Source organism: Microtus oregoni, unplaced genomic scaffold (genome assembly GCF_018167655.1).
Source record: "Microtus oregoni isolate MIOR12 unplaced genomic scaffold, Mior012 000040F_ref0000088, whole genome shotgun sequence".
NCBI classification, from domain to species: Eukaryota; Metazoa; Chordata; class Mammalia; order Rodentia; family Cricetidae; genus Microtus; species Microtus oregoni.
Genome location: NW_024543207.1, coordinates 22,280,857 through 22,341,804, shown reverse-complemented (window position 1 = coordinate 22,341,804; position 60,948 = coordinate 22,280,857). Strand labels below are relative to the sequence as shown.

Below are 60,948 nucleotides of genomic sequence, written 5' to 3'. Positions count from 1 at the left end.
TTCCATCTGCAGCTGGCCTGTGCAGGTGGGGTTTTCTTTGCTCTTCTATTCCCGAAAAGGAGCAGGATGTCTAGCTGGTCTACAGGACACAAAAGGTGTCCCCACCATCACAGCAGACAAGATGACCACAGAGTCACCACCTTTGGCATCTCTTTATTGGGACCTATGTTCGTGTATTTTGCAAATACAAACAGGTACTTAGCAAATACATGTGTAGTTTTGAAACATTTTATGGGTCTGAAACATTTGTGGGCATTTACTTCATTCTAAAATGTGGGGTGGTTCATTATTTGTCAGGGAGACATCTCCATCCTCAAGTGACCAAACAGAAAATAGAAGCTACCTGAAGGCCTGTTCTGCAGGCTCCCCTTTGAGAACTGCAGGACAGCTGTTCAGGACTCATGTAGAATGACTATGATTGATCATAAACACACTCGGTCTCTGGGGCTCAGAAGAGACCAACACTCTCGTGTTCTATTGTCACTTCTCAGAACTTAGAGGGCATCACTTGGTGCTGTTGGGCCTCTTCTGTGGACATGGCAGCACAGACACACCACCATCTTCCTCAGGCTGCTACATGCCAGAGAAGATGAGACAAAAGTTTCTGTCTTATGACAAAAAACCGTGTATCAAAAAAACTTGGGAAAAAAAAAAAAAGAAAAAGAAAACAGCTGGAAAGCCCACAAGTTAGTTCTTGGCAGAAGCTGCAGGTTCTGGAGACTGAAGGAATTCATAAGGGTCATGGGTAACATCCGGCTGCTCCCCAACACTAAGGCGAGAAGGACTTCCTGTAGGTTTAAAAGAACACAGCATTTAAGAACACAAAACAGATCTGCAAAGCTTATGAGACCAACATCTGTGATTGATTGATAAATGTCCTCCCTGATACCACACACAGGTGCATACATACTCTGAATTAGGGCTGCCTGCAACCTCCTAAGGCTCTACTTTGCTTGATACCCTGATCACAAGGTGATCAGAACAAAAACCAAATCTTAGTCTCTCTTCTGGCAGCTGCAGTCAGGCTTTCTTTGAAAAGATCAGGATTCATTCTGTACACGGAATACTTCAGAAGCACGAGAGGTCAAAAGAGAACAGATGGCAGCGGAGGCCAGGGAAAGCAGCTCCTAAAGGCCTAACCCATTGCTCTGTGTTAGCCAGACTTAGTTATCTTTAGCTGAGGGTCCTATAAATAAATACCAGGGACTAGAAGACCATAGAGAAAAGACATTACCAAAGAAACTGGCATGCAAGAGGCCGTGTTTGATGCTGTGTTCACCAGGAAGTTAAGAGGTTGACTGAGCAGAGATCTCAGGATTGATACGGAGCTATAATGGCTTTTCTGAGTCCTATGCTGGGATGGGACCGGTGTGGGAAGGACTTGTATCAGCACGTAAAATTTAAAGTGCAAAAGCAATCAAGAGCTGGGTGATGGTGGCGTACGCCTTTAATCCCAGCACTCGGGAGGCAGAGGCAGGAGGATCTCTGTGAGTTTGAGACCAGCCTGGTCTACAGAGCTAGTTCCAGGACAGGCTCCAAAGCCACAGAGAAACCCTGTCTTGAAAAATCAAAAAAAAAAAAAAAAAAAAAAAAGCAATCAAGAGGTGATGGGAAAAAGGAAAAGCGAACAAAGGAGTCTATCTATAATGTCACTCAAAGGCAAACAGGATAAGATTTGTGTCAAGCCAGAATTCACAAGGACAAACACCGACAGAAAGTCAGACGCTGTTGGTCAGCTGTTGGAAGGCTTTAAAGCCTAAGCAACAGTTCATAAAAGACATAAGTGATAAAACTTCAAATGAAAAAAATTAAGCTGTCCTAGAGATGGGTAACTATCCCCCCAGAGCTTACTTTATGTATTTCTCTCCTGCAACGAAGTACACCTGGGATGGATGGTTTTCTTGTTTGTTTTAAACCCAGCTCCGTTCCTTTCAACAGTGAAGTGTGGCCAATGGGAAGACAAGAGCTGTGGTGCTATCTCAGAACCTGTCATAACTAGGTATCTAGTTCTAGGGGCAGGCATAGCAGGCCGAGTGCAGCCCTGATTTCCCTTGGTCTTATGCCGGATGCCAGAATGAGCAAAACATGCTAGCCCAATAAGACTCCCTGGTGCAACGACATGCAGTGGCCCTATGGTGGCAGCACTGCCCCAGGATAACAGGGCTAACAGCTCACGGAAAGGGAGTCTGTCTAGACAGGATAGTGTCTAGTCCGTGCTCCCCCACAAACTGTCCTGGGGAAACATAAACCTCAAACCATAAAGGCTTTTGCCACTGGCAAAGCTGCATGCCAGAATAAGACAGTAACTCTACTACTGATGACACACATACTATTGTTACAGGACATGGAAAAATCAGGCTGAGACTGAGCTACAAACTCTCTTCCTGCCAGTTGGTTTTCATACTGCTAGATGGGGTTAGGTGAGCTACTATTCGGGAGAGAACTGTCATCAGCAGTACCAACATGCTGTGTGTGGTGGTTTGAATGAGAATGGTCTCCATAGGCTCACACGTCTGAATGTTTGGTCCTCAGACAGTGGGACTGTTTGCAAAGGATTAGAGGTGTGGCCCTGTTGGAGGAGGTCTGTCACTGAGAGGTGAGGTTGGTGCCTGTGAATGAAGATGTAAGTTCTTAGCTGCTGATTGATCCAGTGCCAAGACTACCTGTCCATCACCTCTACCACACTCCCTGCCATGACGATCACAGACTAATCCTCTGAAACTGTAGCCACAGTTTTGAGACAGGGTTTTCTATGTAGCTCTGATTATCCTGGAACTCACCACACAGACCATGTTGGCCTTGAACTCATGGAGATCCACTTGCCTCTGCCTCCTGAGTGCTGGGATTAAAGGTGTGTGCTACCATGCCTGGTACTTTCTGATTGAATTAATGCAGGAAGAGACTCACATATAGTTTTGTGATCCAGGGCAAAAGCCAGTGACTGGGGAGGTCACAGGGCTCAGCAGGGAAGCAACTACTATTGCTTTGTTAAATGGAGGGATATGTCTGTCAATCTGCCTTCGAAACATTCGTGTTTATGCCCATAGAGCACTACTGCTGCCAGCCTCAGCTCTTAGGAATAAAAAAGACTGCTGATGTGCAACAGTGTCCAGTGCTCAGAAACAGAGGAAAACAATCATCTCACTCACTCTAAAGCTTAAGGAACATCATGGGAGGAGAGACAGGAGGAACGACTTACCTATGCTCCTATAAACCCCAGAAACTCACTGGTTCACTAAGACACTTCTTTGTCCTGTTGTCAGTGCCACATCTGGGAAACTCATACGACAGGCTCAGGAAACTACAGAGATCTCAGATCCTACATGGGGCTGGGATACTCAGAGTGCTAGTACAGAAACCCCTCACCAGGGATGGTGACACACTCTCCCAACAGAAAATGAACACTCCATTGGCTGATAGAGTCAAGGAAAAAATATAGAATGGAAGGAAAGGTGGCAACAAATCTATATTAAAAACAAATATCCTGCCCCCTCCCCAAGATGCACAAGGGTGTAGAGATCTCCCAGAACAACAACAATAAACCCTGGTGAAGGCCACCATCCTGGCCCTGTGGGCCCGATCCCTCCACTAGCCTGTGTGAGACCCTTACCTGGCGGGTGCTGCTCCCTCTCAGAGGCAGTGGACAGAGAGCTGAGATTGGAGGATGGCCGGGAGCCTCCTCGCTCTGCTTGTGCTTCGTGCAAGTCCTGCAGGAGCCTGGTTGTCTCGTCCAAGTTCAAGTGGCTCTCATCGTGGTCCAGCTCCTTCTTCACTTTCCCTATGTGACAAATATGATGCAATGCTGGTAAGCTTCGTCAGCACACACAGACCAGACACAGCACAGCTGTTCTGTAAGATCACTGCTGGAGTAGCTCACAGCAGAGAACCCCATGTGAGACAGGCCAGGGCTGGTAGGAGGCAAGGGAGCACACCCAGTGTCTCTCACAAGCAGAATGCCACGCTGAATCTCAGCCATCCAATGCACCAACACTATGGACAACTTTGTCAACAGGAAAGATGTGTCTGTCTGATGCTGGCCTCCGGCCATAAACAGAGAATGCAGACAGAATATGCAAATAAGTACGCCGAGCAGGGTCTCCACCCAGATTCCACGCCTAGGGTCCAGTGTTGACTTGTCTTAGCCAAAGAACTACCTTGAACCTGTGAAAGGACACAGCTTAGCCAGAAGGGCTAGGAGCCCACCTTTGCCCTGTATTAAGAGTGACCTTAGCGGGGCTGGAGAGATGGCTCAGAGGTTAAGAGCACTGACTGCTCTTCCAAAGGTCTTGAGTTCAATTCCCAGCAACCACATGGTGGCTCACAACCATCCGTAATGGGGTCTGGTGCCCTCTTCTGGCCTGCAGGCATACACACAGACAGAACACTGTATACATAATAAATAAATAAATAAATAAATAAATAAGTAAATAAATAAATAAATAAATAAAATATTTTAAAAAAAAGAGTGACCTTAGGAACACCATGGAAGAGGAGGAAGAAAGACTAAGAATGAGAGGATCAGGGAGTATGCGGGGAGATTGTGTCTCCTAATAATAGAAACTGTACCCACATCTCACCAACATGACTGCCCAAATGTGGGCTATACAATACAATGCCAACGGTCATGCCAAAGTAGACAGGGAAAAGCCCAGGAGGCCTCAACCCCAAGAACTATAGGCAACTAAGGAAAGCTGGGAATGTGGGGAGGTGGTCTTTCCCAGAGAAGAGAACATCAGCTGGTTGTCCACTGCTAAATGGTCAGCCCTGAAATTATACCTACAGCTAACACTATATAAACTGAACAGGTTATGTTTAGGAATATATATGTATATACATATTCATTATACCCATGTAAGAACCGTTAGTACAAGTCAGGCAATGGTGGTGCATGCCTTTAATTCCAGCACTCAAGAGGCAGAGGCAGACGGATCTCTGTGAGTTTGAGGCCAGCCTGGTCTACAAGAGCTAGTTCCAGAACAACTAGGACTGTTACACAGAAAAGCCCTGTCTCAATGCCTCCTCAAAAAAAGAACAGTTAGTGAAAGAAAGAGGCCATGAATTTGAAAGAGAGTGGAGATGAATAAATGAGAGGGTCTAGAGAAAGGAAACGAGAGGGAGAAATTTTGTAATTATATTTCAAAAATAAAATAAAACATTAAAAGCAAATAAAACCCCCCAAACAAACAAACACAAAAACCAAAAGGTGTCCCTGGAAATGGTCCCTGGGGTCCAGCACCCAGGATATAAACTCTGATACCATAAAAAAAACCTATAAAGCAGCACGAAAACATGTCCCAAACCATGGGGGTGGAAGGGTACAAACAACTTAGATAAGTCAGCAGGCAGAGCACTAATACACTAGAGTATTAGAAGGCAGAAGTATAACTTCAGGAGGGACTTCCCAAGACAAGGGTAACAGCATCTGTGCTGAGACACTACCAGAGCAAGAGAGGAGAGCCCTCAGATGCTCAGCAGGCAGAGGGACACTAACCAGGGAGCTTACTTGCCTAAGATGGTAGGCTGGTAACTGAAGGAACTATGGCCAGGAATTTCCAAATTTGGTAAAGGATATGAAAACCCCATGGTTTGAGAAGAATTAATCTAAAGGAAAGCAAACCAAAGTACATTATAACCCTATTTCTAAAAAGTTGTAAAGGGAAGAAAAATCTTACAAGTGCCAAGACAAAGGTAGTCTGTACGCTGGAAAATGTACTAAGCATCCTGGGCCACTGTCCCTAGGAAGGCTAGGATTCGGCCATTTGGTTTCGGGGAGGTAGGGAGTTCCCATCACTAACTGACACTGTTTATTCAGAGAATGTGGTACAACTACCCCCGTGGGGTCTGGAACCAATAAAGGCCAAGCCAGGAGGGGTGCATATAGTAGCACTAAATAGCCCCAACCAATCAAAACCCAGGTGCTGGGGGCCTATCAAGCATGCTGACACAGCTCACTGAAGGCCTGAACCGTGCTCCCTGTAACTCCATGATCACAGCTCCTTGGGGGTTTGCTTGCATCTGGTTCCCTCTGGACTTTCCCATTGTGCTTTCTCCCTCCAATGACTGTTTTCTTGTTTGTCTTAAAAGATCCTAGCCCTGAGTCCCAGCAGGCATCTGAGGTATCTTGAGGACAAGGACAGAGCTGACAAAAGACAATGACAGATCTAAACCCAATCCCTAAAAACTGTGGCAACGGGGAGGCTATAATGTTCACACACACACAAATCTACTTTCTCAGTCTGAAGCTGCTGACTCCGGGACCATCTTCACTGTAAGACGTGCGTCCTCTCCATGCCAGGTATATGCAAGGAGAAGCACGGAGGGCCTCGCTGTCTTCAATCTTAGGTGAAGGAACACACTGCACACCTCATGGAGGACAGCATTTCCAACAGTAGAGGGTTTATCCTTCAGGGAGTAAGCACACTGACACATGGCTGACACACACACCATGTCCGTGATCTCAGCTAACAAACAGGTATAGTTTCAAGTGGTAAAGCACAGGGGTGTGCCACCAGGGCTAATTGCAGCTTCTGTTCAGAGTGGCAAGCACCAGACCTGCCTGGGGTCGGTGACAGATGTCATTTCTGTTCAGCCATGCATAGCAGTCTGACCAAGAGAATCCGAAGAAAACACACTTTTTATTTCCTAGTCTCAAAAAAGTGTTTTTTGTTGGTGGCTTGTTTAGTTTGGGGTTTTGTTTGTTTTTGGTATTTCTGGTAAAGGGAATTGAACCCAGGACATTGTTCATGCTAAACAAGCACTCTACCACTGAACGGCACAGTTCTTCTGACACTGGCTTCAGTTGGGCTTTTAACTCACAGGGAGCCAGCAGATATCACATGGGTGTCCTAATCTCTAGTTCTGACCCTGTCCCCATATGTTGAGGGTATAATTAGGCCCTAACCACAGCCCCAGGGTGTTTCCTGTTCTGACTAGTGGTAAGTTAACTCCACAGGTTCTCCTTGGCTGTGTTATTTTCCAGGGTAGTTTGTGAGCACAGAGAAACCAAACAAGGCTCTCTTACTACATCACACATCACAGGTGGGCACATAAAACAGTGCCCAGGATGCCTCACCCAGAGAGCTGAGCATGGACACATCCAGAGAGACATCAGGGTATGGTTTCATTGACATGAAATCCAGAACAGGGCCACTATCTCCTAGTGGGTCCCCAACCTGCAGAAGATGAGAAAAATATTGATTAAACAGACAGCACAATTGTCAGCTAATGCCAGCAGTATAAATCAACAGCCTGTGCTAATTTGAGCCCACCTCACAGTAACACAAATGAGCACTATCCTAAAGGCTGCAGTTCAAGGAACATGGAATCCAAGATTATTAGTAGAAATGCAAATGTCCAGGGACCTAGTCAGATCAACACACCTCTGACAACTTTCCTCTCTACTAAGAGTAAACAACCCTTTGCTAACTTCTTAGGAATTCGTTAACACATGGAACTCAAGGGCTCGCCACCACCTTTTTCAGGAGTAATGCGACAGATTCCAAAACCAAAGGCTCCTCTTCTAGCAAGGGTAAGACTGCAGTTTCCCAGGACTCTGAGAGCTCCTGTTGCCCAGCCTCTGCTCATATCTTCATACTAAGGTCTCACAGCATTCCATGGGAACTTAATCTCCTCAGGTACATGGGTCTCTGCTGGCCAGTGGGTAAACTTTGCAGCACAAGCCCAAGTCACAAGGGAAATGGGTCCCCACCCTGCCTGAGGACAGTGCCCAGCTGATGGCTTTGAACTTGTCTCTGAGCTTAGATTACAGCCCTCTGGTTCAGGTCACTCAGGTAAGCAGATGACAGCAAAGCAGGGCCACTGAAGCCCCTCTTCAACAACTAGCAGCCCCTGGACAGAAGGACAAGAGGCTGGCCACTCACTGCAATGACTAGTAACTACAGACACTCCAAAAGCTGAGCTTCTGTGCACATGCTGGGGAAACCCACCTTCACGTCATCTGCAGGTCTCATGGGGATGCTCCTCCTCTGCCAAGCAACAAGACAGGACACAAGTTTGCCATCAGTTTTCCATTACAAGGTGATCACTTACATTGCACCAACAGTGGCTTGCTCACTGCCTGGGGTTCTGCTCATTACACCCTCACTACATCTACACCTGAAGCAGGGGTTTTACAGGTCTCTTCACAGGCGGTAGTGAAGTTAGACCACAGCTGGTCAACTCATTCAGTTTCAGCCAAGGGTTCAATACCACGCTGGGGCTGGGGTGAAGGGGAATATGGGTAAGAGGATTCCCAATTTTATATCGAAACCAATTATTAAAACAAACAAAAATGGGCAGCCTGAGAAAAAGAGGCCTGGATGATTAGTCTAGAACAATGGATGTGGACTGATGGAGGCAGCAGAGATATCTACTGCACTGCTGGAATGGGATGAGCTACATGTCCCCTGCTCTGGGAAGAGCATGCCTTCAAAAACACCCTATTTTTAGGTACATTCCCCAAAAAAGATCATTTGGTATGTACTTCCACAGATTTGATCATGTAATATTTTTTAACTAACTTTTAATTAGAAATATGGCCTTTATTTTACCATCTGTTCCTCGCGGAAGATTCCTCTAGCATTACACCTTGAGTACTGAGCACCACTTTTACTGTGGCCGTATATGTGAAATCCAGAGTTCCCCAACAGCACAGCCTCACTTCAGGGACACATGGAGCAGTTTCCTGCCATACCAGACAATCCGTAGCTAGAAATGGCCTGGCTGGGACAGCAAAATGCATCATCAGGTAAAAGCACTTGCTGCTCAAGCTGAGAACCTGAGTTTGGTCCCGAGACTCCACAGTGGAAGAAGGTAACTGACTCTCAAAGTCTGTCCTCTTTTCTTCATATGTGCATCAGACACAAAGCAATAAGAAAAAGGTTTTAAATGAATGGCCTGTGCTAACGTCCTGCCTGGAATGAGAGACACGCAAAGAATGGCAGCCAGAACAGGAGCCAAGTACACTGGGTAGGGCTGGAGTCTGGATGGGGCACAAGACTTCTAGGCTCATATCCTCCAAATAAGAATGATAATAAAAAAGACAGCTTTGAAGTATAATTTAAAGCTTAATGAATGAAAAACAGCCAGCAATGACCTCAAGAGCCTGCCTCCCTGAAATCTAGTTGGCTGGACAGCTCTCTGCACCGGAGTAGCACCAAGAGTGGGACCAAGAGTCTGAGCCCACAAAAGTATGTCAACTTCAAACCCCACCTGCTTCAGCTGGAAGATCATCCTTGAGTGATCTCCACCTGTGATTTGGTCCAGGAGGTCGTCTACCATTTTCTTGCTGTAGCTCCCAGCATCCTTCACGAACTCCTGCAGGCTAGAAGAGAACCCTGTAAGGGAATGTGCTGAAAAAGCATCGCGTTCCAATTTCAAGATCCACCCCAACAGTGACAAAGATTTTGATTCCAGATGTCCACTGCCAACACTCCTCAGTCCTCTGGGAGCTTCCCAGGTATGTGTGTGGGGGTGGGGGAAACAACTGGACTGACCGTTCTCAAACAATTTTCAAAGTGGCTCAAGGCAAAAAAAAAAAAAAAATTATTAAAAGAGCTCCAGGAAAATTAAAAAAAAAAAAGGCAGAACACATGCAGGTACACAATCCATAAAAAACCCTAAGACATACTAGTTATCTAAAGAAGGCTGTCTATATCCACCAGTCTTGGCATTTGAAAGTACAGGAAGCACGGACTGTAAAAGTGGTAGTGGGCAGATATGGAGGGGTGGGGTAAGACTCAGGGCACACCTTCTGGTACACTTTGATTTCTGGATCATATGACTATACTGGCTTAAAAATAAAATTTAAGATGCTCACCAGGGAACAGTCCTCACGTATCCGTGTGACCTGGCTTACCTCAGTGCACACTGCACACCAGTCTCGTCTCCATATGCCGAGTACAGAAGTTCCATCTCATCTGATTTCAGGTCCCCAAACACAGAGTTGTTCTGCATTGAAAGCGCAGTGCTTGCACTAGAGAGGAATGTAACTAAAGAGAAGGGGCAGAGGGAAAGTCGAAGTCATGCTCAATGCACTGCCAGCATGCTACAGCCATTTTTCCTTCCAGGTGATCTCAACCTGAGCCCATGCCTGGTTTCTTCCTTTTTCTTCCTGCTTGAGCACAAATGCGGTAGCAGGAACTGCCCATGGATACTGCAGAGTCTACTTAGCATGCCATTTCACATCTTGGACCAAGGGCCACAAAGCAAAGACCGACCCTTAGGTAGAGATGAGCGTGGACAAGCAGAAGTGGTTCTTGGAACCAGTCAGTTCATGAACCCCCTCTGGCAGAAGCAGGAGCTGAACCAACACAGGATACACTCTTTCCCAGGCTATGTCTATGTGGCTGTGCTTTTCAGTCTGGTAGAAGTCACGCCGTGTCCTGCACTCTGCTATAGCATTTCCTTCTCTCTCCTGTTGGACAATAGCTGCACCCCCTCTTCCCTGTAACACAAATGCCTCCTGGGGACAAAACTGCTGAGCTAAGAAGCAAAGACAAGCAATATCTCAAAAGCAAAGTGTGAGCAATGACAAGTGATGGGTTGAAATGGAGGCAGGTGTGGGTAGACCACACATCACAGAAGGTCCAAATGCAGGCTGGTCTCTAATATCCAGAGATGTAGAAAATGCCATTCCAGAAAAAGTCCTCTACTGAGGCTGTACCGAGCTTCCCTGCGCCAAGAGTGAACACCAAGAAAAGCAGATGGTGTGCAGGATTGAGGGGATAAGGAAGTATGGTAAAAGCTTATGGTGCAGAGGTGACCTTGGCCACAGCAAAGCAACAAGGGGAACAAAAGCAATGACATAGAGAAGGGCAATCCCACCCATGCCTACACCATCACTCAAGAAACCATGTCTGGAATAAATATAGAGACAGGAAATACAATGAAATGCCAAGTCTAAGGGGAACATGCTGAAGTGCGTCCCATGGTTTTAAACACCTCCATACTTGAATAAAGGCAGAAGAGACGTCATCAAAACACATCTAGGCTCAGACCAGGAATGGCTCCTGTGCCTTCAAGAGAAAGGAAGTGATCCCACAGAGAACCATCAGCCTGGATGCACTTGTGCACATACAGATACCCACACACCAAAGCAAGTCTGGCACACATACTACCACATATATACAACCACAAACATTCCCAAACACACTAGTAGATTTATTATAAATACAGAACACACAAGCACAAATATACCTGGCCCTCCCTCATCCATGTTGCCACCCACAACCACCTTGTCCATCTAGGTCTCTTGGCTGCCAGGCAGCTCCATCATCCTCCAAATGTAAGCCTGATGTAAGAACGAGTCCCCCCATAAGGACCAGCAGGAGCCTGAGTAGAGGCTCCTGTGGAGGGAGAGAATGGATGGCAGCCTGTGTGAGGAAGCTTAGGAGCTCAGTCTGAACTCACCCCTACTAGTTGAGAGCAGAATGCAAAGCAGGAATTCTCCATCAACTATGACTTTAGTCATCTACTTTAATGGGTCTAAACTTCATTTGTCTTAAAAATCTAAACCCAGTCACATGAAGAAAATCATGGAAGAGGAACTGGCAACTTCAGCATCCCGTTGACAGCCAAGCCAGCCTTCAGCTCCTGAGAGCTCTCACCCGCCAGCCACTGCACTTACCTTTACTTCTTCTTTCATCTTTGAAACCCAGTGTCGTAAAACCTGGGAGCAACTTGCTAGACAGTGAACTCAGGTCCACAGGGTGTGTCTCCTCCTCTGCAGAAGACACAGGAAAGGAGGAACAATCAAGTCAGCTTGCCTCAGCAGCGATGAGCATGTTCTCTATAGCACCTTGGACAGGGAGCGGTAGGGACAAGAAGACTTTACAATGTCCATTTAAAAATGATTTTTTAATATAATTTTTCAATATAATTTTAAAAACTAACACCATTTCAATTTGATTTTATAATTGCCCTAAAGTCAACACCATGAAAAAATATTATGTCTGGACCTAAACAGATGGTTCCATTGGCAAAGTGTCTGCCCTGTAAGCATGAAGTTCTGAGTTCAGTTCCCCATCTGTACTTAAAAAAAGTACACAACGTTGCACGCTTATAACCCCAGTACTGGGGAAGGAGGAATGGGTGCATGCTTGTCCTTGTCATGTCTGTAGACCACCCTGCCAGCCATGCTTTCACCCACTCCTACATGCTATCCAGCACTTACTGGCCATCCTCTCCATGCTCTTCTGGTTACACATCTGCTCTCTGGTTTTCACATGCAAATCAATTCTCCATTCCTGACAGGAACCTCACTTTCTAGAACTGACTTTCTATTCTAAGTATGGCCTACCATATCTACTTTCTCCTGAAGACCACAGAAATTTGTTTCCACTCACAGTTAAAATCAGAGTGCCTATCCTGCACACTAGAGAAAATGAAACAACCTGTTGATTGTGGGCTGGGAGGAAGACTGTCAAGAGGCCAAAGAGCTGAGGGAAATGTCCACCTGTGCAACAGAGACTCAGGCAAAGCAGTAAGTATGAGCCAACTCCAAGAGTGTCTGTGGGCATCCTGCAACCCCAGGGACTCAGTCAGAGGCACAGCTACTACCTTCTCAAGATGTTCCAATGAGTGAAATACCCCTCCAGGCTGTTGTGCCCGGTGGCATTCATGTTTCCACTAAGACCTACCCTGACCCAATCATCCAGCCTTCCTTCCAGAATACTTTTGAGCTTCAAGTGCATAGGTCTGCACTTGGCTCACGAGGAAGCAGTTCTGACAGAACTCAAGAAACAAAACCTTCCTACATCATCAATGAAATTCAGTCCTTAAGAATCTATCACCACCCTGAGTAACCTAATGGAGGTCGAATGACGTACTGGCCCCTTTCATGACACACATAGGCTCCACTGTGCACACACATGCTACCAAAAATACATACAAGAGGGAAGGCAGACAACTCTCCTGCAATCTCATTAACAGTCGTGGTGACATATGAATGTGTTATACATGTGCTGTATCTCAAAGCAAGTACAGAGTTTAGAGGACAAAGCACCCACCATCAGCGTCAGGCTCAGTTGCATTCACCACGCTGTAGAGCAGACTTCCATCTCCAAGCTTCTTCAGGTACCCCATCTGCAAGGAAGCAGCACCCAAGTGTCATCCGCCAGGGAAAACCTTGAGCTATCTACTAGAGACACATGACGTGCTAGACACTTCTCTACCAGTTTCTCCAAGAGAAAGAACCAGAGACTCCCTCTCACATGTCCAGGGATTGAAGACTGGCGTGCTCATGATTGATGGTATCTGCTCATGATTAAATAAACCTGATTATGACTGAGGACACCTATATATGGTCAAAGCACTGCTTAGACACATGACCCATCCCAAAGAGTTTCTGAAATAAAAGTCTTGTCCCAGAAGCAAATATTAAAAACCATCCATTAAGCCTGAACAAAATAAGAGAGAGAATGCCAGCTAAGTAAAAAGCATCATGCCATGAGGTCCATGGTCCATACCTCTATCTCTAAGGTAGACAGAGAACATTACTCCATTAAAAATCTTCCACAAAAGGCCTTGACTATGTCCTACCGTCACCCGCAGTCTCATACAGGGACAGGATGTCAGGGTGTGGGAAGTATACATGTGCAGATGAAATGTGCAGGGGACTGGCCAGATGCACGAAGAGTAAGCTCTTGTGATCGTAAATATCCCCGGGAGAATGTCAGAGAGCAACATAAGTAGGGCAGAAGCAGGAGAGGAGGCAGATACTGGATAGGGGACACCAACAATATACCAGGGTACTAGGGCCAGGCTTCTCAGTGCAGTACTACAAACTAAAAAGGAAGAGTGGCCATGGTATTGGAGGGAACAGGAAGCTTCACCAGACAACAAAGATTTCAGTACATGCAAACACAGTTACCAACATAGTTACTCTTAGCTACATATACACATGGTGTGTATCCACACAGGTACATTTCTTGGCTCTGTCTAACAGTGTTTTACCTACAACATGGATATCTGTCCTGGTTAGTTTTAGGTCAACTTGACACAAGCTAGAGTTATCTGAAAGGAGGAACCTCAATTAAGAAAATACCTCCATAAGATCCAGCTGTAAGCAGGAAGTAGTGGCACACACTTTTAATCCCAGTACTCAGGAGGCAGAGACAGGCAGATCTCTGTGAGTTTGAGGTTAGCCAGGTCTACAGAGCTAGTTCCATGACAGTTAAGGCTACACAAAGAAACCCAATCTTCAACACCCCACTCTCCCAGACCTCCCTTCTAAAAGATACAGCTATAAGGCATTTTCTTAACTAGTAATCAATGTGGGAAGGCCCAGCCCATTGTGGGTGGTACCATCCCTGGGCTGGAAGTTCTGGGTTCTATAAGAAAAAAGGCTTTTGACTTCCTTCAATAATGAACACTAATGTGGAAGTATAAGCCAAATAAAGCCTTTCTTCCCCAACCTGCTTTATGTCGTGGTGTTTCAATGCAGCAACAGAAACTCTAAGACAATATCCATTTCTAACTAAGGTTTCCCACTGGAGGAATGATGAATTCCAGGGGTGAGACACAGCAGGAGTATAGGGCGAGGCTACCCACAGAACTTCTCGCAAGCCACACAGCTAATGCTGAGTCTTTAACAGGCATATTTACAAGAGCAAACAAACAGCCAAAACTAGCTTTAAGGTGTTTATAGGGTTTTGTTTCATTTTTCTTTTTTGCAATGCTAGGGAAGGAACATAAAGCCTTATGTGGGGTAGGCAAGAGTTCTACCACTAAGCCATATCTCTAACTAGCTTAAGGTATTTCCTATAATTGGAGGGTCCAAAATTCAACATTCAGTATTTAAAATGTAATACACTTGATATGAAGAAACTTAATATGAGCAGGGCAGTGGAGGCACTCGCCTTTAATCCCAGCATTTGGGAGGCAGAGGCAGGTGGATCTCTGTGAGTTCGAAGCCAGCCTGGTCTACAAGAGCTAATTACCGGACAGGCTCCAAAGCCACAGAGAAACCCTGTTATGAAAAAGATGTACCGTTCTGACTTCTGATTACTGTTAATACAGACCTTACATTGAGATAGTAAGATTCAGATTATGTCAGGTCTGGTGGAACAAAACAGGCGCATCTTACCATGTAGTCTTACTCTTGTTTCAGGGCTGTGTTACTGTCTACAGGTGCTCTGCACCAGAGCATCTTGTACTGGGAAGGAAGAGTGGTAGCACCTTGCTCTACAGAGAGGCAGGTAACAGTTGGATGGATCCCTCTACCTCAGCTAGGACTGCAGATAGCTTCATTAAGACATGGCAGCAAGCCGGGCGTTGGTGGCGCACGCCTTTAATCCCAGCACTCGGGAGGCAGAGGCAGGCGGATCTCTGTGAGTTCGAGACCAGCCTGGTCTACAGAGCTAGTTCCAGGACAGGCTCCAAAGCCGCAGAGAAACCCTGTCTCGAAAAACCAAAAAAAAAAAAAAAAAAAAAAAAAAAAGACATGGCAGCAATAATCTACGAACGGCCCACAAAAAGACAGAACCACAGATGGCACCACACCTACGAATACTTACTATGAAGGGGGCTTTACCTGTACGGAAGCTTGGCCAACAAGGCCTCCCCTAAGCAATAGGGTCAGTCACAGTGGCCCCAACCCAACCTGGATGTAGTGGGAAATGTCATATTCCATGTTCAGGGTGGCCCTGACAGCGTAGTGATCTTAGACCCCTCTGAGGACACAACACAAAGACAATCAAAGAGCTGATCTGGCTCTGGCCTGAACCCCTGGCGTCCAGGAGGTACTCTGGCCAGTTTTGATGATGGTACCTGGTTGCAAAGACTTGAGTGTTTGAGGCCAAGTGGCACGGCCCTCAGGGGAGGGCCAGATATACTACCTTGCCACCTGGGAGAAACCGGTTAATTCTGTCCCGAGCCTCGTCAGCTGCGTGCTCTACTAGGGCTAGCACGTGCTCCTCTGCAGTGCTGTCTGTCAGGCTGCAGGCATTCCCTTCAGGCTCAAACATGCAGCTGTAAGGCATAAAAACCAAATGTCATCATAGGCACTGCCTGTTTCTTCCTAGCAGCAGCTTCTGTGAACGATTCCCTTGCAGAAGTACTGGGCCGAGCTTAATCCCTCTACTTCTCATAGCATTTCCTATGAGTTCTAATCATGTTCTTATACCTGAAATAAAAAAAAAAAAAAGCAGACCAAATAGAATCCCTTAGGCTTCCCACGTCTCAGAGACACTTGTCTTCTTACAAACAGAAAAAAAAAGTGACAGGAATTACATAGGTATTAAAGGAAATGTGACAAAGTCCCCACTGTGTGGAGTGTCACAAGAAGCCCTGGGCTCCCCAAGAAGGAACAGTTGTGGAGCCAGTCTGTCCCCTGAAGACAACAGAAACAGGCGGACAGGCTCCTCTCTGCCCTGGCACAAATGGCTAAGGAGATGTTGCAAAAAGAGGATGTCCCCATAACCGACACAGCTGCTCTCTGGAAATCCAGCCCAGGGGTAATGGTGCTCCTTATCAGAGTCCAATAGCACTGGCATTGACAGTCAAGCATGATCTGGAGCCTTTGGTGGACTTCGGTATAGAAACTCAGACTCTGAAATCTAATAATTCAGAAAAAAACTCCACAAGTATTCATTATATCCAAAAGTCATAGAACCCACAGATGATGGTAGAATCTTAGTGATAAGATCATCTACACCACGGCCACTAACTAGAAACTCTGCAAATCTGAGGCAACCTGAGAGGCTAGGAACACATGAGGGCAGCAGGTGTCCCTAGAGAGGACAAAGGGCAGTGCACCAGAAGGAGCTGTCTGCTGAGAGGGAACCTCCTCTCAAGATCCCTTAGTTAGCTCTGGCCTGATGGACAGGAGAAAAGCTTCAGGGAGCTCTGTCTGAAGTACCCTGACCTTCCTGATGCTCATCACCAAGCTGGCCATCTCCCTATAGCGCCACAGAAGTCAGCATACAGACTTGTTTCATGGAGAGTGCTGGTGGCCAGAGTGGGCTGACCGCAACTGTGCTCTGCACAGGTAAGAACATAGGTCATTAGCAGATGCTATGTATGAAGGGCATATACTAAAGGGATGAATATTAGCAAACAGAATGCATATCATATAGTAATGACAAACTGGAAAAGTGCACTGTAGAGACAGCTACATGGGCTGTGGATCCCAGCGCGTGTGGCTAGCACACAGGAGAGTGGTCTCAGCCCCTTGCATCTCGCATTCATCAGTAGCTGTGACAGTGGCATGAGAGTATGTGGTGAGTGACTACCTTACCCACAGAACCGCCCTGCAAAGTCCAGAGTATCAGCTATGAGACACAATCACCTCATTTTGGGGCAGGTAGAACAGGGTGGCCATTTCCCTCTTGAGTTCCAGACCAGGAAGGCATCCAGTTTAAGGCCCCTGGGCTGCACCAGGGGGTGCCTTGTGGAACCCAAGAATCCTTAGAGACCATGTTCCTCCATCCAGGATGAGACGCTCCACAGGTCCCCACCGCCCTTGTCGGGCAAAGCACTGCTGCCTGCTTGTAGGCAGCAGCCCCACAAGCCTTACCTGATAACTTCTCTACTCGGCTTTTTGGATTTCTTGGTGGTTTCTACTTGCACTGGGACAACCTCAGGAACAGGTTCCTCAACTGCTGGGTCTTCACTGCCCAAGAGAGCTGCCTGCTGAGAGAAATCCATGTCCTGCATAAACGACATGCTGCGCTTCAAAGCTAACAGCCGCTCCTAGAATCAGAAAGGACAGAGCAGCAGGACTTTACCTCTCCCTTAGCCACGGAGCCGTGACGATGGGATGGCATGGGATGGCCACGGCCTCACCTGGCCTAATCGCCACCTTCCCAGACGCTGCAGCGGGAATGGTTGCGAGGGCTCAGCATTCAAGGTATGGCCCAGAGATGGTGGTGAGAGAATGGTGGAGCCCAGCAAGTGCCGCCTGCCTATGTGAGGCTCGTACAGCCTGGCTTACACTTGGAATGACCGTCGAGGGTCAGTGAGGCTGGGCCACAAAGTAAAACCACAGGCTGGCTGTGGTCCAGCAAGACTGACCTAGATCCAGAACTTTTCATCAGCCCCATATACTGGCACCTCTAAGCTGTGTGAAGGTGCACAAGGGGTCAGCACCTGGGTGTGGCGGATGGATGAAGCGTGTCATTCATTGTGAGCCTGTTAGGCACAGAAAGTTAGGAGACTTCGGCTCAGTGCCATTGCTCTAGTGGGTTTCTTACTTTGCTCATCATCTTAAAGCCCGCATGCAGGATCTTCTTGGCTAACTTGTAGTACACGGTGTCTGGTCTATTGTAGGTCATCGCATTATCACACATTAATTTGAAATCTGCCTAAGAAGAAAAAGACAAGGAATTTGCCATATAAGTAACAGCAAAGTTCTCCATTCTTGTCAAATGATGCCAAGTGGAAAAGAATGGAAGTCAACAAAAGACAAGCTTGGGAAGACAGATTTTTAATAACTCAAGAGAGATTTTCATAATGATCCATGAGTTTTTATTTGCATGAGGAATTTCCCAGTGAAAATTTGGTCAAAGTCTCCAATATTCTTTTGTATATTAATATGTAAATTTTGAGAAAGACTGTACAAATATTCTAAGCACCCTTCTTTCCTCCAGGCCTTCTTCCTATCTAGTAGAAACACCACACAAATAGGAATAAAAAGCAACATGTCTGGTTCTTTAAGCAGAAGTGAGAAAGAGAGCGAGGGGTTCTGCATCACAACTACATGTAACTATAGTTCCAGGAGACTACACGCCCTCTTCTGACCACCAAAGGCTCCAGGCATACATTTGGTGCACAGACACACTCATAAACATAAAGTAAAACATCTAGAACAAGTTATAAATAACTTGAGGTACATATACAGTGTTTATTACGTGAGTGGACATGAGCACACACACACACGGAAGAACACACACATTTTGCAAACTTATTTCAGAAAGTAAAACTTATTTACCTTAAATTCTGTGACTGATTTATATTCATTGGCTACGATCTTGTCTTTCATTGTGCCAAAGTCCATGGGATGTTTTATTATCATTGAATACCCAGGAGCAATTGCATCCGTGACAGGAAAAGCAAAAAATCCATGAGGATCTTTTCTGAAAGCAAAGATATCTTCGAAATGAAAAAAACTCTAAAGTCTAAATTTCTAAGTGCTATAAAAATTTTTACAATCCAAAAATTTATATAGCTGACTAAATTTCAAATTTGCTTCTTAAAAGTTCAGTGGGAAAACACAGACACCTTTTAAGGTTCCGACACGTATTTTACACACAACAGACACTGTCCCAGTTACATCCCTGACAGGCACCAACTTCAGACGCGACAGGCTGGAATGCAGCACGTAAGCTCCTGGCTCTGAAGGTGCGGCCTGCACCCAGTGTGCCCACACCTGCTAGACTAGGAGTGCCTGAAGAAAGTGAAGTCACACATCTTGTGGTGGTAGTGGGTGGGGTTCAGGGTTCAAAGTGTTTCAAGATGGGGAGAAAGTGGGGGAAGTTTCTATAGAGGTAGGAGGCGAGAGGTGGGATTTGGAGCGTCTAGAGAAGGAGGGTGTCTGTCTCGTGGGTAACAGATGACAGGTGGATATGGGGTTACCTCTGCAGCTGACGGAGGAAGTGCTCCAGAAGCCTCTGGATAGGTGTGCTCTCATTCTCAGCTGAGTTTATAAAGAGAAAGCAAGGAAATAAAATCAAACAGCAAGACCTCATTCCCTTCACTACAAATCTCCATATCATCTGCCTGTGGCCTTCACAGCATCTGAAGCCCAAGCAAGAACTGAGAACTTGGGCACAGCTCCCTCAACACAGGCAGGTTGGCAAAGGGATACACAGCACGTCTCAAGACCCACATGGCTATTTCCAGTTCCCATCACAATCCAAGCTGGTCTTATAGACGAGATATAAAAGAGGCAAGTGTGTGGGAAGAGCTCATTCTGGACTCCCTGGTCAGTACTACACTTGAGACTTCTCGTCATTTCTCTGTACCTAGTTTTCACTGCACAGCAGGGGGACATAAAATATACAGACCTCATGAGGGCTGTGGGTATCAGCTAAGTCTCTGAGCTCACAGTCAGTCTGACAGCAATGTTCCTGACTGTCCAGGGTATGTCCAAAGCAGCAGTAATCTCTTCAGTCCCTCCACAGGTCACAGTGACTGCACTGTGCCACTTTGAAGACAGGCCCTGATTGTTGTTTCCTGGAAATTTACTAGGAGTGAACTGCTCTGCTCAGGGATGGGAGTTACTAGCAAATAGCATTCTTTCCCACAAGGACCATAATAGATATCTCAAGGGGCCCCGATAAATCAGGGGTCGTCAAGTCCATAGTCAAAGGACGAAATTCTGAAGAGAAAAATCACCACAAAGACTGTGGGGTATGAACATTTTTTCTGTAGCCATCACAATCTGATTTAATATTAGCTTTCCTGATAACCCATGCTCTGACACCCAATCGCCTCAGTTTCTCTCCATGTAGGAAGAGACATTTTTACCTGAAAACAGAGTTCTTGGAGTCCTATACAGGAAGTCTGGGAAATCCAAAACCTAAGACTGAGATGCCATAGAATGTCATCCCTGGCACAGGATACCCGGGTCAGAAGTTTCTCAAAGACCTGCTGGCTTCCTACATGTCATCTTGAGGTCACCTTAAGTAACTCCAGACCTACCATGAGAGCCTGTGTTGGGAGAATCTCATGTTTCTACACGTGTTTCTTATGTGACTCATGAAGGGCCACTAAACTGATGGTGCTGTTTGGAACAGTAAAGCAAATAAAGCCGAACTACTAAACTAAAAATTGATGAACTTTAACCAGATAAAAAATATTGTAAGCTGGGTAATGGTGGCACACGCCTTAAATCCCAGCACTCAGGAGGCAGAGGCAGGCAGATCTCTGAGTTTGAGGCCAGCCTGGTCTACAGAGCAAGTTTCAGGACAGTCAGGGCTACATAAAGAAACTCTGTCTCAAAAAGACAAAAACAATACTGTAGGTTTGTGGGACACATCCGGTTGGTCTCTATGACATCTGTGCTTCTGTTATTAAATACCCCAACAAGTGGATAGCCATGCTATGGACAGGATATAAAACATGTCCAGGGGCAAGGTCTTGCCTGGCTGTGTTCGGCAGGCTCTCACTGGTCGATCTGGGGGTGGCTCCACCTCCACCTTCTTTCCAGGGTCGAAGGCATCAGCCTCCCCCTCTGAGTCGCAGTGCTCCTTCTCCCGCTTCCGCTTTTTCTCTTCCTGTGAGTAGCAAAGAACAGAGGCCAGAGAACAGCACGAGCTCTTTTAGATTGGTACTCTAGGCCCTGTGCACCTCTGCCTTTTGCGGACTGGGGAGAAGACCCACTTCTACAGAGAATCCACTCGGACTGCAGCACTGGCCTGGCATCACTAGCATCCCCATCACAGGCCATTGCACCTTTACCTTCCGTTTCCTTCTCTCCTCCTCATCGAGGTGCTTTTCCTTCTCTGACTTCTTCTTCTTTTTCTTCTTCTTTTCTTTGTGTCTCTCCCGCTCATGGTCTGACCTATCATCATAGTAGCTGGAGTCGTGGCCAGATCCTGAAAGTTCCGTCACTTCGCTTCCTCCCACCTTGAGCACTAGCTTCAGAGGCTTCTCCAGTGGTGTGTCCGTGTAATCTGCACACAGATCGTGAGTCAAACTTGCAAAATTCTAGGTGGGACTACCGCGCCCCTGTGGGTGTCACAAGGGTAGGTGTCTGGTCTTGATAAATCTAGGCGGCAGGGGGTTGTCAAAACCATGGGAAAAGATGGACTCTCAAACTGACAGGGCTGTGTTCGGTCCTTTCAAACCACATAATCACCACTGAGAGTATTCAGGACATCCTTCCTACCAGGAGAAAGTGCATCACCACGACTTAGGACCCAAGACCCCAGTTCCTTTGTGGAAGCCCCTCTTTTTGCTGTGGGTCTTCCTGGTACCAGAGGGAAGGTCCAGAGAGGCCACAGGACCCGAGAAGCCGATGGCCTCACCCTGTGACCTAGGAAACGCAGCTGATGCCCTCCACCGGGCCAACCCCCGCCCCCTGCCACTAATGTCCGGGACCCGGCTTGAAGCCCCTCCCGCTCACAGGACCCCGCCCGCCTCAGGCCCCTCCTCTACAGCCCCGCCCAGCGCAGACCACGCCCTTCCCTTGGAACCCCGTCCCCGCCGGTCCCCGCAGCCCAGACCCGGCCCGCGGGCTCCGCACCTTCGTACGACGAGCGCCACTCCGCCTTGTGCTTCTTGTGCTTCTTGCCCATGGCTGCGGTCGCAGCGGATCCGCCGAGAAGCGGCTGCCCGTAGCCCGACCTGCGCCAGTCGGAAGTGGCCCCTTCGCCCCCGCTGAACACTTCCGGGTCACAGGGCTGTGCTCAGCGCGCGGCAGATTCGAAGCGCGGCGGGGCGGGGCGGCGCGGGCGACGGAAGTCGCTCAGACCCGGGCTCTACCAAGGTGCACAGTCCCACGGCTGAGGAGGCTGCTCCGCGGGGCGTCACTCGGGCCGCGTTTCCTCGGCTCTCGGCGGCGGCGCCATGGACGAGGCGGTGGGCGACCTGAAGCAAGCGCTTCCCTGTGTCGTCGAGACGCCCGCGGTTCACGTGGAGATCTTGCAGCGCCGCAGCAGGTGAGCTATGTGGGGACCGACCACTCGGGGCGCGTCCTAGCCGGGCCCCACCACGCGTGCCTCCGGAGGGCACTACCTTACCCCACCTCTCAGGATCCCATCCCGCGGCGTCGCACGCCCTCAACACGGCCCCACTTCACATAACACGAGCAACCTGGCTTTAACCACCCCACACCGCATAGCACCCCCAAATGGCATGACCCCGCTTTGCCCTGCACGAGGTTCCATCCCACCACACACTGTTCTGAGTTTCACTCACCGCTATCCCCTCAAGACCCCACCATCCCTCATCTGGCAGGGCCTCACAGCTCTCACGTGGTGCACAGTCTAACCATGATGATGGGGGCGGTGGTGATCTCCGGACGTCAGGGGTGCAGGAAAGTGGAGTGTAAGTAGAGCAAAGAGGAGAATAAGTGTTTAGTTGACTAAACCTGTATCTGGTGGTAGATTTCCTGTTACAAACTCGTGCAGGGCGGTGGTGGTGCACGTCTTTAATGCCAGCGCTCGGAGGCAGAGGCAGGCGGATCTCTGTGAGTTCCAGGCCAGCCTGCTCTACAAGAGCTCGTTCTAGGACAGGCTCCAGAGTTACAGAGAAATCTTTTCTTGGAAAAAAAAAATGTACATACTCGAAGTTAGACCCTACAGCTGCGGTCTTTCATCCCTTCCTTAACAGTGGCTGCTAACATGGGTTGAGTGCCCCTTGTATTTCAGGCTTGTCCCAAACACTGAATATTGATTAATCTTCATACTAGCATGTCAAGAACTAGTGCCACCTCTTTTTCTAATGGTGCTGAGAGTGGTCGGTGGTGTGACTGCAGGCCCAGGTCCCTATAGTTGATCCCTAGACAAGTCTACTCCCAAGCCTGATCTTGGATAGTGACTTGTGTGAGGTTTGCAGATTTTTGTGTATGTGTGGTTGTTTTGGGGGTTTTGTTTATTTGTTTTTGGTTTTGTTTTTTGAAATTTAAAACAAATTCTCCTGTCTCAGCCTCCTGCATCCTGTGATTTCAGGCATGCCCCCACCGCTCCTGGCCATACTTTAGTGTTTTTATTTTTAACTAAGATATTTTATGTATGTCTGTATTTATTTTTCTAGTACTGCAAAAAAAGAAGACATAAAGCTGAGTGTTCAAAAACTGCTCAACAGGCATAATATTGTGTTTGGAGATTACACGTGGACTGAGTTTGATGAACCTTTTCTGACCAGAAATGTCCAGTCTGTTTCTATTGTTGACACAGAATTAAAGGCCAAAGACTCTCAGGTAAATTCTCCTGGTTACTAAACTCTTAGGGAAAATGAGGTAATTCTCACGAATAGCTAATATTGACGTTGAAAGCAGCTCTTAATCTGTTGGCTTTGATGGCTAGATAAGCCTTAGCTGTGTGTCCTGGAACTAGGTGCTAGAAAGGATACCATGTGCCAGGATGCTCTGCTCAGGGCCAGGAACAGACAGAATGGGAATCTGAGAGCTACAGAGTATCGGACTGTGCCTGAATACCTGGATCCTCTCTGTGTCCATGAGCAGGTGTCGTGGTGTGCTCAGGAGTGTGTTAGCACGGTAGATTGTGTGTAAGTTACAGAAGTGAGATGGGCCTGCCATATGGAAGCTCTCCATCTCAATGAGCATTATATGACTCTTGCCTATAAAGAACTGATTTTGAGGGCTGGGATATAGCTAGTGGTAAAGCTCTTGTCTAGTTGGCGCAAGGTCCTGAGTTCAGCCTTTAGTATTATAGAAAGAAAATAAATATGTAAATAGAGAGAAAATAGGAAATTGATTTTGAAAAATGAGGCCTAGGTCTAAAAGCCTTTAATCTCAGCACTCAATGAGGTCAGCCTGATCTATAAGACTTTCCAGGCAGATAGCCCTACATCGTGAAACCCTGTTTCAGGGGGTGTGATGGGGGGGGGAGTGGGGGTCAAGAGCTCAAAGGGGAGAAATGGATAAACACCTTAAGAGCCAGTCCTAGATCAGAAATGAAATGCTAGACTTCCTCTAATCTGAGAACTGGGTTTTAACAGTGGTAGCCTTGGTCTTTACTTTGGACTTCAGCATAGAGAATGGCAGTAGAGAAGGAGGTGTTGTGAGTTGCGTTGTTTCTTTGTACCTCATCAACAGCCCATTGATTTGAGCGCATGCACCATCGCACTTCACGTCTTCCAGTTGAATGAAGACGGCCCCACCAGTGAAAATTTGGATGAAGAGACAGAAAATATAATTGCAGCAAGTAACTGGGTTCTGCCTGCAGGTACAGGGTCCTGACGGGTGGGCAGTGACGGAGGGGGGCAGCCAAGGAAGGCCCGAGTCAGAAGCTTAGGACCCACCTGGGTCTCTTAGCCAAGTTACTTAGTGAGAAGATTTGGTTTTTTGGTTTTGTAAGATTTTAGGATGCTTTATGCCTTATGAGATGTATGAAAAGGTAAAACTATGTTAGCTCTCCATCACTGTAATAAATGTTTGAGACAATTTGCATAAGGAGAAGAGTTTGTTTGGGCTCATAGTTTGAGTTCATGGAGGAGTGGCTTCGTTGCTTTGTGTCTTTTGCAAGGCAGAGCATGGTTTGGGGGAGGAGAGGGTGGCAGAAGAATCCTATTCTGTTCATGGCCAGATGCAGGAGAGAGAGCAAGAGACCTGTGTCCCACTATCCTCCTTCTGCGCCCTCCCTATCTTTTAAAGCTCCACTACCTCACAGAAACATCATGCTGATGATCAAGCCTTAGCATGTGGGCCTTTAGGGAATACTACAGATTTGGCTGGTGGTGATTGCAAAGGAAGGAACACATTTCTGAGCCTAGACTGTTTGTTGTTCCTTTAGACAAGTTCCTCAGATTGTGTCTGACTAAGGATGTCCCTGCCCAGCTGGTCAGTCCTGACTTCCTATGACAGTCCTTGCTTCTCTGGGGACTGTGCTACTGGATCCAACAAGTGGTGTCTAGGGATTAATTCAGTCCAAAGTTTTAGGTTTCTGCCATGTAGGGGGAGCTCGTGGTCTTTGTTGTTGTTGTTGTTGTTTGTTTGTTTGTCTAAAACACTCTTTAAATAATACATAGTTTAAAAGACAAGTCTAAGAGGAAATATAAATTGCAGCATTCAATTCATGGTGGCTCACGCCCTTAATCCCAGCACTTGTTGTATCCATCTTGATCTTCATTGGAAAAGCATTGGACTCAAGGTCTTCCTAAAATTGGGATTTTGTCTTACTCTCCCTTACAGCTGAATTTCATGGGCTTTGGGACAGCCTCGTGTATGATGTGGAGGTCAAATCACATGTAAGTTGCTGTACTTTTTCTCAAAATGTACTTACTGCTTTGCTCTCCTGCCTCTGTAGCACAAATTTTAATTGGCCTTAATAATAAAAACTTGGACTCGGCTGTTGGGGGAGGGGAGTAAAAGCTGAAGGTTCAGAAAAGTAGAGCGGCCAGCCACTAGAGACTTCTACCACTGCTCAGACCAAAGGGGCCGTCCTGTCCTCAGGCTGCACTGAGCTCCTGTCTCCTCCCGCCTTTTCACTCCTGGCTCCACCTCCCTAGTGCTGGGATCACCTTTGTGTGAGCTCTGTTTCTCTTTTAAACTGGATCAATTTCACGTAGCCTAGGGTGGCCTTGAACTAACAGAGGTCCCGTCTTTTCCCCAAATCCTGGGATTGAAGGTGTGAACCACCACTGCCTGTCCTCTAGTAGCTTAGCTCTGTACTCTGTTCTTCAGGCAAGCTTTATCTGTTAAAACACAAACGAAATATCACTACAAGCCTCCCTGTGTCCCTCGACTCAGGTGGCCCACATCCTGAATGACAATCTGTCAGAGGTTCCCTAGCATAGAGCTGATCCTTTAGGTAGGAGATGGTCAGAGATTGAGAGAAAATGAGATTTATTTTGAATTACATTTTTCTTGTGGGTCCTTTTGGTTACAAACTGGAAAACTGTCACTGGTGAAGGCACCTTCTCGGGCTTCTGACACATGTGCTGTATACATACCCAATTACCTGCTGTGCTGTCTTCAAGGAGGGAGTTTTTTATCTGATAAGTACCTTGGGCATCTTATTGGATGTTGTCATTCTGAGTAAAAGTGTTGACTTTGTCTCTCCTCTTAGAATGATACCAACTAGTGTTTTACCTTCTTACCTTTTAAAGATGCCTTCTAGAAGTCAGCAAATGATGGGAGATGGTCTCTGAGTGTTAGGAGGTAACAGTCCTTTCAGGGGTAGCCATGCTAGCCTTGCCCCTTTGGTGTTTAGAAGCAGGCCTTTGAAGCATGCTTTTGGGAACCTTTGCCTTGCAGGTGTCTTATCTGTCTTTCTGCTTTTCCGTGTTAGCTCCTTGATTATGTGATGACCACCTTACTGTTCTCAGACAAGAACGTGGACAGCAACCTTATCACCTGGAACCGGGTGGTGCTGCTGCACGGTGAGGTGGACACTTCTTCATGTGACAAAATGGATGGCCTGAAGTTGACTTGTACAATGTTTTAACTCTTTATTTTCTGAAAGAGTCAGAATTGTTCTTGGGTAATCCATATCTTTGACCCTGAAACAATTCCCTAAAGTCTCGCAAATTTGTTAGCTGACTTTTTCTTAGGGTCAAATTGACTGCTTCCTTCTAACCATTTTTATATAAAATGATTGCCTGTTTTTCCCAACTGAACATAATTGCTTAGGATAGAACAAGTCTCCATTCTTTTCTGTGTGATAGTTCCTGCTTCACTTTGTGAGTGTGAACTACAGAAGCCATGTTTTTTTTTTTTTTTGTTTGTTTTTTTTTTTTTTGTTTTTTTTTTTTTTTGTTTTTCGAGACAGGGTTTCTCTATGGTTTTGGAGCCTGTCCTGGAACTAGCTCTTGTAGACCAGGCTGGTCTCGAACTCACAGAGATCCGCCTGCCTCTGCCTCCCGAGTGCTGGGATTAAAGGCGTGCGCCACCACCGCCCGGCCAGAAGCCATGTTTTAAAGAGAAATTCTGTCAGGTGCTTTTTAGGAGGAAATATGGTTGATTTATACCCCACCCACACTGCTGTCATCACTGCATAGAAATGAAGCAAAGTCAATACAACACCCACATTATAGCAAAGGAAGGACTTAGGATAATTGCCAGTTTATGCCCAAGACTTCTAAAAAGTGTCATTTAAGGGGCTAGAGAGATGGCTTAGTAGTTGAGAGTAGTTGTAAGTGTTGCTCTTACAGAGGGCTAGGATTCAGGTCCCATCACCCACATGGTAATTCACAGCCATCTGTAACTCTAATTCCTGGGGATCTGATATCCTCTTCTGACCTCTGAGGGCACTACACGCATATTGTGTACTCACATTCAAATAAAAACAAAACACTCTACACAGAAAGTAAAAATAAATCTTTAAAACAAAAAGCTGGATATGGTATAGAGTAGGCCTTTAATCTCGGTCTTTTGGAGGCAAAAGAAGTAGACAGATCTCTGAGTTTGAGGCCACTCAGGGCTATATATTGAGACCTTGTCTCAAAGAAGGGGAAAAAATGTATTTTGGTTCACAGTTTTAGAGGTTCAGTCCATGATCTGTTGACTGCTGTTTTGGGGCCTGTGATGAATCGTATGGGGGGAGCATATGGGAGAACAGTCATATCGTAGCCAAGAATGAAAAAGAGAAGGAGACCAAAGTCCTTCAGTGCCCTTCACGTGCATACCCCCAATGACGTAAACCTTCCTTTATCTCCTCTCGTTTTCTGCAATCACCCAGAGCACCACTGGGAACCAGACTTTTAACAAATGGATCAAAGTGACATTTCAGATCTAAACTGGTATTGCTTCTCTGATCTGATGTGGAATGCAGGCCCCCTTTGGATTATCTGCAGTGAAAGACGCCACTACAGTAATGGTTTTGATGAGATGGCACTCTTCTATCTCATTTACTGAGAAACGTGTATTTGATCTTTGATAAGTGTGGACTTCCTAGAGGAAGTGTGGAGACAAGGGCTTGTGTCACTAAGATGTAGACAGAAGTGGTGTGTATTCAGTTTGCCAAGAGAAGTTAGGAGCCAGGAAGCAGCGTCAGCTGGGCGATTAGAAATAGGAAAGTCCAGCCATGTTAGTGATGTCCAGTCAGGGCTACATAGTGAGATCCTAGAGCTTTTAAACTTAACAATTAACACTTGTAGTAATAAGAGCAATAGTGCTTAACTATGTTTAAACGTATATTACATCACTGGCTTGAATTTATTTCCTTGGCTATTATTGCAGGTCCTCCAGGAACTGGAAAAACATCCCTTTGTAAGGCATTAGCACAGAAACTGACCATCAGACTGTCAAGCAGGTAACTTTGGTGACAGCAGAGAGGAGAGCAACAGGCACAGGACTTGTAACATCTGAAACTTTTATTTTCAGTTATTCACCTCTCCGTAGGTATAGGCATTTCATTTCTCTACACTCATGGTCACAGGGTTGATTCAGTCTTGTGACGTCCCCTGAGGTAGCGTGGCACTGTCCTAGTGCATATGGATTTAAAGAGAAGTGTTTCTGCTCATGGTGGTGGGTCTGGATACTAATGAGCAAGTTCTGTTCTTTTAGGAAAAGAACTTTGATTTTCCTGTGGACTTTCCTGTTCTTTCTCAAGTTCTTTCTGTTTGGGGTCTTGGCTCTCCTCACGTTTGAAGACAGTGTGGTGATTACTCATGACTTGGGAATCTCTTCAGCATGTTAGACTCATAGGTGTTCCAAAGTCGACCCATGTACTTTGCCCTTTTTTTTTTCCAGCTTTTTATTTTTAAAAAATATTTTATTTTGCTGTGTATATGGGTATTTTGCCTGCATGCATATCTGTGCCTGTGTGCCTGGTGCCCAGAGAGGCCAAAAGAGGGCATAAAATCCCACGCAGCTGGAGTTTCAATGGTTGTGAGCAGCCATGTGGGTACTGGGAGGTCAGACCCAAGTCTTTGGAAGAACAGACAGTCTTCTTAACTTCTAAGTCATCTCTCAAGCTCCTCTTTCTCATCTTTTAAAAAGTATCTGCACTTAATTTTAAACAGTTTCTATTGCTGCACCCTTAAGCCCATGGATTTTTTTTTTTTTTGAGTGTGGAGTTTTATTAAAAGGGAAGGGAGAGATAGAGAAAGAGGAAGAGAGAGGAGAGAGAGGGGAGAGGAAGAGAGGCAGAAACCTGTTTGCCTCAGCAAAGAGAGTGCACAAGCGCCCATGAATTTTTTTTTTTTTTTGTAGTGTCTAAACTGCTTTTACACTCAATGTAGTTATTTTTCATAGTTTCTTTTCTTCCTGTGAAGATTCCTTTTGGTTCTTTTTCTCTTCTTTCCAACAGGTGCTTTTGTTAAAAGTCCTGAACCAGATTACTATGGCTTTTTTAATGATCTTGCCTATCTGTTGACTGACTTTTTGTCTAGTTATGGGTCATATGTTCCTCCTTCCTGGCATGTGTGTTTAGTCTCTGTTGTCAGTCTGAGTGGATTTGAAATCGTCTAAAGGACACAGCTGTCAGTCTGTCTTTGAGGGAGTTTCAGGAGAAGTTTAACAAAGAAAGGAAATCTTACCCTAAATGTGGGTGACACCATTCTAAGACTAGTGTCCTAATCTGAATAAAAGGAGAAAACCAGCTGGCTGGTAGCATTCTGCCTCCCTGCTCCTGGTTGATGCTGTGTTCTAACCCACTCTGCATCATGCCTTCCTTATCATGATGGGTTGTATTCCTCTGAACTGTGAGCAAAAGTAATGCCCTCCTCTCTTAACTTGTCTTTTGTCAAGTATTGGACCACAATGATGAAAAGAAACCTAATTCAGCATCTCAAGTGTTTTCGCCTAAATACTAAATATTGTGGTTAAAGTATCTAGATATTTACATATTCCTTTTAAATTTCTGTCTTGGTTCTGGTAGCCTTTTCAACTGCTTGTAACAAGCAAAATATTCCTATGAGAAATCTAACCTTCACTTAGAAAAATGTGGGAATTTGTATTTATCTTATAAGTTAGAAAGGGGTGTGTGTTTACAATTATTTGTTCCTCCTCATCTGTCAAATACAGTGTTTTATAATTAATGTTACTTAATATTCACCCCAGTCTCTTTACTGTGTCATTTGTCATTAACTTCTTCTCTACACTTTGTAAGATGCAAAAGTAATTAGTACTATAGTTTTAAAAATGGAATGCTAGTGGTACTTTTTAAAGCAAGGAATTCTTCTGTGGACCTGTTACATGGGTGAGCTATGCGGAGTACTGGGAAGCCTGGCCTACATAGAGAGTTCTAGAACAGCCCAAGCTATATAGACCCTGTTTCCAAAGGAGAGAGAGGGTTGATTTTAGGAGCTTCCTCCTCTCCCCTGGCTCCATGAGGCTTGTTTTACTGTCACCTGAACTTACTAATTGCATCCTGTTAGGTTTCCTACAATTATTAATTATATGGAACTGCATCTCTTAAGAGTGGGGGTTTAGTTTCAGAATGTGGGCAATGGAGGGAGGTTGTATCAAAGGCAGTGTATTAATTTTAGTTTTCCTGCTTTTTCTCACCAGGTACCGGTATGGCCAGTTGATTGAAATAAACAGCCACAGCCTATTTTCTAAGTGGTTTTCAGAAGTAAGTATCAAATGTTTTAATTATTGATATTGTCAACCACAGTGGAAAACAATGTCTTCTGTCTTGACCAAACATACCAAACACAGAAGCTTTTGGAAAGAAGTAGGTGAAATGAGAAAGTCAACAAGGTACCTGACTGTGGTCAGGGATGGAGTCCAGCGCTTGAAGACTTGAAGGCAGGCTTCACAGTCATGCACTCTGGATCTGAACTGAGGGTACCAGTACAACGTTGTGGGTGTTCTCAACCCTGGAAGCCTGTATGCCCTTGTGGTGGGTGTAAACAATGTGCCTGCGACTTTCCCTCGTCGGTTTCAGTGTTGCCATCAGTGGTTGGTCTTGTTCCCGGGGAGTAAGCTCACACAGGTGATCATTGGTGGGGTCACTTTTACTGCGTCACCCTGAGCAATGACAGATGTGGTCTCAGGTCTCCATTGCCTAGGAAGCAGCAGCATTTGTGCTGACCTCTAAAGCCATCTCTAGATCTTGTCTGGTGCTGTGAGTTTGCTGGGGGCCGTCATGACAATGGTGCCTTTGTGCTCCTGTAACAGTTTACTACAAATTGGCTTACTAATATGAATGCTTTGTTTTCAGAGTGGCAAGTTGGTAACTAGGATGTTCCAGAAGATTCAGGACTTGATTGATGATAAGGAAGCTCTGGTGTTTGTGCTGATTGATGAGGTAGGCACTCAGATAGCCAATCTTTGATCCCTCTCACTTGGTCAGCTGTGTTGCAAGCTCTCTCTGTGGATCTTTTCCTGATGCCCCATGCAGGAGCACACATAGACACATTCACTGTTTTTATTCTGTTGACACAGTCCATAACCAAGTGCCAGTCACTCTTCACTGACATGTTGTTTTGTCCCTGCAGGTGGAGAGTCTCACAGCTGCTCGAAATGCTTGCAGGGCAGGCGCAGAGCCATCAGATGCTATCCGTGTAGTCAATGCTGTCTTGACGCAAATTGACCAGATTAAAAGGTAACTGGGGTAAATAGTGAGAGTGCACATGTGTAGAGACAGAAATATGAGGCTCAAATTGCTTTAGGTCGTGCTCTCGGGCAGTCATTTCCCTCACCTTGGCTTCTGCTGCTAGTGTCTCCCTACAGTCTCCAAGGAAGGTTCCCTCTGCCTGAAACCCTCACTACCCTCTCTTCCAGTATCACTTTCAGTCCTGTATGCCAAGTTCCTGTCACAGACCAGATAAACACTAAGTCTCAGACCGTTTCTACCTAGGTCCTGTGTTAAAATGGTCAGCTCTCTTCCCCTCTACCCAGTATCTCTGTCATACTGACAGACTCTCTACTCTCCTCCCATGGTCCCTATTATGGGGCTTCACACTTGCCTGCTTAGGATCCCTCATAATACGTATGATCTTCCTCATCTGCCTGCTTGGAGTGCCCCATTATGTGATTTCTTCCCCCACTGCAAGGAGAGGCAGTCATCCCTTCCCATTAGTTAAAAGGTGATGTGGGGTCAGAAGGACACCTCCCCTTGGTGTCCCTTTGCCTTCGTTATGCTCAAGGCTGATAGTCTTCATTGCCTCAAGTTCCCCTTAGTGGGAAGTCAGGGATGTTGCACAAAATAAGATCTTCCCAGAGCTGAAGTAGGTAAGACAACAAATCCAATAGAGTATACCACAGCTTTGTAGAGGCAAATGCCTTGGGAGTATCTGGGCATAGACCTGCTGCAAGCAGATCAGGGCTCTCGGGATATGAAAGTTGTATGACATGAAGCACAGCCACCAAAACAAAACTGGATAGGCTCTTCTACTCACAGACTTATTGGTCCTCTTACCTACGTCCCTGTCAAATAAGGCGGACCAGAACTGGGCCTTTAAAGTTCTGTGCCTGATTTTTGCCTGTTTACCACAACAGGCATTCCAATGTGGTAATTCTGACCACTTCCAACATCACTGAGAAGATTGATGTGGCTTTTGTGGACAGAGCTGACATCAAGCAATACATCGGACCCCCTTCTAGAGCAGCCATCTTCAGAATCTACCTCTCTTGTTTAGAAGAACTAATGAAGGTATCTATTTTCACTAGATTTGTACATGTCGGCAGTTAGTTAGCATAGCTTATTGTACACTAGTTCCAATAAGGCATTTTATCACATTAAAAATTATATAGTGCATCTAAATTTTGCCTGCTGACTCAATATTTTTTATCTTTATTTCCTGTAAAAGTAAAAATAAATTTTGAATTAGCCTATAAAATAATGCTTTTTTTATAGTACTTTTATATGCCTATGTCATTATACCATACTCTTAATAATATTTCTGGTTTTTTGGTACAATATGATTAACACTTCGGTATGTAAGATACCAGTGTGTAGGTTAGTGAGAGGGTTGTAGGCAGACTATTGGGCACATTCTGGTTCTGAGCTTGCCATGAACTATGGAAGTGGCCAGTCTCTTAGCCTATACAAAGGACAATGGAAGTCCTGCTTCACAGGTTATACTGACTGAAGGCCAAAGTTTTCAGAGTATCATGTGACTGAAGGTTATAGTTTACAAAGCTATGACTAACTGGAAGTTTGGTTCTCAAACCGCATCTGACAACTCCTGCTGCAAGAACATACTTTTGAGTATGGACTGTGGGGAATTGGGCAGTAACTGAGCAAACCAGTATGCAGAGATTTACAATAATGCTGTGGTGAATCCTTGGCTCTAGTCAGCAGAGTGGAATTGTCCTCACATCCTGCAGCAACTGCCTCTATTTTATGATGCTCTCTTCACCAAAGATGGTATGGTCACTTTTGGGCAGGAATAGGAAGCCAGTTCAGTACGGGTGTTCAGGTCAGCATTGTTCTGGCATTGACATCCTGTCTAGCTTCAGTAGCTGGAAGAAGGGTGGGGGGCCTCTGTGAGCTGCTTTACTGCCAAAGAGCTTAGCATGAGGCAGGTCCAGTGAATATGCTGGATGCGTTAGCTGTCAAAGGTGCTTTTGATGTGTCTTTTAGCCCTCATAATAGGGGAGCTGAGACCAGTTTCTTATTTGGTTATTTTGTGAAAACCATCAGGGGATGGTTGAGTTCAGATTCCCAGCACCCACTTGAATGTGTCAAACCCACCTGTAATCCCAGGAGTCAGGAAATGGAGACAGGATCTCTGGAGCAAGCTGAATGGCTAAGTAGTCAAATTTTTGAGCTCTGGGTTCAAGTGAGAGATGGTGAGCTATTATTGTGAAAGATATCAGTCTCTAGACACACACACCACATACACATGCATATGTAAGAAAGAACAAGAGATTTAGACACTGTAATAAAACTTGGGCTGGTCCTGAAGGAAATAATAGTGTGTAATTGAGTCTCACTCTGTCAGGAGCTTGCAATGGGCTCTTGTGATGTGTGCCTGCCCATATAAATTCACTGACTATGGGAACCTGAAAGAATCACTTGTGCAGAGAAGTAAGGATACCAAACAGAAACTTGTTTCCTCACAAGCCTCCAAATTACACAGAAAAGGGTTTTGTGGAATTAGTCAGTGCCACCCTGCCCGCTCAGCGCAGCTCCTTGAGGGAGAGTTTCAGGAACCCACTGCCTTGTCTGTCACTCTACTAGTCATAACTGAAGAGCAAACCGAGACTGTTCTGTTGAAGACAGCCGTGGTCCTGGCTCTGCGTTTCAGTTCTGCTCCTGTTTGTTTGACACATATTTCTGGAACTAAGGCAGAGTTCAGTACCACGCATCACTGTCCCCTACCCATTCCCCCAAGCTCTGACGTGTAACCAGAAAATATCTTGGCTAACAACTCAGCATCTGGCTTGCTACTGGTTTCTGAGCTATGCCTTATGATTTATATGCTGATCTTTGAAGAAATATAGGTATGTATGTGGAGATGAATATTAAAGTATGCAGAGCTGTATTCTAGTGTATCATGGTGATTATATTGGACTTACATAAATCATAAAAACTTCTGCTCATTCTGGCAGTGCTGGCCCTTTTTCTCGTGGTGCCTGCACCTTGTCTTGTGTGGATTGTGTCATAACCGCTCTGCCTTGTTCCCCAGTGTCAGATCATATATCCTCGGCAGCAGCTGCTCACCCTCCGAGAGCTGGAAATGATTGGCTTCATTGAAAATAATGTGTCAAAGCTGAGCCTCCTTTTGAGTGAAATTTCAAGGTACAAACTGATATTTTTTCTTAAATTTTAAGAAAAATCATTTGCTGAGGTAACCAGGTATTATGATTTCCTTTGGAAGTCAGAGAAGACTCTGTCAGTCAGCTATCAAGGCACTGCAAAAGTAGGCCACTCGGGAGGCAGAGGCAGGCGGATCTCTGTGAGTTCGAGGCCAGCCTGGTCTACAAGAACTAGTTCCAGGACAGGCTCCAAAGTAACAGCGAAATCCCGTTTTGAAAAACAAAAAACAAAACAACAAAAACAAAACAAAAAGTAGGCGTGAATAGCTGACAGAAGCCTGCAATTCATAGAAAGAAAGTGAGAAGGAAAATAACTTTGGTGATTAAGGTAGAATAAAGGGCAGGGGAGTCTGGCATAGAGCCTCAAAGGACAGGATATATATATATAATTGCAGAACATCAGGAGGCTACTGGGCAATGTGTTGGCAGCCATCTTAATGGAGTATTTCCCACAGACCAGTGTGGTGGCACTGGAGAGGCAGAAGGACCATGCTGTGAACCTCCCTTTCTGGCCAGTTTAGATTTTATTAAGAAACCATGAAATATGTGGAAAGTTAACATGAGGAGTACAGTGTTGCTAGAGACGAAACTTAAATCTATGAGGAGAATATACTTAATGTAAAAACATAGACACAGTGGCCTGGTTAACATGAGGAATACAGTGTTACTTACTCGACACCTGAGGCACTTGGTCCTAGAGCCTCACTTGGAGCAGGAACTTAAGAAGACAGATGATGTTGGGTGGTGCTGTTTGTCTACTCTTTTGGCCTTTGGTCTTTTGGGGGGCGGATCTCTACCCAGCTCCCAAATAAATACCAAGAGGCTTTTTCTTTCTTAGAAATGCCCAGCCTTAGCTTGGCTTGTTTCTAGCCAGCGTTTCTTAATAACCCGTCAACCTTTTTAGCCTCTGGACGTTTACCTTTTCTTCTGTATACCTTGCTTTAACTCTTACTCTGTGGCTGGTTGTGTGTCTTGTCCCTAGTGGCCTCCTCTCCTTGTTCTTGCTCCCTCTCCCTCAGATTTCTCCTCCGATTTATTCTCTCTGCCTGCCAGCCCCACCTATCCTTTCTACTGCCTTGCTATTAGCTGTTCAGCTCTTTATTAAACCATCAAGTGTTTTAGACAGGCAAAAGAATCACAGCTTCACAGAGTTAAACAAATGCAACATAAACAAAAGTCACACATCTTTATATCATTAAGTAAATGTTCCACAGCATAAACAAAAGTAACACACCTTTACATCATTAAATGTTCCACAGCATAAACAAAAGTAACACACCTTTACATCATTAAACAAATGTTCCACAGCATAAACAAAAGTAACACACCTTAAAATAATAATCTACAACACTTGGGAAGGACAGAGGACAGCAATCTTTGAGGCCAAGGCTGTACCCAGGATCACACCGAGGCTTGTGCTTTTGGGTTGCCTTGGCCAGCATTTGAACTCCAGATCACCTTAAAGAGAATGATTTTCTCTGAATTGTGCACATTTATGTATGAAGTTGACATCCATGAATTTTTTATTTTTTTTTAAATGCAGAAAGAGTGAGGGCCTCAGTGGCCGGGTCCTGAGAAAACTCCCTTTCCTGGCTCATGCACTCTACATCCAGGTAAGCTTCCCTTGGCCCAGTGTATTGGATACCCGGGGTCCTCTCCCACACTGTTCACAGAATTCTGGGGTATCAACTTAGTTTCTTTTCCAGCTGTGGTATGGCAAAATGCTCTTTAAAAAGCAATTTAAGGAGAGTTTGTTCTAGCATCATGGTGTGAAAGTCAGACCAGCAAGAACTTGAACTTGCTGGTCCACAATCAAGGAGCAGAGAATGAATTAATGGTGTTGCAGGGTTTCCTTTCCCATTGATATAGTGGACCCCAACCAGGGCCTGCTGCCCACAGTTGAGATAACCGAGATAATTCTCTAAAGACATGCCCAGAGGCCTGTCTCCCGGGTGATTTTAGGCTCTGTCAGTCATAGGCAGTGGGTACTTGGGAAGAAATGGCTCTCCCAGGTGTCTCCTCATACGTACACACACTTGTGTGTGCAATACACAGGCACACGAGTACTGTGGCACATTAGAAATTTGTGTCTAGAGCCCACCTCATATTCTTCAGTATTTGTGCCCCATGAGCCTGGGTTCTGTTTACAACCAATGGTGACCTGGAGTCGTTCCCTTACCTGCCCAGGGCCAGGCCTCCAACAAGCCCATCAGCCACCCAGTTCTCTTAAATCCATTATTTGGCATTCTCCCTGGCCGATGACAACTGCTATGCTGGTTGTAGTCTTCAGTACCAAGGAAACACCCGTGGGCCATGAGTGTGAGTGCTTGGTGCTGAGCTGCATCATCATTCTTGGTTATAAAGCAGCAGTGTTGTGCCCCACAGCTCCAGCACAGTGGCCGAGCTCTTTGGGAAAGGCTCTGAAATGGCAGGCCTTGAGGCCCCACGTTCTATTCCCGACAGATTTTCTTTCTTAGCAGGTGATGATTGCTGGTCTTACTTGTCTACTCTGGTAGCCTTTTCTAACCAGTAGGAAACAGCAAGATACATCATCTTCTACAAACCACATCTGTGTGCCTTGCTGTGGGCCTGAGAGGTTGTGGCTTGTTTAGCCCACATAGAGCTGAGCGTCTTCCTAACTCCGCAAATCTGTAGATGATAGCTGCCAGGTAGCCTTCTAAGGCCCAAGTCCGCTCATCATGGTCATGTGTCTTTCCAGGCTCCTAGCGTCACCATCGAGGGTTTCCTTCAGGCCCTGTCTCTGGCAGTGGACAAGCAGTTTGAGGAGAAAAAGAAGCTTTCTGCTTATGTTTGATCCCAGACAGCCATATCTGTGGCTTCCAGTGGACAACTAGTAGGTGACACCACCTACCTCATAGTGTGATCAGAAATTACACTAAACCATGTAGGTCTGCAAGCCAGACAGACGGGTGGGCAAACTTTGTCCAAAGAAGGACTGTTTTGTGTTGTTTTACAATCATATTTAAAGGTAAACTGCCTGTCTTTTTCACTGTTTTTAAAAGATAGTTCAAATTCTGTTTTAAAGACCTATCTAAATATTGATGCCATCCTGACTTTAGCGTGTCAGAACAGAAGACATTAAATTTGTTTAAAATGGAGAGAGATCAAAACAGCTCTCCTAGAACAAGAAAGAAGCTAAGTAAAAGACAGCATTGAAGATCTTTGCCCAAACTAGAAAGGAGCAGATACTTTCTGGCCTGAGCCTGCTTCGGTTAACACAAGATGCTATGTAATGGGTGAGAACAGCATGTTCCCATGATACAGAAATTGAGAAGAGGATTGCAGGTAAGGCCTTCCTTGACAGTGCTTAGATGTCATGTTCACAGGAGCAGTGTGTGCTATGTATGGTCAAAGGAAGCAGGCAGTGTGTGGAAATTTCTGCTGTGTTTTGTTTCTCCAATAATGTTACTCATATTTCAAGTGTAAATTCATGTTGCCAAATATAAAATAAGTCATTAAGTGTTGCACCTCAGATATCATGTTTTACTTCATCTTCTGCTAAAAGTAGTTTGGCATTGATGCTTGTACATAAAGTCACTTTTAAAAGGGAGTGCTGCCTTTGTCATAGAAAGTTTTTAAATATTAAACTTGTCTTCAGAATGCTCTCAATTTTATACTATCTGCTTCAAATGCTGTGAATGTTACTAATAATGACTGATGTGTTCATACAGCTTTAAATCTGCTGTGTTCCAAGGACCATACAGTATAGTTGTGTCATTGGCGGGAGCACACCCACCCTGCCAGTAGGGTTAGGAGTAGTAGTACTGAGACACCACAGGCCATGGCTATGCCTGTCAACTCAACTTTACCTCCCGATCTGATACAGACTTGGAAAACGGGGCCCTGCTCTTTAATTCCTGGGGCTCCCATGGGTGCTTTGACTTCACTTTCCCCTGGGAAGCTGCGGATAGAGCAGTGACTGGAGTAGTCTGCCACTTCCTGCTTCTCTCTGTGCATCCTTTCTACTGGTCTGTGCTTTTCAGGGTTTCCGCCTGATCTACTGTTCCGTGATTCCCAGTATTCTTCCTCTTTTTGGAATAAATTTGTCCTTTGTTGTTCTGACTATTCTCATTCATGGACTTGCAGAAGAAGCTTCTAAACCATTCTCTTTCCTTAGAAGTTACCTCTAACAAACTGGAAAGAAAAAAAGGTTAACAAGAACTCTGCACAAATTCTTGAAAAAGAAAATTAGTTCAAAAGAAAACAGCATGATCTCAATTATAAAAAACACAGAGAATTAGAAAACATGTCATTCTCATGAATATATATTCACAACTTTTCACAAGGATAAACCAAAGCAGGGCTTCCCTAGACTTTTATTTCTAGGTTTTGGGTTTTTGAGACAGGGTCTCATTATGTAGGTTTGGCTGTCCTGGAACTCAGAATGTAGCCTAGGCTGGTCTACTAACAGAGATCTGCTTCCTGAGTGCTGTGATTGAAGGCATGTGCCACCACGTCCACATTCTGAGAAGTTTATTTTCATGCCTGTCTCTAAGAGTGTACACATAGCACCTCCATTTTCCATTCTAGCCAGCCCTTATGATGTGTCCTAACCCTGTGGACAGGTTCCCACAACTGAAATAATGAATGGGGTCTGAAGGTGCAAGGTCAGGAAAGGGTGAGGATGGGTTATTCCATATCCTAGGATTGAGAGCTAGGGTGGTCAAGGACCATCTTCCTACTAACTAAGATATCCAACATCTAAGTGTCCAGGTAAAAAGATGAGGTCTGGGAACTGAGGAGTGAGTAAAGAGGTTAGGATGTGAGAGTATGGGCTGAAGGGTACCTATATAGAAAAGCCAAGGACAGGCCGTCGATTGGGAGAGATGGTCTGACGATTTCAATCTGACAGTTCTTTCTGAGACCAGCAGAGGGCAATATCCTGCAAGTCAGGACAGGTGGTGAGCATTGTCAGGAGTTTTTCTGAGCCCAGCCATCAGCTGTAGCCATTTTCTCCTCCTGGCCCTGTGCATTCAGTGGCAGGGCATGTATGGTCATCAGTATGTGTTGTATGACTTTTCCTGGGAGATATGAACATGCATGATGACAGACCAAAGAAATTATTTCTTCCAAACACAACTTTGGAAGTCACTGTTTTGGGAGGGTTAACTACAGAAGAATGGTGACTTGGACAGCTGCATCACCATAAACCCCACTGCATCGTGGCTGGCAATTTATGAAAACTTACCACTGGAGTTTCTTGAACAACTTTCAGGAAGCTCCACTAGAGAGTCTCCTCCACTAGCAATTGTTTGCTACTTACTTATATAAACTCAGTGGTGGAGATGGGATTCTTGCAGGCTGCCTGAACATCCTGCTTGTGAGTTTCCTTCCTTCTTCTCTCCAGTAGAAAATTTGGAAGAAATAGCTATAGAACAGCAGGTAATCTAGGCTGAGGGGAGCTTCCATCTACCTGGATCTCACTCAGCAAAGCTTGAGCTCTTTGCAGGCTGTTGTGGACATACTCCGGCATTGCTGGACAGGCATTATTTCAAGTTCAGGCTTCCTGAGGTGGAATAGCAATGTGATGGAGCCGGTGTGGACTTGACAGCCAGAAGCCTGACCTAGCAGGGGCCTGTAGAAGGTGACTGCCCACAGTTTTCCTCATACAGTGAGCCTGACCTTTGAAGGTTCCACGGGCAGTGAATACCCCACATCACACAGAATCTGGTGACCCATTGAAACTGGAAAAGAAACTGCCCGTGAGGAGCCTGTAACAGTCAGTAGAGAAGGGCAGGTAGATCTGGAAACGTTTGTGGAACCTCCCCCCCCCCCCCCCCCCCCCCCCGCTTATCAATAGCCGTGTCCTAATGGGATGAACAGTCGAGTGGCCCCAGGAGTCTCCTGACTTAGGATCACCAGATCATAATTTATTACTGGAATCCTTCTTTCTCTATCACCCGACTTACTAATTGTGACAGGGCTTTGTTTTTGAGTGTCACCTGAGTTATCACTAACTTAGGCTTGAAAACTTATTCTACTGTATAAATTTTCTTTTATGATTGGAAATCTTTATCATCTGAATTTTTGTATCTGAAAACCATTTTTCTCTTATCTGAGTTACCATTTTTTCTCATTTTACATAGCTATCCCCGTTCCCACTCTCTCCCCTCCTCCCACTTCCCCTGTTTCTCCTCTACCCCACCTCCCCATCCACACTTTAGAAAGAGTAAGCCTTCCTATGGGGAGTCAACAAAGTCTGACGCTTCACTTTGTGGAAAGACCAACGCCTTCCCCCACTATATGTAGCCTGAGCAAGGTATCCCTCCAAAGGCAGTGTGTTCCTAGATGCCAGTTCAAGCACTAGGGATAAATCCTTGTCCCACTGCCAGTGGCCTCATAGACTGTCCATGCCTCACAACTGTCCTTCACAGTCTCTGGGCCTAAATTGGTCCTATGCAGGTTTGCCCTCTGTCATTCCAGAATCAGTGAGCTCTCACTAGCTTGGGTCAGCTGTTTCTGTGGCTTTCACCATCATGGCCTTCACCCCTTTGTTCATAGTAATTATTGTTCCTCCCTCTCTCGGGCTAAACTCAGGTAGCTTGGCCCAGTGCTTCACTGTAAATCTCAAATATAACATCAGTAGCACAGACAGTGAGAGCAACAATTAATAAATAGAACCTCCTAAAATTGAGAAGCTTCTGTAAGGCAAAGGACATAGTCACTAAGACAAAATGGCATCATACTGAATGGGAAAAGATCTTCACTCACACCACACCGAACAATGGACTGGTCTCCAAAATATATAAAGAACTCAAGAAACTAGACATCAAATTACCAAATAATTCAACCAAAAAAATGTGGTACAGATCTAAACAGAATTCTCAAAAGAATTGCAAATGGCCGAAAGATGCTTAAAGAATTGCTCAACATCCTTAGCCATCAGGGAAATGCAAATCAAAATGACTCTGAGATACCCTCTTATAGCAGTCAGAATGGCTAAGATCAAAAACACCAATCATAGCTTATGCTGGAGAAGATGTGGAGTAAGGGGAACACTCATCCATTGCTGGTGGGAGTGCAAACTTGTACAACCACTTTGGAAATCAGTATGGTGTTTTCTCAGAAAATTGGGAATCAGTCTACCTCAGGACCCAGCAATACCACTCTTGAGCATATACCCAAAGGATGCAGACCCATAACCACAAGGACTTTTGATCAATTGTTTTCATAGCAGCATTTTTTGTAATAGCCAGAACCTGGAAACAACTTAGATACCTGCCCCTCAACTGAAGAGATAAAGAAAATGTGGTACATTTACACAATGGAATACTGCTCAGAGGAAAAAAAGAAGACATCTTAAAATTTACATGCAATGGATGGAACTAGAAAAAACTATCCTGAGTGAGGTAACTCAGACCCAGATAGACAAACATGGTATGTACTTACTTATAAGTGGATATTAGATGTAAAGCAAAGGATAACCAGCCTATAAGATCTCTGGGATAACGATATCAGAGACACTAGATAACAAGGAGAACCCTAAGAGAGACATACATAAATTCCCCTGGGAAGGGGAAACAGACAAGACCTGAGAAAATTAGGAAAAGGCTGGAAGGGGAGGGGAGGTAGAAGGACAACATGAGGGAATGGGATACTTGGGATAGGGGAAGGACAGGAAGAGAAAAGAAAGTTGTCTTGATTGAGAAGCAGCACTAGGGAAATTCCCAGGAATCCATAAGGAACCCCAGCTAAGACTCAAAGCAACAGTGGAGAGGATGCCTAAATTGGCCTTCTGTAATCAGAGTGATGACTAGCTTAATTGTCATCATAGAACCTTCAACCAGCAACTGGTGGAAGCAGATACCGAGAACTTATTTTTCTATTAGGCAAAATAGAAAAACTTGGAATCACATTTAGAGATCAGCTAAGTAATCACTGGTCAGGCTGCCAACCTGTTACATCACATGGACGGCCTTCATGACAAAACCTTTCTCTCTAATCTGAACTCTTAGTTAGGACTTCTGTTTGATTGATGGAGTTAACATTTTCTCTGGAAAGTCATTCTTTATCACTTGAGTCATAACTATAACAGAAAACATCATGTCATCACCACTAATAACTAAAAATCTTTCTTCAAACACCCAAATTATTGCTTATGGCTGCAACCCTTTCTTCCCTCATCCGAATTTGTTTTTCAATCAAAACTCCTTTTCAGCCATCTTCATGACAGAAGAATTTTTGTAATCTTATCCAACTTTTTTAAAATTTCTTTAAGATGATCTTTTTTTATTTTACATACTAATTTGTTGGGAGCTGTGAATCCCCAGATTCTGAATTTCTTGTAAACAACTTGTTTTCCTCTGCTCTGAGACAGCTTGCAGCTGCTCTGAGCACGAGACCCTCAGAAGTTCCTGATGGCAGGAGAGTGGTTTCTGGTGCGTTTGGCTGGGGCATGGCTATCAGTTAAGGATCTCTATATAAGCTGTTCTGGTACACAATAAAGGGGGCATTCCTGTTTCAAGGGTGACCCATGTCTCCATCTGTGTGTCTTTGTGTGTTTCAGTCTCCAGCCCCATGCCCTGTTCACGAACTGTATGGTGGTGCAGAGTGCAGATGGGCCGGATGCACTACACTAAATCCCAGTTCCCCTTCCCTCCCCTCCTGCTTCCCCCACCTTCTCTCCACCCCACCCCCATCTACTGAGACGGGGTGAGGCCTCCCATGGGGAGTCAACAAAGTCTGTGTCACATCACATTGAGGCAGGACCAAGGCTCTTCACCCTGTATCTCGACTAAGCAAGGTATCTCCCCACAGGGAATGGGCTTCAAAAAGCCATTTCATGCACTAGGGGTAAATACTGGTCCCACTGCCAGTGATCCCACAAACTGCCCAAGCCACACAACTGAATGAGTCACTCTCATTCAGAGGGCCTAGTGCGGTCCTATGTAGGTTCCCCAGTTGATCCAGACAACTTCTTAGTCACTCTGTTGTTCTATTGCTGTGAAGAGACACCATGACCAAGGCAACTCTTATAAAAGAAAACATTTAGTTGGAGGCTTGCTTACGGTTTCAGAGGTTTAGCCCATTATTATCATGGCAGGGAGCATGGTGGCAAACATGCAGATGCTAATCCATAGAGCAAAAGCAGCACCAGGTCTAGCATGGGCTCTTGAAACCTCAAATCCCACCCCCAGTGATGTGCTTCCTCCAACAAGGCCACACCTACCCTAACAAGGTCATACCTCCTAATCCTTGTAATCCTTCCAAACAGTTCCCCTCTCTGGTGACTAAGCATTCAAATAAAAGCCTCTGGGGACCATTCTCATTCAAACACCACACACAGTTTACAATAAAACTTTGTTGGCCACCTGAGTTATTAATGATGGAAACCTTTCTTGGTTACTTCAGTTGTCATATATCACTGGCATTATCACTTGTGATTGATACTGTCACTATTGTGTAGATTATCACCTACTCAGACTTTTTTCTGTTTTAAGAATTAAGGATGGAAACCTTTTGTGGCTCACCTTACTGTTTTTGTTCATTTCATTTTGAAAGAGAACCTTTTATCAGACACAGTACTCTTTCAGGAGTTATTGTCTATGGCAGGTAATATTGTTATTTTGGGGAGTTAGCGTAGTAAGTAATGGATTTCATCATAGTACTTTATTACATATGCCTTATTTTACTTTGTTCCCTACTATTCTCCTTACCTACTAATCTACTTCCTTCCCCTCCCCTCTCCAGTTGGTTCTCTCTTCTTCCAATTAGTCCCCCTTCTATTTCTGTTTACATGGAATCCATTATCCTCTCTATTTATCTTCTTTAAAATCTCTTCTTCCTCTTCTTTTAATTCTGTAACCTACAAACACATATATGAATACATTCATATATGTACATATATCTTATTTAGGTTCCATATATGAGAGAGAAAAAACATGCAGCATTCATCTTTTTAATTGGCTTTTTCCTTTAACATAATGGTTTCTAGTTATATCCATTTTCCTGTAAATGTCGTGTTTTTTTTTTTTTTTTTTTTTTGATTTTCGAGACAGGGTTTCTCTGAAGTTTTTGGTGCCTGTCCTGGAACTAGCTCTTGTAGACCAGGCTGGCCTCGAACTCACAGAGATCCACCTATCTCTGCCTCCCGAGTGCTGGGATTAAAGGCGTGCGCCACCACCGCCCAGCCGTGTTTTATTTTTCTTAATGGCTACATAAAATTCCGTTGTTTATATGTACCAAGTTTTCTTTATTCACCTGTTGATGGGTGGCTGAACTGGTTCTATTTTTTGGTTGTTGTGCACAGTGCATAGATGGGTAAGTATCACTATGGTGCATTGACTTCAGGTCTATACCCAAGACTGATATAGTTGGGTCACATGATATTCTACTCTCAGTTTTTAAATACACCTCCATACTGGTTTTCATGTAGATGTAAAAGTTTTCATTCCCACTAGTAGTAAATGAAGGTCCCTTTTCCCTATCTCTTTGCTGGCATTTTTTGTCTTAGTTTTCTTGGTGATAGCCATTCTGACTGCAGTGAAATGGACTCAGAGCAGAGTTAATTTGCATTTCCCCGATGGCTAAAGTTGTTGAACACTTTAAAAAATATTCTCTGGCCATTTGTGTATATTTGAGAACTGCTCGTTTTCCCACCGCCTGTCTGTCTCACTCCTTCCCTCTCCTTCGTCTCCATTGACAGGACTAGATCATGAGACGGTCCCATAGGTCATCCTTTTCTCTCAGGGTATCACTCACTTGTTGCTATTTTTTTCTACTGCAAAGTTTACCAAGCCTGTCTTTCATGTGGTTATGTAAATCTGTATGTTGATCTTTTATTATTGCTGACTATTGCTAGCTATATATATATATAATAAACAATAATAAAATGTATCTATTCGTTCTAAAATTCTATTTTATTCTTTCTTAGTGAGGCTTTATTTCCACTATGTTCATGTTTCCTTCAGCACATTCACAATAGCTTTTCTAGACAACCCCAGCAGTCCCCAGAGTGACCGTACTCAGCAGCACCAGCACTGTGCAGAGTTCGGGGCCAGCCTGGTCATCTACAGAAGCTAGTCCAGGACAGGTTCCAAAGCTACAGAAAAACCCGGTCTCGAAAAAGAAACAAAAACAAACAAACAAACCAAGAGCTTCTGTCTGCACAGGCTTCACACGAGGAGTATCTTCCTGGTGTATTAAATTTGCCTGTGTCAGTTTGGTGTAAAGAAGCAAGTCTTCTCTGTCTTGTGTACACACGCAAGTGTGTACGTACACACACACACACACACACACACACACACAGCTGCAAAAACTAAGCACCAAAAGCCAAATCATCCAATCAAAAAAGACAAATGCAGTAGACAGGTCTCAAAAGAAGAAATACAACTGGCCAGTATATACTTGAAGCATATTTAACATTTTAATTTGTTGTAATTACCTTCATTTCCAAAGCTTGTTAAAGTTCACACATAATTTTTGTTTGGTGGTGGTGGTCATTTGTTGTTTATTTTTCTTCCCTAATTCAACAATGTTTGCTGGAGATGGAAAGCAGTAAGTAGAATGGTTAAAGTTTTGTATGCCAGAGTCCTGACCTTTCCCTATCTGTCACTTGCATCCTACTCAGGAGCTCAGAATTCATAGTAGTTGATTAGGGACATCCCTAGCCCTTGAAGGACTTGTCAATCTTCACAGCTGTGTCATTAAGAGACCAGAACAAATGGCTGTTTGAGCTACCACCCTTAATTGTGAAGGAGCCTACCAAAGCTCAGGGAAGGGCCTCTGTCAATCATATTTCTCAAAATAAAGGAGTTTCTGCATTTGGGAACCATTGCTTGGTGGTAGGGTGCTTGCTGTTGTGGAATATTATTTTAACTAGGCAAAAATGTATTATATTTGTTTATGCTGTGGAGTGTTACTTTAACTGTGTAAAGGTGTGTTACATTTGTTTATGCTGCATTTGTTTAATGATGTAAGGAAGTGTGTTTAATTATGTAAAGATGTGTTGCATTTGTTTTACCTTGCCTGCCTAAGGCACCTGATTAATCTAAAAAATTGCTGAACCTCTGGCCAATAGCTAGGCAGAGAATAACTAGGAGGAGGACTCTGGGCTTGGGAAGAATGAGAGAAGCAGGAGGAGGAGAGAAAGAGGGAGAAAGAGAGGGACACGCCTGGGATAAGAAGCCAGGCAGCTGCTAGCCAACCAGACACAAGAAACAGTGAAAGTAAGAAATGTAGAAAGAAATACAGAGAAATACAGGAAGGAGAGAGAGAGAGAGAGAGAGAGAGAGAGAAAGCCCTGAGGCAAAAGGTAGATAAAGAGAAACAGCTTAATTTAAGCTAAAGAGCTACGTATAACTAGCCTAATCTAGGCCACACGTTCATAATTAAAAAGTCCCCATGTCATGATTTGGGAGCTAGTTGGTGACCTAAAAGAAAAAGCCTGCTACAGCTTGCTTTGTCCCTCTGTTGGCTTCAGGGGCCACAGGGTCCCAAGCTCCTTGAGGGCACAAAGCAGTTTATTTACTCTTACTTCCCCTTTTTTGTTTGTTTGAGGCGGGAGCTGTGACTGCCTTAGAACCTGAAATGTAGCCCAGTCTGGGCTTAAACTTGCTGTTACCTCCTCCCTCTACCTCCTGAGTTTTGGGATTACAGGCCTGGGCCACAACGCCTCGTTTCTTACTTCCACGTCCTGTGGCTGGTGTTCCCCAGTGATACATGTTGTCTTTCCCTCTCTGGCCTTCATTCCTTTAGTAGCTGCATAGCTGGTCTCTGATGTCTCCACATTCTCTTCCTTCCTAGAAATCACCAAGGACAGCTTAGCCTGAAGATTAAACTCAGGTACTTCATTGAGCCTTACCTGGGGTAGGATCGCAGAGCCTGGGTTTCAGGACATTCCCTAGCCCTGACACTCACATCCCTAGGATCAGATACACACCTCTTATGGTTCTCATTCCCATTGGTCACCCAGGGGAGACTGCAGTCTCAGGAAATCACTGTACCCAGAGTGGGTAGAGCAGGTGCCACTGATGACTTTGAAGTAGCCCGGCAGCTGATGATACTCTTCATGACCAGCCTGTGATCCACTCTTCATGTGGGTAACAGACCTAGCTTCGGTTCCAAAATGCTGTCCCCTCCCGTTCCTCCTGGCTGCTGAGTGTGTTCCCTCATTCTGCCAACACAAGCACTCATTTACTAGGGAGCCAGAGTGGCGGCTGGCTTCTTGTGGGACAGAAACTGCCCAAAGTTGGTTTAGCTGCTAGTAAGTCCTTCAAATATAATGTTATTTTACATTTATTTGTTAGTTTTTTAAAATGTGTTTAAACCAGCAACCTCTTCTGGGATGTCTTAAATTTCATTCTGCTAATAGCCACTTATGAACTACATAATTCATAGCCATATATATACTTATAACAGTGGTTCTCAACCAGTGGGTCATGACCCCATTGGGGGTAGAATGACCCTTTCACGGGGTTCCCATATCAGATATCCTGCACATCAGCTTTACATTATAATTCATAAGAGTAGCAAAATTACAGTTAAGAATTATCAATAAAAATAATGTTATGGTTGTAGTCTCTACAACATGAGGAACTGCATTAGAAGGTTGAGAACCACTGACTTAGAAGAAGCTTTGCCTAGGGCTGGAGAGAGTGCTGGCTATTATCAGTGGTGTCTAGAAACTGGATATTCACTTTAAGGCTATTCAGAACTCGAGTACAAACTTCTCAGCTCTTCAGTGTCCAGAGGGAATGCCATCAGCACATCCACCTACACGTGCACTTAAATAGACACCGTCTCCAGTGGCTTAAGACTTTGGTTGAAGAAAACAAATAACCAGGTCAAATCAACGCACGTTTATTCATTAGAGCATCCCTGAAGCATAGAACTTTCATAAGGAAATGGGGCCCCGAAGGCACAGTTAGTCAAACACCCACCCATGCGCCAGATCAGGCCTGTGGCAGGTCTGAGGGAGGCTAAAAGAAGGTAGGTGATTTTAACAAAATGGGTTGGACCTTGTTGATTAAAAAAACAACAACAACAACAACAGCAGCAACAAAATGCTTGAAATTTCTCTCCCATGAAATTTCACCTCCTGGTTCTCAGAATGGGACCCTAGGGAAGTGACGCTATTACAGCTGTCATTTCTGAGTGCCTTGAGCTCACCATGGTCCACATCCAGAACAGAACCTTTCTGGGTTCATGGTCTTAGCTCCTTCACATTGTGTCCTGAAAGGAGATAGAAGGCTTCCTGACCCCACACTTAGGAGGCTGCTGTTTCTTGGAATTGAAACAGCAAGCCATTGCAAACATTTGTACTCCAACTGGGTCTGGTGTGGGTGTGGACTTCAGCAACTGGCTCTTTTCCCAGATAGGAAAATATCAGCAAAGAAAATGGTCCAACTCTCCCTTATAAAGCAGACCACTCATGTTGATGCAAAATGCAGCTTTCACCTGAAAGGGAATAAGAATTAATTCTTATGCCAAATTAGCTTGATCATAACCCAAGAACATGAACTCACCACCACCACCAAAAAAATGGGAACAATTTCACCAAGTTTTTATGTTTATAGAATTTAAGTCATAATTCAAGGTCTTTTTCAAATACCTTAGTGGAAACATTGGGTTGGACAGGTTGGCAAAGTAATGAAGTCTCTGCTATAGGTTTCAGTGTTATCTGATAACATTCTAGCTTTTAGGTTGGTGGAAGCTAGTGACCTATTACAATGCTACATGTCAAAAGATTTGACTCATAGACACAGCAGTGAAGAGTGAGGGGCTATGAAGGAGACTAAGGAGTAACCAAAAAAGCCGGGCGGTGGTGGTGCATGCCTTTAATCCCAGCACTCAGGAGGCAGAGGCAGGTGAATCTCTGTGATTTCGAGGCCAGCCTGGTCTACGAGAGCTAGTTCTAGGACAGGCTCCAAAGCTACAGAGAAACCCGGTCTTGGAAAACCAAAAAAGAGAGAGAGAGAGAGAGAGAGAGAGAGAGAGAGAGAGAGAGAAAGAAAGGAAAAAGAGTAATGAGTAATTTTGCTCTAGATCACTGGTTCTCAACCTTCCTAATACAGTTCCTCACATCCTGGTGACCCCCAACCATAAAATTATTTTCGTTGCTACTTTATAACTGTAATTTTGCTACTGTTATGGATAATAATGTAAATATCTGATATGCAGAATATCTGATATGCTACCCATGTGAAAGGTACTTTGACCCCCTCAAAAGGTCACAGATTGAGAACCACTACTCTAGATCTTCAATATTTCAACTTTCCATGATCACTAAAACCTAAATTATTGTACAAGTCATTCTTGTACAATATTGAATGTAGGTATGGCTCTTTTCTGGGAACTTCAGGTCACACCCAGTTTGGAGTTGGGCCACGTCCCATCAAGAGGTTCTTTTCCATAGGGGGCCTTTGAGGTCTCTGGGAGGGCAGCTGAAGTTCAGTAAGGGACAATGATCTGCTAGCTGTTTCTGGCTCTGTTTGTTTTCTATTCTGATGGACTCGGCATCGGTCAGAGTCTCTTGGGCATCATGTTTCTCTAGCTGGGTTTGCAACAAGGCGTTGGGTGTGAGATAGTCCTACCATCATATTTGCTCATCTGCAGTGTGCACCCTGTGTTTCAGCCACCTTCCCCTCTTCCGTGTGTAAGGAGGTGTGACATCCAAGTACCTACATTGCTGAGCACTGTAGCATTTGCAAGTGGTGGCTGCATAGGTATGGGATCAGCCAGTCTGCGTGAGTGAGGCTTTGTCTTCATATGCAGCCTTGTTATCTACCTTCCCAGGAAGATCTACAGATCCAAGGATTAACAGTGATGATCAGATGACAACAGCAGGACAGTGGTTACCATCTATCCATCCTTCCCAGCTACTCTGGCTGACTGAGAGGAACCCATTCCCAACTCTGACTCCAGTTTGTTGCCAGTGAAGAACACAGCTCAGGTGACTCTTGACTTTGAACAGATCTCAGGTCTTCTGTGTCGAGGAGAGTCAAAGCCACATGAGCACCACCAGAAAGTCAATTCCTGGACCCAATGCTGACTCAGGGCAGGGCTCTATTTTTTGCCGAGGGAAATGCTTTCTTGTATTTCACTTTTGGAGAATGTGCCAAGTATTCTGGCTCGTTTTTGTCTGGCTCAAATTTTAAAATGAAAATGAAGCACAACCTATTACTGAACTTGGCCTAGCAAATGGAAGAAACTGAATTGCCACATCCTGCAGAGGGAGATGGGACTTCTAACAAGAAACCAGCCACCAGTGGCAAGGCGCCCCCATTCTTTCTGGAACCAATACTAATGCTATTCCTTTGTATATATTCACTTCTGCCTGCTCCAGAGAGGAAGAGCTCGTTGTCTACATGAAAGAGTTTAATTGCTAGGACCGGAACTTCCAGCCAATAAGTGAAAAGCTGTCAGTTTTAAATGATCAAATGCTTTAACCTTACATTGTAAATAACTACCAGTCAGATGCTTCTCCTCTTTGTGGGAATTGATGTCTGTTGATAGAACTAGGTGTTTTAATCACCAGGCTCCTCAGGAAGCTGGGTGTTGTCAAGCACGAGTCCAGACACTGACCTCTCAGAGTCCCCAGTGAGGCCTGCATCTGACCATGAGAAGAAACTGTTTTGACTGACTCTCCAAAGCCTTGCTGACTCCTCTCTATCTGAGGAGCGTTGCTTCCAAATAATGGAACAGTGACTGATCTCCGACCTCACAGGTGACCTGAGGGAGGTACTCCAGACAGCACGCAGTGCAGAATGTCAGGCCACATGGGGGAATGTGGAAGGACTCACACGTGTCCCGTTGTTTCCTGTATAACCCTGTACATAGACTTCCCTGTTATTGTGACTTTGTTCTACAGACAGCATCACACTGAAAGGGATGATGGTATAGAGAAGGAGTCATTCCAAGGCTAGCATAGGGCTTGAGGGCCAGAACCACCCAGTCCAGTATCTTCCAGGCCTTAGTACTTCAAGCACAAGGATGCAAAAGGCAATAACCCCATTCAATACCAATGCCGCCAATGTCTCTGTTTGCTGGGAATTTTAAGCACCTGGGAAACTCTTGCCTCCTAATCAAGAGCAGAAGTATCCAGAATCTCTGGAGGCCTTGTGCTTGCCATAGATCTCAAGGATGGTCTTTAATACAATCAATCAATTTCTTCCTCCTGCTACAGCCAGGGAGTGGGGCTTTCCCCAAGTGCTGCCATGTGGGAAGACCTCATGCTCTGCCTTCCTGATGACCTTTTCTGCTTTCTGAAGAAAGTTGGGACCTCACTTTATCCAGTATGTGTGAAGATGACATATTCATCCTTATTCTTCAGTTGCCCTAGCTTTGGGGCAACACACTTGAGACTGTTCCTCAGTGTCTACATGAATAGTATGCTTCACATGGGGTCTCAGCATGCCCGTGAGGCTATGTCCCAGGGTGACTTTGGCACCTCTGTATCTGAGCTGTGGAGCAGTGTGAAGTTCATAGTAAAGATGGGTCTGCTATCTGCCTCCATTCCTTTGCTAGTGTGCTCTTCTCATGGACCGTGATCTCAGGAGCTCCCCTGGTTGTGGGGAGGACCATTGCCAGTCTTCTCAGTGATCCATATATCTCGTCTATCTAGTCTTATTTTTATCCTGAAAACTTGCTGGTTATTAGTTTTTATGTATCCTGCTTTTCACTTATTTTTCTCTGCCCATAGACCCTGTGTGGATGTGACTGTAGGTTTGAACTTTAGCCCTAAGGTTCCAGCCAGCCACCTTCCATGACACTTGCTCCTCTTGGTACAGCCTTCTCCTCCTTTAGGGAGTTTCCCATTGTGCACTTTACTGATGGAGAAGGAAGTTATCACATGCTAACTGCTCTATAGGAGTTGCTCTGAGGTATAATAAACCCAGTGTCAAATGCCTAAATGTCCTGCCTGCTGCTTCCCCTGGAGTGTTGGTCCAATCACCGCAACCAGGCATTACACTCATTCATAACCATTTGCTAGCTGAACTCCCATCACCTTCTGTATTTTCTTCCTCCTATCCCAGGATGCCTCATTTGGGTTCTCTGCCAACAGCACCCTTTCAGGTCTTCCCACATGGTGTCTCTTGTGTTAGCCCCACTGCCTGACTCTATCAGGGTTCCTTTGTGTTGTCCTCCTTAGAGTGTTCTGTTGTCTGCTGCCTGGTGCATGCTTGTGCCTCCTTCTCCCTTAAGTCAGCTGCCTCACAGCCGAGCCCTGTCTCCATCTAGCTGTCTATTCCAGGACAGAATCCTTCTCGGTCCTGGGAGGATTCTTCTGTTGGGCCAGGGAGCTGTAGTCTGTTTTCTTTGGGAGCCTTTGGCTCTCGGTCCCCTCCCGTTTCTTTCCAAGGGCTCTGGTCCTGAATATCACTATCACGCTGTACTTTCTCTTGTGCTCTGGGCTTCGTTCCAGATGGTTTCTTCACAACTTCCTGCAGGTCTCAAGTTCTTGTGTCTAATATAATACTGAAACTCTCTGACTTAAGTTTCAATTATTGCTTAATTTCCTGGTTTTGCTTTTCAGGTTCAGCTTGCTTTTAACTAGTTTCAAGTCTCTTACATGTCTGAAAGCACATGGAGCCCATTTATTTTTTTTTTAACCTCAAACACCGATGGACTCCGCTGCTTATATCAACAAATAGGACCCTCTCCTGCTGTTTCTAAGGACCTTTATACAAGCTACTAAGTTTTCTTGTACCTCCTTACCCAGGAAGCCTTGGGAAGAGGCCTGCATGAGGGTATGGTTGCCTACACAGAGGACTGATCAGACTCCCAGGAAGGTGACTGCAAGGCTGCAAGCTGACCTGGCTATGGACTTGTTATGAACTCCAGGGGAGATGCTCTCCTCAGGCTTATTCTCTGTAGTCCTTGGATTTGGTGCCACTCTCTGATTGACCCTGAGCCCCTCCACTGCGACTACCTTTGCTCTGGCTGCATCTCCTGTTGTCTGTCCTCTCTAGAAAATAAACATTGCTGTTTGCATCACTGCTCCAGGATGGGGATGCAGAAGACACCCTTCCTCACTGATTGACAATGCATCTGAGAAGGTGCTTCCACAGCCACCCTTTTCGAGGGATCAGTCACCTAAACAAAAGAGCGCAGTCCTACTCACAGAATGTTTACATGGAGTTTACGGCCACTCAGCAGGCAAGTGACTGACCCCCACACCTAGAGAGAACAGTATAGCTAGGACTCTGAAGAACTGTCTGGAACAAGTGAGCAGAGTCTCCCCGAGGACAGAGCCCAGAACAGACCCTGACACAGAGAATGTCTGAAACAAGTGAGTGTGTTTCCTCGATCCTTGGCCTCGTCTTCCTCCTCCGGCCCTGACCTCTGTTTCCCTTCCCACAACCCTCCTCTGTTCATCTCACCACTTCCCTCCTGTTTCTTCTCCTCAGAGTAGAAGATCCATCCCGAATGTGGGCCACATCATTTCATAGGCTGGACCCTGGACTGAAAAAGGTGGGCAAGCTGAACATAAGCTTGACCTTCTAGTTCCTTCCACCTTGACTTCCTGCACTACTGAACTGTAACCAAAGTTGTGAGCCAAATAAGTCTTTTCTCCCTTAAATTGCTTTTATCAGAATATTTACCACAGCAGTATGAACAAAACTAAGAAATCCCCCAATCTCTGTTCCTGTTTTCCTGTTCCTCCCATTTCTCATCCCATGACTTCCTCCTAATCCCTTCCTTTTGTCACCCCCTCCCCACTTCCCCTGGCTCTTCCCTCTTATCACCTGCCTCCGTCCGCCCCTGTTCCTCTGCCTCCTCTTTTCCTGATCATCCACTCCTTGCTTCTCCCTTCCTCAGGCTCTCTCCTCCCCCTAATTGTCCACTCTCTCGTTCCCAGCTCCTGCTCCTCCTCTCCCTTCTCCTGTTCCCCACCTTCTCTGCAAGAATTGGCCACCTTGTCATAAAGTCTCTCTCCTTGGGCTGGGAAGATGCCCTGGTGGTGAGGAGCTCTTGTTGCCCTTGCAGAAGTCCTGAGTTCAGTTTCCAACACCCATATAGCAGGTCACAACCATTTGTAACTCCAATTCCAGGAGCTATGGTGCCTTTTCTGACCTCCACGGGCATTAGACATTCACATGGTACACAGACATACATGTAGGCAAAACATTCATACACATAAAATAAATCATATATATATTAAATAAGGTTTCTCTCCTGGTTGTTCCAGAGAAATTACTGAGAACAGATAGCCTTTTACCTTCCAGGGCCTGTAAATGTGGAGATCCTGGTTCTTTTTTTTTTTTTTTTTTTTTTTGGTTTTTCGAGACAGGGTTTCTCTGTGGTTTTGGAGCCTGTCCTGGAACTAGCTCTTGTAGACCAGGCTGGTCTCGAACTCACAGAGATCCGCCTGCCTCTGCCTCCCGAGTGCTGGGATTAAAGGCGTGCGCCACCACCGCCCGGCCGAGATCCTGGTTCTTAAAGTACTAATGCATTTCTACCCAGAGTCAAGTGCCAGACCCATCTCGTGAGCTCAGTAGCTAGGAAAACGGGCTCCACAGCTCTGCTTGGAGATCTGTCTACCTGTATGCAGCAGTTCTGAGTGAGCTTAATGCTAGGCTGTCTTCTCCAATCGCTAGCTTCTGGGTGAGTCCTGTTTCTTCTCAGCTTGACAGCAGTATGAGACCGGTTGTGATATCACTGTATCATCAATTGAATTTGTAAAAGTATGATCCTACATAGATAAGAAACTGCAACCCAGGTCAAGATGGAGTTCTCCCCTGGAGTCCCTGAGCAGGGCTGGTCGGTAGGTGTAGCGCATCCACAGCAAGACTAAGTCCTGAACAAGACAAGCCTGTGTGCCTCAGTATTAGCCAGCTCTGCTTTCTGAGGAGTTGGGGTGCTCTCTTAAAAGTGGGAGCGATGAGTAAAAAGCACTCCAGGTTTAAGGGGAAAGATTTTAATACCTTCAGGAGCCATTTAGAATGCCTAGGTCAAAGCTGGATAGGCTCAGAGAATCAGGTCACCTGACCCTTTTCCTTTACTCCCACCCTTTTTTCCTCTTGGTTTTTCAAGACAGAGTTTCTCTGTGTAGCCCTGGTGGTTCTAGAACTCATTCTGTAGACCAGGCTGGCCTCAAACTCAGAAATCTGCCTCCCTTTGCCACTGCCTAGCTATGACCTTTCTTTTCTTTTTCTTTTTTCCTACTGTTGAGAAAGCTGAGGCTCCAAAGGAACTTGGGGGATACTACTAAGGTCACACAGTCTGGGGCCCAGAATCCTCCATCCGACATCTCTGTCTGTGATCTTCCCTTGCTGGAGAAATGCCCACTGCATTTCCTCCTCTCCACATCATTCTTGGTTGCCCTTAAGGTCATTTATTTGTTTGAAATAGTTTTTAGTACTTTGTTTTTCATCTCTAGACTTTCCAGCTCATTTTAATTCTTCCATGCTTTTCAAATCATTTAAAATATTTGGACCAGTTTTGAAGTGACATAAAACTGCTGAGATAGTCCAGAGAGTCCTTACACCTTTCACAGTCGGGGCTCTTTGGCTAGCGTGCTGATCGTCACTGAGAGTGGCCCACGCAGGCTGGATCATCACCTCGCCAAGGTGCAGCTCATTCATAGTCCCCAGCTTTCTCTTCCTCACTCCAGCCCTGTCCTGATTCTTTTGTGCCCCACGGTGACGGTAGGCCAAGCTGCCCTTGTTATTTTATCATCTTGAGAAGTACTGGCCAGGTATCTTCTACACTCTTTCTCCAGTGTGATTGCTTGATATCTGCACAGTTAGACCAGGACTGTGTGCTTTAAAGGAAGAATACCAATGTCTGTCTGTGTCTCACAGGCAGTGAAGCACCCTCGTGGTGCCTGCCCTCGCTTCTCTCATGGTAAGAGCCATTGCCTTCTGCTTGCTTCTTCCAAGATCTTCTCATTGTCTTTGTCTTCCGGCACTCTGAAAATGGTATACCTAAGAGTAAAGATTTTAAAATCTATACTGTTCTCCCTCTGGGTTTCCTGGTTTGGTGTCTTTTATAGTTTTGGAACTTTCTCAGCCACTATTACTTGAAATATTCCTTCTCCTTCTGGTACTACAGTTGCATGCGTGCTATGTCTTCCAGTACCATTTATTGATTCTTATGCATTGTCACGTTCTCTGCTCTGAGAAAGATCTCTGTGGTCCATCTTCCACCCTTCCCACCATCTGACAGTGATTCTGAGACCTTGGACATTCTGATAAGGATATAGAAAGAGTAGACTTAAATACAGTTCCTCCTCAAGTCTTGTGTACTTGTGCCCTGAGCTGAGTACCACACACACTTAGAGCTGTATAAAATAAGACAGGAAGACAATTTTGGTGAGTGCAGCTGCCTGCAAGCCATCCCGTGCTCTGTAAGAATCCTCTGACAGACTCAGTTACTCATGAAGCCGGGTTGAGTCATACTTTGGTCTGTTGGTGCTGTCCCAATTTTGAAGTAGGCATTTCTTTAACAACTCCCTGGAAATTCACACGGGATGTCAGTCCAAACCATGGCATGAAAGTGGTTCCCTGCATCTTAACTACTTCACTGGGCTTGGGCACTACCCTTAACGCAGCTTGAACTTCTACCTCAGATGCACCCATTAGGTGAAGCCTGCCCCAGAGTCATGCTCGTGTGGTGACTGCAGTAATTAACGTGGTCTTTGTTTGGTGCATCAGCTCTACGTTTCAAAGCATGTATCATTTATGTTTTATTTTGTCATCCAATGCATATTTACTGGTTTCAGTCCTGCAACTAAATATGTCCTGGCTCTGTCCCCAGAGACAGTCCTGTAGCTTTATGGTTATTTTGTGGTTTGTAAAAGATTGGATTTTTGTAAGTTCTTCAAGAAGGACTTGTATGTTTACAACTGCTTTTTACTTTTTTCTTGATGAATGGCTTTGTTGCACATAATATTCTTGGCTCCAAGTTTCTTTCTTGGAGTCTCTAAGATGTTTCTCCACTGTTTTCTAGTAAAAGATTGTTGTTAAAATATTTGGAGCCAATCTTCTGTTCTTTCTTTTGTAAATAAATTAGACAATTTTTCCTTTACTATCTGTCTTAGTTGGGGTTTCTGTTGCTATGAACAGACATCATGACCACAAGAACTCTTATAAAGGAAAGCCTTTAATTAGGGCTGTTTTACAGTTCAAAGGTTTAGTCCATTGTCAGTCTAGCAGAAGGCATGGTGGCATGGAGGAGGAAGGTGGAATTAGAGAGAAGCCATGGAGCTGCCGGAGATAGATTCTGAGAACCTTACCCTGTAAGCCACAGTCACGTGGCAATATACAGATTAATAGAAATGGGTTAAATTAATATAAGAGTTAGCCAATAATAAGTTAGAGCTAATGGGTCAAGCAGTAGTTTAATTAATACAGTTTCTATGTAATTATTTCGGGTCTAAGCTGGCCGGGTGGCCGGAAACCAACAAGCAGCCTCCTTCTCCAACATGTATGTGCTGTGGGACAATGGTCTTGTACCTTGTAAAGATTTGTCACTTGTATTGTTCTAATAAAATGCTGATTAGTCAGTAGCCAGCCAGGAAGTATAGGCAGGGCAATGAGAAAAGGAGAATTCTGGAAAGAAGAAAAGCTCATAAAAAGGTACCAAGCCACATGGCTAACACGGACAAGAATTATGAGTTAATGTAAGTTATAAGACTTAATAAGAAGCCTGAGTTAATAGGCCAACCAATTTATAATTAATGTAGACCTCTGTGTGTTTCTTTGGGACTGAATGACTGCAGGTCTGGACCAGCTAGAAACCTCTGTCAACGTGTGTGTGTGTGTGTGTGTGTGTGTGTGTGTGTGTGTGTGTGTATTATCTTAAGAGAGTCCTTGAGTCCCTCATGCTTCCTGGCCACAGTGCTGGGGGATTTCTGCTCTGTTTGATCACTGTCAGAAAGACTCTATGGTGTGTGTGTGTGTGTGAGAGAGAGAGAGAGAGAGAGCCACACAGACAGACAGACAGACAAAGAGACAGATCCATCAATCTTCAAGGGAGACAAACGAAGCTGGATCCATGATGTATAACTGAGTTGTGAATACATTTAGATTTTCCATCATGTAATCTATTTTTTCTTATATTTATTTCCTCTATTTTGTAGTAATATGATGTTATGCTCTTTGGACCCTTTTGGCAGCCCACCACCCAGGTCCCAAAGGAATCACTCACGGAGTCTTATTCTTATTTACATACATATTTATACACATCTGGCCTTAACTTGGCTTGTTTCTTGCCTGCTTTTCTTAATTTATATTATCCCCTCTGCCTTTTTGCCTTTAGGCTTTTCCATTCTCTTACTTCTTTAAAATCTGTCTCTTACTCCATGGATTGCTGTGTAGCTGGGTGACTGGCCCCTGGTGTCCTCAGGCTACTCCTCCGAACCCCTTCTCCTAGTTTTCTCCTTATCTATTTTCTCTCTGCCTGCCAGTCCTTCCTATCCTTTCTCCTGCCTCACTATTGGCTGTTCAGATCTTTATTAGACCATCAGGTGTTCTAGACAGGCAAAGTATCACAGCTTCAGAGAGTTAAACAAATGCAACATAAACAAAAGTAACACACCTTAAAATAATACTCCCAACACTAGTGTCTTCACTTTCTTAATCTGTATGGTGATGCAGTTTTCAAACAATATTTTTCTTTTTGTCTTTTCCAAGTGTGACATCAGGGTCCTCCTGGGCATTCCCCACCACATCTCCTACTGACCTGACAGTTGCAGCAGCCTTTCCTGGAATGTCAGAAGGAAGTCACTCTGACTACGCCCTGGTCACATGGGAATGTTTGCTCCTTCCCTGCTTAATACTGTGTTTGCTGAGGGTCTTTTGAAGAGACTCGTATTCAGCTAAGGAAATTCCTTTCTATTCTTAGTCTGCTGAGGGTTTTTTTCATGAATGAAAGCTGAGTGTTCCCAGATGTGGGCCTGTGTCTATTAGGGTGGTCATATGCTTTCCTTCTTCCTTTTGTGAGTGTGGGCAGGAAGTAGTACTATCTATGAGTCCACAGCAGCCCTCACCACCCAGATGGACATGGTGGTGCCTTCTTTTCTGCATCTTCACTTTCCCATCGAAAAATGGGTCCTTCTCAGTGACTGTGGGCAAAAACCTGGGTCTCAAGGTTGCTCTTTTGGGGTCAAGGTAAGATGATGCCAGGGCTTGGGAGGGTTAGGAGGTATAGTGGCTGAGAGGCATCTCACCTAGCCTCACTCTTGGCTCATTCTCAGGATGGTCCCTCCAGAAGCTCGGGGTCTGAAGGATCCTTCCAGAACTCTGGCAAGAAAGACCCGCACAGTTTGGACTTGCATATAAAGACCCAGATCCTAGGGAACAAGCTCTGCCCACCTCACCTGAAAATCAGTAGTGCTGAGGTATGCCAGTCCTAGCTCAGTACTGCAGGTAACACGGTGAGGTTCCCAGGAGAGCACAGATGGGGCATCATGGGAGAAAGTCACCATCTTGCTCTTAACAAGCACTGAGTACAGGGATCCAGCTCTGTCTATTTTGAAGATGTTGATGTGTGTGGCCACGAAGCAGAAATCCACAGCACTATGACCCAGGAGCCTGAGGGGCTACACTGTACCTTGCATCCCTCCAAACAGTACCCCAGCAGCCAGCACAATGGCATTTCATAAATAATTACACATTCCTTAAGCTTTTGCAAAGCCGAGAGAAAACATAAGTGCAATGCTGAGATTCTTGGAATGTTTTCCATTTATTTGGTGTGGCACAATC

General features: G+C 45.1%; 2 protein-coding genes across 4 annotated transcripts; one reads left to right on the top strand and one right to left on the bottom strand.

The window, feature by feature from the left end:
• Positions 1–614: 614 nt before the first annotated feature.
• Positions 615–22,382, bottom strand: Brd9 (bromodomain containing 9). Of its 3 annotated transcripts, none has more exons than XM_041632141.1 (16): positions 22,187–22,382; positions 21,400–21,614; positions 21,083–21,215; positions 19,573–19,633; positions 18,929–19,073; positions 18,192–18,302; positions 17,516–17,631; positions 15,837–15,969; positions 13,008–13,083; positions 11,627–11,722; positions 9,857–9,989; positions 9,211–9,322; positions 7,947–7,985; positions 7,073–7,172; positions 3,611–3,778; positions 615–788 (listed from the first exon to the last, which is right to left on the bottom strand). In XM_041632141.1, exons 1-16 carry the CDS (start codon positions 22,236–22,238, stop codon positions 688–690), a joined length of 1,791 nt encoding a protein of 596 aa, XP_041488075.1. In that variant the 5' UTR covers positions 22,239–22,382; the 3' UTR covers positions 615–687. The 3 variants fall into 3 exon arrangements, with proteins under 3 accessions (XP_041488075.1, XP_041488076.1, XP_041488074.1); XM_041632142.1 differs by having other exon boundaries at positions 17,516–17,628; XM_041632140.1 differs by having other exon boundaries at positions 17,516–17,691; positions 22,187–22,315.
• On the top strand, positions 22,348–39,305 carry Trip13 (thyroid hormone receptor interactor 13). The gene is made up of 13 exons (XM_041632143.1): positions 22,348–22,601; positions 23,698–23,863; positions 24,722–24,851; positions 25,817–25,872; positions 26,916–27,006; positions 28,805–28,877; positions 31,079–31,142; positions 31,734–31,820; positions 32,011–32,117; positions 33,014–33,167; positions 35,149–35,261; positions 36,822–36,891; positions 37,998–39,305. Exons 1-13 carry the CDS (start codon positions 22,510–22,512, stop codon positions 38,091–38,093), a joined length of 1,299 nt encoding a protein of 432 aa, XP_041488077.1. The 5' UTR covers positions 22,348–22,509; the 3' UTR covers positions 38,094–39,305.
• Positions 39,306–60,948: the final 21,643 nt, after the last annotated feature.

Bases quoted from the DNA above. Each gene is read 5' to 3' on its own strand.
- Brd9 (XM_041632140.1), bottom strand. From the start codon at position 22,238: ATGGGCAAGAAGCACAAGAAGCACAAGGCGGAGTGGCGCTCGTCGTAC. The intron at 17,692-18,191 runs GTAAGAAACCCA...TTCTGATTCTAG, and splicing joins GCTTTAAGATGATGAGCAAA to GAGCGGCTGTTAGCTTTGAA. The intron at 9,990-11,626 runs GTAAGTGCAGTG...CCTTCTCTTTAG, and splicing joins AGATGAAAGAAGAAGTAAAG to TTACATTCCTCTCTAGTGCA.
- Trip13 (XM_041632143.1), top strand. From the start codon at position 22,510: ATGGACGAGGCGGTGGGCGACCTGAAGCAAGCGCTTCCCTGTGTCGTC. The intron at 23,864-24,721 runs GTAAATTCTCCT...CCTCATCAACAG, and splicing joins TAAAGGCCAAAGACTCTCAG to CCCATTGATTTGAGCGCATG. The intron at 25,873-26,915 runs GTAAGTTGCTGT...TTTCCGTGTTAG, and splicing joins ATGTGGAGGTCAAATCACAT to CTCCTTGATTATGTGATGAC.